A 72,089-nucleotide genomic window follows, 5' to 3' on the forward strand; every position below is an offset into this window, starting at 1 on the left:
CCAGGTACATCCATGCAGCCGGTCGGGGAGTAAAATTTGTCGAAACTTTTCTGCCTTACAGCTCAATGTTATTATAAACACAAGGTGGGGAATCTGATATGCACATGGAAGGGCGGAACGCGCTTTGGAGAGATGCTGGCATACCGAACAAAATTAATTTGCAGTGATTATAAGCGAACGTCTATCAAGAGGAAAGTACGTGTAACTCGAAACGCAAAGCAGGCGCAGTAAGGAAGGTCATTCATAGATGAATGGGAGGCGAGCATGCCTCGGAGAAGTTATTGAGATGAGGCCAACACGTAAACTCGGATTTGGTGATGTTCTTTGCACGAGAATCCCCAAACTATGACAGTCATCTTTCCTGATTCTGCTACTAGAAAGAACAAATAAGTCGTACAATTTCCACACCAAGCATGAATCGACAGTGTTCAGACAAATCATTGCCCGAGTCCAATGGAATGACGACATCGTCCGGGAAAGTAGCCGACTTGACCGACCTCACAGGAAAGACTCTCTCCACCAGGAAACCAGCAGGGACGGTGGAATCTGGGGTACTGATAAGGAAAACTTCTATCAGGGTAAGTTACAACGTCTTATCAATTTGAATGAATGATTTAATATTTCTGTTTGTTTACTTCAGGACTTTATTGACTTAAGCGTTGTCCGTTTGATTACTTTTCATGTTTATTGATAAAATACCGGACACACTCGGAAAGTCACACACACGTATACAGAGAAATATCTCACACTTTTTACTAGATTCATAGATCCTGTCTTCTATACATACATTATTTATTATGTATACACACATTATCAATCCCCCCGCAAACATAAAACGCAAATCCTCCTCCCAAACACACACAGTCTCCACATCAAATACCTAGTAGTTTATATGCAGAACAAATAATAGATAAGTAACTCCTATTATAAGTTAGGTTTAAATCAGCCACCCTCGGTAGGAGGTTGGTTGCGATCTGCTCTAATAATTTTATTACATTACATTTCTTAAAAATGCATTCATACGTCACGTCTTTAATGAGGCCTTAAAGTTATGCCAGTCTCGCCCAGGTTTGATCCAGTCCTGTTACAGTATCTGGTATATATACAAGTCCCATAAATATCAAGTATACCTTAATTAAGATCAGTGTTGATTGCTTTAGCATGTGTATATATATATATGCCCATGATGTTGAGATAATTGAGAAAATAACCGTGTTTTAACTCTTCTAAATTCTGGACGGGCAAGGACTTCCCGCATCACATGCTTGGATTAAAGTAACCATGTCGTATGTTTTGTTATTAGACATTATTTCAGTTGCATTTAAGGTTCAGGAAACCCGCCTAGAATTAACACCTCTCAGTGTCGTGACGTGTCTCATCAGTTACTGTTGTCGACTTTAAGATCGGGCATTGTCCGTTAATACTATTTTATTTACATTTTACCTCACTTTAACAATGACATTAAGAGGGACATGAAACGGAACAACGTTATGCACATACTGTAGTAATTTTATTTATCTTTAAGTAACATACATGTACCTATGTCCTTAACCGCCGATGTACCACACTATACACCGCTATAGACAAGCAGTATATTTCGCTATATATACATTGTACCATTTACTGTCGTCATTGTTCAAACGTGTAGGATAATTAGACAGGGTCTTGCTATCTCAGAAACACGCTTATTACATGCTTATTCTCATTCCAATTTGAATTATTGATTTTTGCACAGGGTCCTTAATATTTGTTTAATTAATGTCTGTTTTCACCTTTGCATGGATGAGAGGGAAATGACGTGTCAACAGCTACAGAGCCACTGAAGATATACTCAAAACGAACGGTTAGGAATCTGTACTTTAAGCAGTAATAAGAATAATATGGCATAGTACACCAAATGACGATTGAGTGCACCAAGTGTAGATATAATTCACTTAGGTTGTTTCAGTACCATTAGGATTTATTTTTTCTAAAAGATTATTTAGTACGATAAGACTTTGTTCAGCTCGCTATGAGTAGATTCAGTACACTAAGAACTTATTCAGTACACTAAGAACTGGTTCAGTACACTAAGAACTGATTCAGTACACTAAGAACTGATTCAGTACACTAAGAACTGATTCAGTACACTAAGAACTGATTCAGTACACTAAGAACTGATTCAGTACACTAAGAACTGATTCAGTACACTAAGAACTGATTCAGTACACTAAGAACTGATTCAGTACACTAAGAACTGATTCAGTACACTAAGAACTGATTCAGTACACTAAGAACTGATTCAGTACACTAAGAACTGATTCAGTACACTAAGAACTTATTCAGTACACTAAGAACTGGTTCAATACACTAAGAAATTATTCAGTACACTAAGAACTTATTCAGTAAATGAAGAACTGATTCAGTACACTAAGAACTGGTTCAGTAAATGAAGAACTGGGTCAGTAAACTAAGAACTGGTTCAGTATACTAAAACTGGTTCGGTAAACTAAGAACTAGTTCGGTATACTAAGAACTGGTTCAGTACATTAAGAACTGATTCGGTACAATAAGAACTGGTCCAGTATACTAAAACTGGTTCAGTAAACTAAGAACTGGTTCGGTATACAAAGAACTGGTTCAGTACACTTAGATCTGGTTCGGTATACTAAGAACTGGTTCAGTATTCTAAGAACTGGTTCAGTACACTTAGATCTGGTTCAGTACAATAAGAACTGAATAAATACACTAAGCACTGGTTCAGTATACTAAGAACTGGTTCAGTACAATAAGAACCGGTTCAGTACACTAAGAACTGGTTCAGTACAATAAGAACTGATTCAGTATACTAAGAACTGGCTCAGTAAACGAAGAACTGGTTCAGTACAATAAGAACTGGTTCAGTAAACGAAGAACTGGTTCAGTACACTAATAACTGGTTCAGTACAATAAGAACTGGTTCAGTAAACGAAGAACTGGTTCAGTACAATAAGAACTGGTTAAGTAAACGAAGAACTGGTTCAGTACACTAAGAACTGGTTCAGAACAATAAGAACTGATTCAGTATACTAAGAACTGGGTCAGTAAACGAAGAACTGGTTCAGTACAATAAGAACTGGTTCAGTACACTAAGAACTGGTTCAGTACACTAAGAACTGGTTCAGTAAACGAAGAACTGGTTCAGTACACTAAGAACTGGTTCAGTAAACGAAGAACTGGTTCAGTATACTAAGAACGGGTTCAGTACACTAAGAACTGGTTCAGTACAATAAGAACTGATTCAGTATACTAAGAACTGGGTCAGTAAACGAAGAACTGGTTCAGTACAATAAGAACTGGTTCAGTAAACGAAGACCTGGTTCAGTACAATAAGAACTGGTTCAGTAAACGAAGAACTGGTTCAGTATACTAAGAACTGGTTCAGTACAATAAGAACTGGTTCAGTACACTAAGAACTGGTTTAGTACAATAAGAACTGAATAAATACACTAAGAACTGGTTCAGTATACTAAGAACTGGTTCAGTACACTTAGATCTGGTTCAGTACAATAAGAACTGAATAAATACACTAAGAACTGGTTCAGTATACTAAGAACTGGTTCAGTACACTTAGATCTGGTTCAGTAAATAAAGAACTTATTCAATACACTAAGAACTGATTCAGTATACTAAGAACTTGTTCAGTAAATGAAGAACTGAGTCAGTAAACTTAGATCTGGCTCAGTATACTAAGAACTGGTTCAGTATACTAAGAACTGGTTCAGTACACTTAGATCTGGTTCAGTAAATAAAGAACTTATTCAATACACTAAGAACTGATTCAGTATACTAAGAACTTGTTCAGTAAATGAAGAACTGAGTCAGTAAACTTAGATCTGGCTCAGTATACTAAGAACTGGTTCAGTATACTAAGAACTGGTTCAGTACACTTAGATCTGGTTCAGTAAATAAAGAACTTATTCAATACACTAAGAACTGATTCAGTATACTAAGAACTTGTTCAGTAAATGAAGAACTGAGTCAGTAAACTTAGATCTGGTTCAGTATACTAAGCACTGGTTCAGTATACTAAGAACTGGTTCAGTACACTAAGAACTGGTTCAGTACACGAAGAACTGGTTCAGTAAACGAAGAACTGGTTCAGTAAACTTAGATCTGGTTCAGTACAATAAGAACTGAATAACTACACTAAGAACTGGTTCAGTATACTAAGAACTGGTTCAGTACAATAAGAACCGGTTCAGTACACTAAGAACTGGTTCAGTACAATAAGAACTGATTCAGTACACTAAGAACTGGTTCAGTACAATAAGAACTGATTCAGTACACTAAGAACTGGTTCAGTACAATAAGAACTGGTTCAGTACACTAAGAACTGGTTCAGTAAACGAAGAACTGGTTCAGTACACTAATAACTGGTTCAGTACAATAAGAACTGGTTCAGTAAACGAAGAACTGGTTCAGTACAATAAGAACTGGTTCAGTAAACGAAGAACTGGTTCAGTACACTAAGAACTGGTTCAGTACAATAAGAACTGATTCAGTATACTAAGAACTGGTTCAGTAAACGAAGAACTGGTTCAGTACAATAAGAACTGGTTCAGTAAACGAAGAACTGGTTCAGTACACTAAGAACTGGTTCAGTACACGAAGAACTGGTTCAGTACACTTAAGTACTGCATCAGTATGCTAAAAACGAATTCAGTACAATAAGAATTGATTCAATACGATTAGATTTGATTCCGTTCACTTAAAATTTGATTCATCTTACAAAGAATGGCTTCAGTATAAATTTCAATGTAAACGATTTATTGTTGTACAATTTGAATTTTTTTCTCCTTCTTTATATTTCGCTTTAGATAAGCATATGATTTAATTTGACGAAATGTTAAGGTATCCATGTTGTTTTCCTGTTTTGTTAAGAAAAGTGTAGTTTTGTGAAAGTTACGTTACACCAACTGTCGTTAATCAATAATACGACTATCTACGTACGTGTGTATCTTATATTAAAGGGTAATAACTCTTACGCTTTTAAAGGGAAAACTAACTTTATACAATACATTGGTTTAGTAAATTAATATTACGATGCAGTGGCATTGTAAACAAAAAAAATTGTAAAAAAATGCATTATTACAAAGAAATATTGTTTAAAAAAATAGAGAAAAATTTGGAAAGGGTGGGGTCGGGGTGGGGCGGTGAAGTTTACAATACATACAGCGTGGTGACTAGAGATTTTATGTAATATTTGAATTTTTTTTTATAGATGACTCGGTTGTTATAAATGTAATTTTTCTTTTGTTTTCAGCGTCGCATGTCCACGGAAACCGGGGATGGCGCGAATGAAGTGATATACGGAAATCAGACAAAAGAGTACAGTCGTCTCCGGAAGGAAATAGTGTCTAGTCCCGCGGTTACAAAAGCGCTTGAAGGTCTACGGGAACGCTGGAAAATGCTAATGTTTATGCATGAAGACTGTTTAGACATGATACAGGACCGGAAGGACAGACACAAACAAAGGCGGAAGTGCAGGGAACGCCGGGAAATCTTTGCTTCCTGTATTATATACACCGGAATTTTTATGCCAATAACAATTCTGACATTGACAATCTTGCTTATCATATTCTAATAGAAAATCTAGTGAGTGGAAAATCTAGTGAGAAAAATGCATTTTTTTAAGACTATTCTATGGAGTTGTAGAAATATTTTACACGAGTTATCGTTCAACATGTTTTCTCAGGATCAAACATATTTTGAATATTAAAATCATCATTTTCATCATCATCATCATCATGCTTATTCCTCAATATAAAAAAAAAATTCTCAACGAAATGAATAAAATAAAAGTCATATAAACCCTACATAACTGAGACAACATATATATTTATCTATATCAATTTTACCATTAATCTACTAAAAATGGTAGTTTCTACGCTCAGTTATTTAGGAGTGGGACAACTGGTTCGCCCGTTGTCAGTATAATGTGAACGGGTGGGGTGACCTGATGGGAGTCTTCGGCAGTATGTTTCAGTGAGGTAGCACTACAAAGTCGGCATCAGTTCCGCGCTACCACAAGAAGACAAACACGAACATATCGCAGCTTCCCAAACACACACGCATACACTACACGCATGCATCTTGCACACAGGGGAGGTCGTCTATTAAATGACCATAGCTGTTGATAGGACGTTAAACAATACTAAACCAAAACAAACCATTCGACGAAATGGACACCACAAATACATGTATGTAACGGCCATAAACCCTTTAATTAAATACTTGATTGTTATATTCAGTTCACAGTGTAATTACGTTTACGTTGACTTTATTTCCAGTGTTACAGTATAATTGTCGTTGTCGGCTCGTCCATATCGAACATTGAACACTTTTAAAGGTTTAACAGATAGGCATTTAGTTTGAATTTCCTTTTGCTTTGAGTTGTTGTCCCTGGTATCGGTTTTAGCACGGTCATGGTTTTTTTTTTATTTCAGAAATTGTTCATACAATGCAAAAGTACAAATGTATTGCACATATAATAATCATGTAACTGAAAATCTCACACACACACAAACACACACACACACACACACACACATCCACACACACACCTACACACACACACCTACACACACAAATTTTACTTCCAATTTTAGGTTTTCATTTGCATTGCATTTATGTACATGTCAAAAAGGGAGGGAAGAAAACGGAGAGAGAAAGAGACAAGGCTAGAGAGAAAGAGAGAGAAAGAAAGAGAGAGGGGGTGTGGTATTCAAATAATATCTATAAATATATGTGTATGACTGGCAAAGGAAAATAGAGGGAAGTAAAAAGCATGTGTTGTCGACTGCAAATGTCAATATATATATATATGTTTATAGTAGATAATTAATGAACAAGTCATTGTGAAGGAAAATATAGAATAAAATAATAAATCTGTCAGATCTACCGCTAAGCCTTTCTGCCTTCTATATTTATCACCGTTAGCTGATATATATAGTTATAGTTATAAAACTAGCTTGTTGTCTTATAGAAAGAACAAATAGATACACAAAACTCATATACTAGTGACCAATAATATAACATACATCGTTGTAAACACACACACACATATACATATGAATATTCTTTTGATTTAACGACTTGTGTAACAACTGTATGCCTTATGAGTTATGTGTGAGACAAGTGATATATCTTCTTTATATCAAGCTTTTTCAGCTTGATGTAAATGAAAGTAAACTTAAATATTCATATTTTCTTTACGATTGAACTTGAAAATGAAATATGCAATGATACCTATATCAAGGAAATTAAAATGGTCATCCACAGGTAATACATACGGCGATACTCATATTACTCCACAACCATTTCAGATAAATTGAATGTAAATATATGCCGTAACGTATCATGAAAGTGATAAAACTGGATATAATTGGTGTTGTGCCTTATTACATGTAGAGCGACGATACCTGAGAGAGGAGACACCGTGACGGTCAACTAAGGACAGCAGCAGACACGCTTGAATAATTAAACATACATTAGATCTCACTCGTGTAAATCGTGTCCTGTATATACCGTATCATTTCAGATTCGGTTAAAAGGTACACATTACCATCAATTCAGTAAAACATATTATTGACTTTAACTGTAATAAAATACCTGTCATAACGTTTCATTCTGTGGTGATTAACATCAGTACTCCAGTTGGATTTTAATGGACATGGCTCGGGCAATTTTTCATTTAGCGGAGTTGCAAGTTTTTCACATCGTCTTACAATATCAGTTACTGCATCATCGGTGTTTTTTTCTAGTACAGGTCTCTTGTAGGTCTTTCACAATAAATCGGCAAACAAGTATATCGCAATACACTGGTATATCGTACTGTACCACAAATACAGAGATGAAATATTGCTGTATCGCTTATATTTATGTATCTCATTCTGCTTGGTGTTTTAACTTTGCAAAATACTACGTATCGAATTCTAACAGATATGCCTATAAGCATAAAACAGGCTTTTTTATAATGGTGGGAATTAGTTCAAATTTTGTAATCGATGGTTGGTTTGACAAAAATCTTAAATCTATGTGACCCATATTATATATGATTAAGTTTGATAACATTCTGACAACAACTTATTTTAAAATCGAGCACATATTTCCTTTGGAAATATATCGGGATACTGTATTATATATGTGATGATGTATGTTAATTTTGTAAGAACAGCACAATCAAATGAATCTTCTGCCACGTGCTTCCATTTTTTTTTATTCACCGGAAGTTCTCTCAAAAAAAAAAGAAGGTACATTCCAATTCTGATACATAGGACCCGGAGACGGGCATATTCCGGAATTCGACTTCCCTACATTTCATCACCAGTATACAGCCATATACACAACATCCCGGCCCCAACTTTAAAATTTGAGATACGCAAATTTTATGACTGGCGATGAAATGCAGGAAAGAAGAACATTTTACAAATCAATAATGAACAAATTACATGAGGAAGCAAAAATAGGAAAAATACCATAAGATCAACCTGCATAATGCATTTGAGGCATAGTAACAATTACTTCAAATATCCATCAAATACTATAAGCAGGAACCAGCTATAACAACTGTATGGTTTCCTACAAACCACTAGAAAGTACAAATAATGCACTCACTATGTTTAAGATAATCAAAATATAGATGGGAAAATAGAGAAATTATGCAAGACCATCATTTCATACAAATCACTTACAAAATTACCCTGCGCAAAGGTATACATACTCGCACACATACACCGTCTTAAACAATTTGTCAGATTTCTCAACATATCTGATATAATACATTTAATTTTCTGGCATAAATCAAAATGGTATATAAGAAGTATAATTCACTTAAGCAAAGCTGATCCAATATTTGGTATATAGAGAATACTGTATATAAGTTTAACCATGGCAAAAATCCATCTACAATGGTACTAATCAGCAGCTTATTCTAAAATTTCCACTTGTACTTTCCGACATGCAACAAGATTTTAGCATTTGATTTGTTATTTCATAGATGTTTAATATTTGAATGTTCAACCAGCAAAAAACACCACATCATTCAAGATTATAAAATGGTTCACTATGGTATATATTTTTGTCTTAAAGTAATTTCATTAATAAAACAAAAGAACACTAATTACACTAAAATCGGATCAATGCAAGGCATGTATTCTCAGAGGAGACATGGTGAATTGAAAATGATCAATACTGCAGTAAGATGATACTATTCTATAGGATGACATATAAACTGCATGATATAAATGCAATAAGATGATAATGACATAATCATACAATTGTCCAAAAATGTGGAATTCTTAATATGTATCACACAAGTATCAAATTGGAATTCTTAGTAGGGATATGGTAGCTTTAGTAGACACCCATTATTTGCCACCATCAAATTTGTATGAAAACTCAGTAGAGATTACAATTTACATGCAAAAACCGAAATGTATACTTGTACATAGTTTGAAAATAAAACATAATTATTCTATCTGTAAACATAATTTTCATTCATGCAAATTAGGGTATGCGGCAGCATATCATTATTAAATGTCATTATAGTTGTCAAAATCTTACAATATCAATGTAATTGTAGCACATATCAAAATTCAACACATATCAAAGTGAGTGATGAAATAATGTTAATTCAATGGGTATGGCACATATCGGTACACATATCGTGAATTTTGTCATAAATTCAAATGTCAATGAACAAGCTTTGGTGGTTTGTTGGACACTGCCCGAATAGCTGCAGGGTTTAAGTCAGCCAATCGGACCCAACGAGCATTTTGAGAAGGCTCTCCAACAAAGTGAACAAGATATTCCACATTAGATCCAGTCCCTCGTTGTGCTAAAACTCGTTTAATTTTGTAGTAGCTATGGTCACTGGAGGAAGAGGACGATGAAGAAAGATCCACATTGCTGGAATCGCGAAATCTAACAGGTTTCTTGATAATGCGACGCGTGCGTGGCAACACACTATCAGGGTGACCAGAAAGGTCAACAGTTTCAGATTTTGGTCCATGATCCAATCCTGATGACTCCAGAGGAAGGTGAGAATCTTCCATGTGCGAGGAATCGTCCAAAGAGAACTCCTCAATAGTTGATAAATGTGAATCCCTTTCATTTCTGGCAGAAAGATCCAGCACAACATCCTCGGTTTGTACTGCAGAATCCACCTTGACAGTGGATGTTATACGGAAATAGTCTGTTGGGGTGGGGGCACGCACATAAGCACATTTCAGTCTGTCTACATGTACAGGTTTTGATCCAACCTTGTTAGTCTGAGGATCACGAATCATCACCATGTGGTCAGAAAGTTTGTCATGAACAACATAAACTCCTTGATAAAGGTTTTGTAGCTTTTGTCCTGTTCCTGTTGGTTGTTTATACAGATACACATAATCACCAACACCAAATTGAATAGGGCGAGCCTTTGTATTAGCTTGATCTGTCATCCTAGTTTGAGACTGGGTGACATTGTCGAGCATAATGGTACGAATCACCTCCATCTTCTTGCTGACCGTGTCCACATATGTATGAATGTCCACAGGTAGATTGTCCAAAGTAGCTGTGATATTGTTGAGAGGAAACGCAGGACGCTGGCCAAAGATGATCTCAAATGGTGAGTATCCAGATGTGGAGTTTACAGCACTGTTCATTGAAAATACAATGACAGGCAATATTGCTTCCCAGTTATCTTTTGCAGTGTTCATGAAGGGAGTCAATTTGGTAGCAAGAACACGGTGTGTGCGCTCGCAAGCTCCCAAACAATGGTGTACATAACTGGGAGTGAAGTCTTGGTGAATCTGAAGAAGGCGACAAGTTTCTTTGGTAGCTTTAGCAATGAATTCCGATCCCTGATCGGAGACAAAGGTATCGCAGACACCAAAGTTTGATACTAATTGAAAGATCGCACTTCCAACGGTTAGGGCATCAGAATTAGCAATGGCGACAGTGAACAAGTACTTGGAGAACATGTCAACGGCTGTGAAAATATATGATTTCCCTGATGACGAAATGGGGAGCGGTCCATATAGATCAAGTTCCCAAACTTGGAATGGTTTCTGAGGGGTGGGGTAGGCGGTAATGCTGTTCTTTGTAGCCGAATGTCCTAATTTCCTTTGTTGGCATGCAACACACGAACGCACATAGTCACTCACAATTACAGAAAGTCTTGGGAAATAGTAATGTTCTCTGACGCGGTCCAACATGTCTTGTATTCCACTGTGGCTGACTAAGGGAGAATCATGATACAACTGGAGAATGGTAGGTATCAAAGGTTCCGGTAGTGCCAGTTGGTAATGACACATGTTCTTTGTACGTTTGGATTTAGCTAGACGAGAGTGGAATAATAATGAGTCTATGAGCACATAATCTGAGCTTTCCAAGATGATACGACGGGCATCTTTCTGAGACGCGGGAAGGTCACCACTGAGTAAGTATGTGATAAGAGGCTGAAAGTGTGGGTCGGCCTGTTGTAAGCTAGAAATGTGTTCAACACTGAAGTCAGTCACTTTGAAAAACTCAGCCTGTTTAGCATCCAAAGCTAATGGTGGATGTTCCGTCCGATCATTTTCAGTATCCTGTACATATGGGTTGTTGCGTAGATGATCCCTAGACTTGTCGACATCGGTGTCTTGTATATAAGGGTTGTCTGATAAAGGAGTACTAGGAGGGTCCACATCAGTGTCCTGGTTATATGGGTTGTCTGGTAAATGAGCACTAGGAGGGTCCACATCAGTGTCCTGGTTATATGGGTTGTCTGGTAACTGAGCACTAGGAGGGTCCACATCAGTGTCCTGTTGTTTGTCTAGTACAGAATAGTCTCTAGAACCATGTCCTTGATCAGACATGTTGCCGGAACTCGATGCAAGATCTTGATCCTGTTCAAAAATGCTCATGGTATCTTGTCGGGTACAGGATTTAGAAATGTCATGTATGGGTACCCATGTCTCGACCACTTTGGACTGGAATGTATGTGGTAAGTATTTCTGTGAACGGATCTGCCTCCGACGATGTGTACGTTTTACGTTTGCAGGTACATCTTCCTCAGTATCCGCATCATAATCCTCATTTGGGTCCAGCTGAATGGTAGGAGGTAAGACTGTGACATTATTCACTTGAGCATCTGTCCTTTCTCCCTGTAGCAATGATGCAAGGGTTTGGCCTGAAGGTAACGTGATTGGTTTAGGGGTGGTATCATCAACAAAGGGAAAGTTCAAGTCATCTTCCACTGGGCTCGAATCCATAGTGCCTACTAACGGAAATGGGTGGCAACGTGAAAGGGCGTCCGGAACAACCATCTTAGCCGCAGGTTTGTATACGATGTCAAAAGTAAACTCCTGGAGAATAGCAATCCATCTCTCGTAGATGGCGCCTTTGAGTTGTTTTTGGAAAAGAGGTTGGAGTGCCTGATGATCACATTCCACTGTGAAGTGCCGGCCACGAAGGTAGGTGACGTTGTCAAGAACACTGTATACCAGACCAAGCAGTTCCAATTTGGTAGGGCCGTAACTTTCCTGGTGCCTGTTTAAGCCTTTTGATCCAAACCGTACAACACGGTGAGTACCATCCTGGTGCATCTGGTATAACATGTATCCGATACCTTTGCTGGAGGTGTCGACTGCCAGCCGAAATTCTAAGTCGTAGTTTGGAAAAGCTAATGCCGCTGAATTTAACAGAAGAGATTTCAAATTGTTAAAAGCATCTGTGTGTACCGAGGTCCATACAAATCTTGTACTTTTCTTGAGAAGCCGATTCAAAGGCTGAGCTACACTGCTAAAATTGGGGATGAATTTCCGAAACCAATTAAAGAGTCCCATAGCTCTGCGTAGTTGCTTCTGAGAGGTAGGTATGGGGTATTCACGAATAACATCAAGTTTATCCGCTGGGGGTCGAATTCCGTCCTTTGAAATTTCATGACCGAGAAAGGTACAACGAGGTCTGGCGAAAGAACACTTTTTTGGATTCAATTTCAAACCAGCCTGTGCTAGCCGTGAGAAAACATCATTTAAGTCTTTCAAATGATCCTTAAAGGTTGGGGAACAAATGAGAACATCATCCAAGTAACAAAGTACCGACTTGAAAGTAAGACCTCTCAAAACAGTGTCCATCAATAACTGAAAGCTGTTGGGGGCTGTACAAAGTCCCATGGGTAGGCGTAGAAATTTAAATGTCCCAAAACAGGTATTAAAGGCGGTGTATTTTGATGATTCCTCAGTAATGCCCATCTGGAAAAACCCAGAGCTCATATCAATGGATGTTATGTAATTAGGTGAACTGTTATCAAATGACTCTGTGAGCTCCTGTATGTTGGGTATGGTATAGCGGAAAGGCTGCGTGTGGGAGTTCAGATAACGGAAATCACAACAGAATCGGTATGAAGATAATGGGGATGTGTTGGTTCCTGTACCAGGAGGCTTTTTCTTCGATACCAAAACGATGGGGCTTGAGATAGGAATATCCTCATCAATACTGACAGGGGAGATAACTCCTTGTTTAAGAAGTTCATCCAACTGGGTACGCAATACCTCTCTCTTGTCTGGTGACAGGCGGTACGGCTGATGATGTTTTGACACAAAATTTGGGGACAAATGTATACAATGCTTAACAACATTAGTATAACCCAATGAAGGATTTTCTTCGGTTACAAAAACATCTTTATGACTATATATACACTCTTGTAACTCAACTGTCTGTTGAGGTGATAAAACATCAGTATTAAAATCAAAATATGAAACAAATTTCTGAAAATCTTTGTCTGGTTTGACAGTACCACAATTGTCACTTTGGTTTAAATCTTTACCAGATTCTTTTTCCAGAGAAGGGTTATGTACACATGAACTATCAATCTCAGCATGACTTTGACTAGCAATTTTACTATCATTGACCATCTGACTGGCTTGACAAACATTGACTGACTGACTATCAATCATCATACTATCCCTCACTCTCTGACTATCAATCCTACTAGCATTCACTGTCAGACTAGTATCTTGACTATCTACTCCATTGTCAGTAATTATCTTACTATCATTTTGACTAGCAGTTTTGCTATCATTATCGTTACTGTCATAATTGATATTACAACAATATGGTGTGTGACTGCCATCCACAGGTATCACTTGAAATGAACCATCAAGTAATTCAAAATTTGCTAAAACAGTGTTCCTTTTGATAACTACTTGGTTTGAACATGGGTTGAGAAGTTTAACAGGAACAAATCTAGAATTATGAACAGTAGCTACAGATCTAGCCATAAGTAACCCAACTTTCTCTGTCTGTTTACTGGCTGTACACACTCCCTGTGTGCCCATCACTGAACCTTTAGGTAACTTGCCCAATACCACACATTCTGACAATGGATTTACAATAAACTCTTGTTTACATTTGACCTTTAACCTTTTTGTACCGAACTGACCTGAGCTGAAATCTAGTACAATTTTGTGAGCAGCCATAAATGCAGACCCAAGAATGACAGGGTGTGAAGTTTGACGCATGATATGTACTTTAAATCTACATGGACCATGGGGTGTGTGCCCCTTTACACTGGCTGTACCCAAAACATGAACTTGTTTAGAATCAGCAAGCAACACATTACAAGCACTGGAATCAGCTACTGGAGATTTACAAGATTTGGGCAAAGAATGATAAAATGAATCAGACATAACATTTATGCTACAGCCTGTGTCAAGTAAAGCAGCTACCCTCTGGTGTACAAATGTAATTGGCATAAACATAAAGTTGGTGTCATTAGTGTCTGTATCACAATCTGTGTCATTACAAGTATCGGCAGTGCCATTACTATCGCTTTCAGACTCCTGGCCAGTAAAAGTACTATTTTCAGTCACTGACATCCTCACTGGTGGCGGGCTACGGTGTCTGTTTTTGTTTACCACCCTCCCGAGAGGCCGCGATAGACGCCCCCCGGGGGTATCCCGTTTCCCTGGGCATTATTAGAAAGTGGGGGTGGTGTATAGGGTCCATGCTGAATGTTCTGAACACAGGGTATACCTGGGGGCAAAGCTGGAGGGGGTTTTGATGTATCTGCTGCTTGAAATCTTTGACATTGTACTGCAGGGTGGCCACACTGTCCACAAAGCTGACATTGCACGTCACACATAGGGTCACCTTGACCTCTCCATAAACAATCTCTCTTTCGGTGACCTGGACCTTTACAGCGATAGCAGATCAGTGTCCTTGATCCATATGCGTTACTTGCTACTTGTGGTGAAGAAATGTTAATCTGGCGCTGAAGGTTGTCCACAACAATGGTTAAATTCTTTACCTGGTCCCTCAGATCTTGCATAGTGTCCTGTTTAGTATCAGTAGTTTGTTTTACAGCAGCCACATATGCCTGTGAGTCTGTGGGTGGATGGGTTGGGAGAACTTGCCCTCCTAGTCCTGGGAATGACTGGGTCCGATACCCAGCTGCTGCTCCACACTGTGCGGAATGTAGGGCTTCTGAAAGTGTTTGACACCTTCCAGCTCGGACAAAGAATGCTAACGCCGGAGGGAGGCCCTCTAGAAATTGATAGATCAAGTCCCTCTCGGGTTTGTCAAGTCTACGACCCTTCTCCACTATTTGCCCATGATAGTCCTCCACTGGTTGACCTGGTTGTAATTTCAGTTTATGAAAGGCAGCGGATTCTGCCATAATTGTTGGGTCAAGGTGGTCTTTAACCAAATATTGTTGGCGGAAAGCAGTCACTAAAGACCCCCAGTCTTGCTTGTTATCAGAGCCTAGAGAGTGAAACCAAGTCAGGGCAGGTCCATTTAAGTGGATATGGAACGCAGCCACTTTCCTAGCTGGGGAGGGGTCTAAATGTAAGCCACTAAAAGTTATATAGCTGTCAAATTCTGCTAGGAATTTTTCTGCATCTTCGTGACTATACCCGCTGAATTTCCGAAGCGAAACTTTTTCAGAAGACATTGCGGGGACGAGTATCACATGGGTCTGCTGTACTTGGGGTGTCCGCTGTACTTTGGGTGGGGAATAATGAACGCTCCCCTCGCACTCATTTTTACATGTCGTATCTTCAACCTGGGTGTGATGAATATGATCAATGTCAATCTGGGGTTCACAATACGAGTCTGATTGTCTATCACGCACAGGGATAAGTCTGGGGCTTGGTGGGACAGCACAATCGTTCAACAGTATACTGCTGGTATTCATAGTGATTGTTCGTAAAATTACAGTCACAAGCACGCTTCGTAGAAAATGTTCATTTCATCAAATTGACAGGAATTTACCACTGATTAGCTATAGCAAAATGTTCCCCGGGATCCCAGAGGATTCTCCACCATGTAATATATATGTGATGATGTATGTTAATTTTGTAAGAAGAACAGCACAATCAAATGAATCTTCTGCCACGTGCTTCCATTTTTTTTTTATTCACCGGAAGTTCTCTCAAAAAAAAAGAAGGTACATTCCAATTCTGATACATAGGACCCGGAGACGGGCATATTCCGGAATTCGACTTCCCTACATTTCATCACCAGTATACAGCCATATACACAACAATACGTATTGCAATATATTCATTCTGTAGTGCAATATATCGTATTCATTCTTGGCGTATTGTGACACCCCTATTCTTATGTGACAATTTTAATTCCTTTTGCTCGAGTTATTGGGTCTTTCTTATTCCCTGATATCAGCTGTCCGTTGTCATGGAGAAAAGACTTCAACTACGTCACGTTCCAGTGATCTATTTCTTGATCCATATTTTTACTGCGGTTCGCATAACTACCCGGAAGTAGAAACAGACACAAAAGAGCTCCATTGCAACGGGAGACAACTAACGTTTTCGAACAGATCTTAGAAATAGAATTCATAGGTGTTGAGTACAATTTCATCAATTACTTGAAAAGATTGACAAGGATACCATCATAAGAAGTAGTATTAGCAGTTAGCAGTTTTATTATTTATGGTTGGTGTCGAATTAAATAAACATACAATATACGGATGGGTACCACTATCCTTGATACTCCAAGAGCAACGCTCTTTTAACACCCCTGGAATATGTCATAGCAAAACTGAAGGCTCAGTGTGCACCACCCTGTGGATGGAACACATGGGTTCGTCATAAATGTCTGAAGTACACATATGATATACTAACATGGGTCACAGCACACATAAACATATTAATGCTATACTGATATGGGTCACAGCACACATACTGTGACCCATATCAGTATAGCATATGTGTGTTTCAGACATTTGTAACGATGGAACGAGAAGACTAGTTTGATCCTTTGAATCTGTCGGTCGCGTTACGGTAAAATTGACTGGCTTTGAAGTCGAACGTCGTTCCTCTGTAATTTTCAAATGACATGTATCAGCCTTCGCAATTTGTCAGTTTTATTTACCCGAGAATGCTATATTTTCTCTATCAAACATGTACATCACAAGATAGTTTATCAGTACTAATGAAACATGATGTGGTGTGTTCAAGACATGGATTGAAAGACATGGATATCGAGAATTGGGCAACACGTGTGGTGCGAACAACGTTAATCTCTTATGACCTGTTTCTCTTCCTATGTTTTTTGTAGTTTTTTTCCTATCTATATATTTATCTATTCCATTCCCAAACGAATCAACAAAATATGTAAAAGATTAAAGAGTTAATGCATAAACATATGTTAATGAAAAAGTACCAGTGTATGTATACAGATGCATTGAATTTTTTTCGTTTCGTATAATTATTTGCGTTGCCAGTTTGGATATATATACGATTTAACATATTTATCAATGAAGTCATTTGTTTTGTTATTTGTCCCGATTTTTACTTCAGCTGTGCAAAAGGAATACATGTCATTTGTGTGTAGTTATTTCATAAAAGACATTATCTCGGGAATAACAGACATTATCTCGGGAATAACAGTTTTAAATTTGACTTCCGGATTCCTGTCCCACTGCATTGTGGTTTTTGGTAGATACAGTTACCTCCCCTGAACTTCCGTTTGGCTATGGGCCAGGACACTTCCGTTGATCAGGTAGCTCAATTCGTCAAAGCGATAGTATAATAACAATCTGAAGACAATTTTTCGATTATCGGTCTTGTCCTGCCGATTTTTTCCCATTCAGAACACTGTTATTGATGATATTTTGCCAGTTTCTTCTTTATTACTTCCCATAGAGGTCCTGAAGGTGTGGTTTCCTCTCAGAAATGATTTATCAAAGATAAAAAAGTTTCCAGCCCTTAGATCCTTAAATAGATATCAGTGTAAAATTGTTTTTATACAAGTTGATAAAGTGCACGACTTTAACTGGAGTGAAGTCAGTCTGTACATTTAGTGTGTATGATGAATTATACACCACTACTAGACCAGACTTTACATAACAAACTTTTAAGTGCCACTTTTGTCATTTTGAATATGCATGCGAAAAAAAATATGTTTATGTTGCAATATATTTGAGATAACATTGTAATTCTCTCGAGTAAAAGAAATAGGTAAGTTAAGGAGAATGGAAATCAAAATATAAAACTGCATTATCTGTACGATAACTATGTGATTACATAAGAGTTAATACGGAGAGGCATTTTACTGGATTCTCAGGTCATAACAATGTGTATATATCACGCTTGGGTCTGTTTCGTGTCTGTCTTTATGTCTGTTGCGAGAATGTCTGTACGTATGTGACTTGTCTGTCTGTCGCCTGTTGCGTGTTTGTATGTGTGTCTGTCTGTCGTGTGTTTGTATGTGAGTCTGTCTGTCGTGTGTTTGTCTGTTCATCTGTTGCAAGGCAGTCTGTATGTCTGTTGCGTGTCTGTCTGTTCGTCTGTTGTGAGACTGTCTGCCCGTCTGTTGCGTGTCTGTCTTTACATGTACGTCTGTTATATTGGTGCCTAATATCTGTTTCGTTTCTTTCTGTACGTCTGTTGCGAGACTGTCTGTACGGCTTTTGTGAGACTGTCTGTTCGTCTGTTGCGAGTCTGTATTTACGTCTGTTGCGTGTCTCTCTGTACATATGTTGCGTGTCCGTATGTACATCTGGTGGGTGTCCGTATGTACATCTGTTGCGTGTCCGTATGTTCATCTGTTGCGTGTCTGTCTTTACGTCTGTTTCGAAACTGTCTGTACGTCTGTTGAGAAACTGTATGTATGTCTGTTGCGTGGCTGTCTGTACGTCTGTTGTATTGGTGTCTATATATCTGTCGTGTATCACTTTGAACTTCTGTTACGTGGCTGTCAGCACATCCGTTGCCTGTCTGTCTGTACGTATGTTGCAAGGTTGTCTGTTCGTCTGTTGCGATACTTTTTGTACGTCTGTCTCGTGTTTGTCCGTACATGTGTTGCGAGGATGTATGCACGCTTGTTGCGTGTCTGTCTGTACGTCTGCTGCGTGTCTTTGTATGTGTGTCTGTCTGTCGTGTATTTGTCTGTTCATCTGTTGCAAGGCTGTCTGTATGGCTGTTGCGTGTCTGTCTGTCGCCTGTTTCGTGTTTGTATGTGTGTCTGTCTGTTGTGTGTTTGTATGTGTGTCTGTCTGTTGTGTGTTTGTATGTGTGTCCGTCTGTCGTGTGTTTGTATGTGAGTCTGTCTGTCGTGTGTTTGTCTGTTCATCTGTTGCAAGGCTGTCTGTATGGCTGTTGCGTGTCTGTCTGTACGTCTGATGTGTGTCTCTCTAATATCTAATATCTGTGAAGTGTCTGTCTGTACGTCTGCTGCGTGTCTGTCTATATATCTGTGAAGTATCTGTCTGTACGTCTGTTGCGAGACGGTGTGTACGTCTGTGGTGAGACTGTCTGTTCGTCTGTTGCGATACTTTTTGTACGTCTGTCTCGTGTTTGTCCGTACATGTGTTGCGAGGATGTATGCACGCTTGTTGCGTGTCTGTCTGTATGTCTGTTGCGTGTCTGTCTTTACGTCTGTTTCGAAACTGTCTGTACGTCTGTTGGGAGGCTGTCTGTACGTTTGTTGCGTGTCTGTCTGTATGTCTGTTGCGTGTCTGTATGTACATGTACGTCTGTTATATTGGTGCCTAATATCTGTTTCGTTTCTTTCTGTACGTCTGTTGCGAGGCTGTCTGTATATCTCTTGCGAGATTATTTATTCTCCTGTTGCGTGTCTCTCTGTACATATGTTGCGTGTCCGAATGTACATCTGTTGGGTGTCCATATGTACATCTGTTGCGTGTCCGTATTCATCTGTTGCAAGGCTGTCTGTATGTCTGTTGCGTGTCTATGTATTCTGTCGTGTATTTGTCTGTTCATCTGTTGCAAGGCAGTCTGTATGTCTGTTGCGTGTCTGTCTTTACGTCTGTTGTGAGACTGTCTGCCCGTCTGTTGCGTGTCTGTCTGTACGTCTACTGCGTGTCTGTCTATATATCTGTGAAGTATCTGTCTGTACGTCTGTTGCGAGGCTGTCTGTATATCTCTTGCGAGATTATTTATACACCTGTTGCGTGTCTCTCTGTACATATGTTGCGTGTCCGTATGTACATCTGTTGGGTGTCCGTATGTACATCTGTTGCGTGTCTGTCTTTACGTCTGTTTCGAAGCTGTATGTACGTCTGTTGGGAGACTCTATGTACGTTTGTATGTACGTCTGTTGCGTGTCTGTCTGTATGCCTGTTGCGTGTCTATGTATTTCTGTTGCAAGGTTGTCTGTACGTCTGTTGAGTGTATGTACGACTGTTGAGTGTATGTACGTCTGTTGAGTGTATGTACGACTGTTGAGTGTATGTACATCTGTTGAGTGTATGTACATCTGTTGCGTGTCCGTATGTTCATCTGTTGCGTGTCTGTCTTTACGTCTGTTTCGAAACTGTCTGTACGTCTGTTGGGAGACTCTATGTACGTTTGTATGTACGTCTGTTGCGTGTCTGTCTGTACATGTGTCGCTTGTCCGTATGTACATTTGTTGCGCGTGTGTCTGTACTCCTGTTGCGTCTATGTATTTCTGTCGCGTGTCTGTTTGTACGTCTGTTGCAAGGGTATCTGTACGTAAGTTGTATGTCTGTCTGTCTGTTTGTCTGTTGCGACACTATCTTGGGCATGTTGCATGTCTGCCTACATGTCTGTTTCGAGGCTGTCTGTACGTCTGCTGCGTGTCTGTCGGTACATTTGTTGCGAGACCAATTGTGTCACACCAGCTATCCCGCTGATCAGATTAATCATGAGTGATAACGCTGTGCAAAAGGTTTTGAAAAATTAACTTAAACATAGTCTATATTTCAGTTTATATAACTTCTACTTTTAAGTTCTGTTTAGTACATAAGAGTGAAACTTGGAGTTGTAGGTTTTTGATGTGTCATTTTTAACTCATTTAACTGTTTATTTTCGATAAATTTACCTTTGTTTTTACCTATTTTTCGAATTTCATTTACTCTCTTGGACAACTTTATGTAGTAAGTAACGATTGGTGACATCTACTGAAGACTTGGGAACAATATTTCACGAAACTCGCAGGAATTCTGAGGGTTTTTTTGGAAACGGTTTGTCATATTTTGGCACAAAAACACAAAATCGAGTACAAATAAATGCGGGATATCAGCTATGTAACCTGGAGTGGTATACATTGCAACAAAATATAGTTACCAATTTACAGTGGAAGGAATGTAAACGACAAGGAATTGCAGTTTATAAGAGTTATCTCCCGTTGACCACAATGTACAAGTACAAACGTATTTGATAATGTACCAACAGCTAAATGAGTATAATATTATTGGAATCTTCGTAGAGACAACCATTATATTTCCACTTTTCGACGGACGAGTAATTTCAATCCTCGAAATTCCAGATGACGCTCACTTACGTTAACGAAATGTAAGTGAACGTAACTCTTGGAATACGGAATACGGAGGATTGATAATTTTGTGAGAGTTTTAAACATATCTATGAACTAAACATTGATATGCAAGTTCTTCATTGTTTAACGGCAGACCAACAATGTTTAAAAGGAGGAGTCTAGAGTAAAATCGAGAATAAGTCCGACACACATTATTTTTCGTGTAAATTGAACATAACGGCAGATCCGTAACATATCAAAGGGGAGATGTCAGTTTTTGAGAATTCGTGAGATAGACGTCACCTTAAAGTCCCGGAAAGGAGGAAAAGAAGCTTGCCTCTGTCCCGTCATCAATCAACAGTAATCCGTAACATAGCTAGTTTGACCCTCCAAGTCTCCTTTACATCTACCGTTGAACGCAGTATATGTACATACCGGAGACACAGGCTGGAGTGTACTTATAATGTTCTCGAAACTAATGCCCATTCCTTTTGCTTATGGCAAAAACTACTGTTTGTTAAGAATAAAAAGCAAATAAAAATACTTAAATGGATAGCTAAGACAAACTGCACGTATAGTTTTCAATGTTTAAATCTGGGTGCAGTTCGACAAACCCTCAGCCCGAGCCAAAGTTTGAGTAGGAAATACCCATAGCAGAATAAACCACAAAAATTAAACTCGCCGTGCTCAGTGAACTTTCGACCTTGTGGCAAACAATGGTATGACGTCATGATGATGAACTAAAGAAGCCATTTTGAACGTCATAACCTTGTTGGAGATGGTCAGTCTATCCCCTAATTTTAATTTTTTATTTTAATTCTTGGATCACCACAATGAATATCAGATTATTCTTGATATATGTGGTAATGCTGTGCGCCATGCATCAAGGACCTGTTGCATATCGGGACCTTACGTGGTAAGTTTGGACAGTTTTGTGACATTTCACACGGGCGGCACGGAGTTCCTTTCAATATAAATGACGATTCAAGTTTTCGTAACGTAGTGTCATTGAAAATCTGAAAACACTTAATCATATCTTTGCCTTTTTTTCAGCGTGGAGCCCGAACCAGGATATGCCCAAAAATTGTTCCATTATTTCACCTTATCAGGAATTAAGAAAGTATGCCCAACGCCGGCGGATCTCACATGGGTAAGTATAGCATATTCTCCATTCATGATGATTCTGGCCTATCTAACGCCTGTAACGCGTGAGTCTGGAATATTTAATGTAATTGCAAAACCCCAATAAATAATTATAATTTCATTTATTTTAGAGAATCGGATATGAAGTTTACTGTATCCTATTTTGTATGCTTCTACCATGCTGTTGGGCTATGTGCCGTCTTTGGAAACAGCGCCAAAGAGAAATGGTCAGCTATTGTGTCAATGCTCCAACAATGGAGAGCTCGTAAGTAATATTTATCATATAATTAAATAATTAACAATTCTTTGTGGTTTTCGCTATCGAAACAACCATTCACTGTCAAATCACTTCATTATAATTGGAACCATCCTCCATTTTTTAACCGATACAGTAGATGCTGATCATGTTAACTATATGAATTGTGTATCTAATATTGACGATTGACATATTTTCTTCATTTTCTCTCATCGAGTAGTTTGGAATCCGTTTTCTGTCGCTATTCTTTGGACTAGCGTTTACAAAATAGATATTCGTATTTCAGACTATCGTAGGTGGGTTATTTTTGGGAATTTGGAATGATGCATTTATATTATCGTTGTTTTACATAAACATCCACATGTACAGGTCCTTCCCTCTGTCGTAACTTATACATCTGCTTGTACAGGCCCGTCCCTCTGCCGTAACTTATACATCTGCTTGTACAGGTCCTTCCCTCTGTCGTACATTTGTAACTTATACATCTGCTTGTACAGGCCCGTCCCTCTGTCGTACCTTATACATCTGCTTGTACAGGCCCGTCCCTCTGCCGTCTCTGCGGAACTGTCCCGTGTCAGGTGAAAGGGAGATGCTTATGAATGCCCTCCGGATCTCGCAAGAAGGACAAAGCCAATTTCGCAGAGCGGTCGAAGGCTATGATGCTGTTCAACTTTGGTCTCGAGTTGTCTGTCCAGTTGACCAAAGAGCTACCACAGGATGACCAGTACTGGGAGAGGAAATAATGTCAGCGTTTTGAGGAGAGGCATATGGTTTTGTTCCCACTGTGCATCCAGCGTCAGATCAACTTCTGGTACCCCGTCCCTGGCTAGGTAGGTATGTAGTCGGTTAGACCAAAAAAAGACCTAATAAGCTATTTTCAAAGAAAATAAGGAATAATTTTGCCTTATTTTGAATCTGAAAAGCACAAAAAGTGGATGAGTCAAATTTACAAAAAAAAAATAGCATCATTTACATCCTCAAAATCTATACATATCAAAAACTGAAACATGTAATTGTGTTTTTCTACTAACTACTAAATAGATCCACAGGTGCACACCATGTGTGGCCCCTACCTACCCAACCCCTCCCACTTCGCAACAAAACCTCCTAATTGTCTTACTAAAACAACAAAGTGATTTATCGTTCTTATTAAATATTTATATTATAAATTTACAGTCACCAATTGACAAAGTAATCATTTCCTTACAGACGTATTGCTCCAGTGTCAATGGAGACTGCTGCTGACAGTGGATTATGGCTTTGACGGATGTCATCTTTTGTGTGATAACGGGCATATCGATATCAATTTTAAGATTCGGTGCACCTTAATTATTTATTTATTTGTCTTTGTAACGCTTAGTCCCGATAAGAACTTCTTGACAACGGCTAATGACTGATTCTAACAATGTGGGTCATTCTATCGACCAACGGTCTCAAGAATATACAGGACATCCACCATGGCAAGCTGGTAAGACAAATAATTAAATAAAACAAGGACACCAAATCTGAATTGAATGGTGGTGGGTTAAGTTTATCTTGTATAGACTAAAATCTGATAAAACAATACAAAACTTAACAAGTTGAAATAAAATTGACCTTGACCGTACGAACCTTGTTCCGCCATCTTCTTTTATCAGCTTCTGAATAGGAGCTGCTGCGTCATTTGTATTTATAGTGATCTAATTATAGCAACATATCAATGCGCGCATGTAACCTGTCGGACCGCATCACTCATACTCCAACATACCTCCTTCCGCAAATAAAAATAGTTATGTAAAAGCATGTAAGTCTGACTGCATAAATTACATTAAAACAAGTTTTAATTTGTATATATATATATATCATTAATAACTTTACTGGTCTTGTTCAGTAATGGTCAAATTTAAATACAAATATACATTGTACACTGTAGTTTATTATATTTGTCAACTGGCGGATGTTTAATGAAGAAGTAAGTCGGTAGGAATTTTGTTGATCTTGATCGCTCGTTGTTCCACGTATGCTGGCTGTACCGGCCAGATTTAACTCGCGGTCTGGTGTTGTCCAGTTCTGCGGTCCGTCTTATCTCAGTCAGATCTTGACCGCTAGTGGTCTGGTGTTGTTCCCCTGTCTAGTCGGTGGTCAGTTTTAACTCTCAATTAGAATTGGTGTTGTTTTCCTGTCCAAATCTGCACTTAGTCGATATTACCATCCCGTGTAAAATAATTTATATACAAAGCTTTGTCTATTTTGTGTCTGTTTGTTATATTTGTTTTCGGAAGCTATTTTGATAAGCAATGACGTGATCAATAAATTATTCTACGTATTGTTTCGTTATCAAGTTGTTTGGTAACGTTTACATCGATCTTAAGGATCCCCGTACCACTGCCTTAAACTTTTTTTTAAATTGGAAACTTTTTACCTGTATCCTCTTAGCTTAAATAAATCTTTTCTGAAAAGAAACCTTTACATTGTAGAACATGTATGAAAAATAGATGGAATAAACAAACAGAAATAAGCATTTTTCTGAAAGTAAACAAATCCTACAAGGCCAATCCGGGATTCTTACCCTTGGCCTGCGCTGTAAAACTCCTATAAGCGTTACCGCTTTTGGAATAAACTGAATTGAAGTGAACCTGAAAGGAAACCTTTACCTTGGAGAACGTTTATGATAAAATAAAGATGTTTTTCCACCAGCTGACCTACCTGATCAGCCGTATTTTCCTGGGTCATTACCACCACAGCTATATCCAAAACGAGTGGGGGGAGGGGGGGGGGGGGGNACTCTCTGGTGTTTTGTCTGCAATAGGACATGGATCTTTAATATATGCTAAGTTGTTAATAACTTATTACAGAAGAAATAATTTGATGACGCGTACAGACATTTTAAATCGCCGGTAAACGATCTTATTTGCGCCATTTTCAGGGCGAGGAAGTTAAAATGTAGACTTGTTTCTGTAAGATGAGGATACCCGTGCCCACACTTTGGAAAGGTTGTAAAGGTCAATGTCAACTATCTAACGTTACAAAAAGATATGCTGCGCTCGTATATTGAAAATATTCTCGTTGCCAGTGTGGAAGTTTTATCGATGATGTCATGTGTTTTGTTATTTTTTTCCTGATCTTTACTTCAGCTCTTTGCAAAGGGAATGAAGGTCATTAATTTTGTTACTCCATAACTGATATTATCTCGAAACTAACAAGTTTTAAAATTGACTTAGATATATATTACTTTGCAATTGGGTTTTATACGAGTTGAGAAGCCAGTTTGTACATTCAATGTGAATGATAAATTATACACCAGACTTTATATAACAAAATCTGAAGTGCCACTTTTGTCATTTTGAATATGCATGCAAATAAAACTATGTTTATGTTGCAATATATTTGAGATAACATTGTAATTCTCTCAAGTAAGAAGAATGAAAATCCATTTTTAAACATGCATAATCTGTACGTTTACTTGGTGATTACATATATAAGCATATCGCTGGGCGCTGGTCATATCAATGTCTACATATATATATATATATATATATATATATATATCACNGAAAAATGCAAAATATAATTATTCAGACTTTCCGTATCCATTTTCCATTGTAGTTTTAGGTTAGGTTTTAATACCTACCTAAGAAAAACATATTCGGGAACATGAAACAAACTTATGTATTTTTGCCTAATACACACTCGTTATAGAAAATCACATTAAAGATCACCTGTATTCAGAGAGGAAAACTCTTGTCATAAATTTTCATTCAGAGATGGGTCACGAGGTCGATGGCTGATTGCAGATGTAGCGTGACCCGAATTAGATATTCAGGACAGCTGTATACGTCATAAGGTTCCGCTAACGCATAGGAAAACTTACTTTAATACGCAAATATGTTTATAATTCTATGCTATTGTATGTATTTCTCTGAAACACCATAAAACAACACAACACAAATTGGAACATTTTTTCTTATAATTTCTTATGACTTTTACATTTCTATGCTAATGACACATTGTCACATCTTAGAAAGGTAGCAAAGATAAACTAATCAACTTTATTTATTTCCAAACAATTAAGAAACAAGTTATTTCAACTTATATCAATCACTCTTGTTAGCCTGGATGTTAGCGCGCGGGGGTCTTTATTGTGAGAGGAAACCGGAGTACCTGGAGAAAACCCACGTATTCGGGCATGTTACCCCATGTACCATTTCACGTCCGACCTGGAGACAAACCCCGGCTGGCTTGATTAAAGGTAAGTTCACTATCCACTGCACCACCCGACCACCATGTGGTTTACCTGAATACAAACACACATTAAGAACAATTTAAGATGCATTCCTCATTAATCAATATATTTTTCATTTAGTTCGGTTCAGAAGCATATTGAAATATATGTCAACCGTTAAACCTGTAATCTGTAATACGCCTAGCAAACCAGACCAAGTAAAACAAGAGCTGTCAGAGAACAGCATAGCTCGCCTATGTATGTTATTATAATACTGCAACTATCAATAGAAACACATGTATAGTAAAACGTTGATATAGTGCCTGTCATTTTATTTGCCACCTCACTTACCACCAGGATATTTCAAGGACCGTTAAATGTGTAGAAACATCTATGTGAAGTGATTGTTAAGAAATTATCAAAGACCAATTAAGCTGGTTTTGGACGCTAAAATATGAAAATTTGGTTCAACACAATGCTTACACTCAATACAAATACTTCAACCTTATAATAGACAACAGCTTATTGATAGTGGTGGTCCAAAACTACCCAACAAAACTTGCCCAAAAACTTGAACGTTAAATTTAACATAGTCCAATTAAGGTATTTGGGACATACAATATGAAACTATTGCCCAGAACATTGCTAACTTTCCATATAAATGCTTCAACCTTATAATAGACAACAGCCTATTGATGGTGGCGGTCCAACACTACCCAACAAAACTTGCGCAAAAACTTGAACCTTAAAATTAACTAAGTTCAATTAAGCTGTTTTGGGGCCATAAAATATGAAAACATGGTCCAGCACATTGCTTACACTCGATATAAATGACTTAAACTCATAATAGACAACTGTGTATTGAGTGTGATGATCCAACACTGTCTGGAAAAAAACTTGCACCAAAACTTCAACCTTGGAAGGTGGGACGCCGACAAGGACGCCGGGGTGACTACTTTAGCCGTTACCATAATTCTACAAAATAAAACGTCCATGGCTAGGGAAATTTTTCAACGTTTTAGAACACCATGATATTTAGAACGTATCGTTGGTAAATGAACGTTGTCATATTTGTCAAAGGCTCCTGTTGTGACTTGACCACACCTTTCTCCCGTTTCTACGTATACAAGATTAATAGAATGTATCACTCCTGTGTGATGTAGACAGAGATATCTCAACCCTTGGGATGAGATATTTTTTTAGGTTTAGCATGATCGCTTTGCCGAGTGCTAAACCTAAATAATATCTTATCCTTATCTGTCTACATCACACAGGAGTGATTGATTATTTTTTCTCTCACATTTTCATACCGAAAAAATACCTTCACTGCGAAGTTGTATTTTTGACCCCAATACACCGAACTATCATCAATTAAATTCATCAACAATTCTTCCCTTTCCACCATTTTTTCCTACGGCAACACATTCGCCTATTTTGAACTGTCGGAATACTGTGCTTGCCATGTTTTGTTTACCTGACTATGTATTATACATGTGTGTAAAAGAAGTGATGATATAATCGGTTTTGCTAAAAGTGCACAGGGTTACAGGTCATGTTGAAAGAAGTGCGTTGTCTGTGACGTAATAGCGCGTGCCAGCTGTCTTGATCGAGGTAGATCAAGACAGGTTTATCTTTTCCCTACCAAAAACGGGAATGTATCTGTGAAGTGTGGGAGAAACACGCTTCTTTTACCCTGGACTAGTGTATCCACACTTCTACCGGATGTGAGATCATGAGTCTCTTTCATGCTCAGGGGTGTGGGATAGGGATATCCCGAGGGTGGAATTTCCCTTTTCTAAACCCTTGGGAATGAAATAATATTTTTATCTCATTCCAACTACCAGAATAAGCTCAGAAACTATAAAAATACATTTTGAATGGCTGCCATTCTGAAAATATAATTGTTTTCCCTGAGCTTTTCTGACGAAAACACATATGTCAGCGAGATTTATCATATTCCATATTTACAAACATAAATTGCTCAAAAAGAAATTCTCCTCTTTCTAATGTGTACGGTAAATATATCGTTAACAGTTTTAATTTCATTACGCTGCCTTTTCCGCATTGCGACATCCTAGTTTTCCAAATTCTTGACGTCACGTTATTGCTGAGCCACTGTGACGCCATGTCACGTGAAAATGGGGTGTAAGATTAAAAGAATCATTCACCCACTTTGGTTTTTTTGACGTCATAATTTGAAACGTGCCAAAACGTCGTTTCACAAACTGTGGTGATCTTGCCGTCGGCAACTGACACCACCTCAAGAACTTCAGATTATCTATACTTTTCTGCTCCTTCCAAACATGGGCTTAGCTTGTGTTTACGTTATCTAGAAATTTTGCAATATTTAGTGATGTTGCATATGCATTGTACATGTCCTGTTTAACCTCAATTTAATCTAATTTCAGAAGTGTGAGAAATAGAGCCCATCATTATGTATGTATGTAGGAAATGGATAGTTTGCCCGTGTGCCGTTAGTGTAGGATATCCTTACTACACATCCGTACATATGATTCACTCTATACTGTACGAAATGCCATAATATGAAGCTTGGTTTTCTTAAATTTCAAATTCTGGAAAAAAGTGAAAAGCAAGTAAATCATGAAATAATTCCTGTTACATCATCAATAGATTTGGATTTGACAATGTTCTTTAGGGGAACATTATAAACATTTTGACGTTTTATAGATATCTGTTTATATACTACAGCGTCGACACACACTTGTCAAAAACATCAAAACAAATGGAATGAAATGACGAACGCCCATAAAAACGTGGACAAACAAGGCAAGTCTGACCTGTTTCACCATCACTTTTAACCACATCAAAAGATGATGCCTTTTATACGTTTCTCCCGTATCGCTGGACCATTAAACCTGTTTGTTACACGTATAACACAATGGAGCACTCAGTAACCTTACACAGATAACAAAACCTTAATTAGTATATCATTGTCTTTCGTGTTTTTTTGGGAAGGTGTTGTGGTGTGATGTGTTCCGCTTGCTTGATTATTGATAATTTGACCATCAAGGTAAGATAAAGTAAAGTAAGGCAAAATTGAATGCTTTAGTGGCTTAATAGTCAAAAAGTGGAACTAAATCCATCGCTTAATATAAAATCACTGTTACCCTGAACTTTGTAAATACCCGAGAAAAGTCATGACGAGTCTGACGTTCTACCCAATCAGCCTAAGAGAAACTCTCCCTAGCTATTTGTTGACGAGGGTGACTTTTTTACTGATTTACCTCGGGGCTGAAATTAAAGTTGTCACGTTTGGCGTAGACATTTATCGTCATCGTCGAATTGTCGGTAATATTAACATGGGAAAGTGACGTTAGGTAACTGACGTTTACATTCTCATTTATATATTACTTTTTTTTTTTAATTTTCAACTTACATTTTGCAAATGAGTGAACTTAGACTTAAAATGACACTACTCGCAGTTTCTAGGGCCATTACAAGGGAAGTCAGCATTAAACTTTTTTGTTACTGCAAACCTGAAATATTAACAACACATAGGACATTTTACGTAAATAAATGAAATAAATCTGAGACACGCGTTGACGTATACATGGCAAGGGTCATAAACACGCTATAAATTTGGGCGAGACGCTTAAAGTAACCTGTCAAGCTTATTTATTTAATAATACACATTCTATTATTACGTGTTTCTTTTTTTTTGTGACAATAACAATAGCATTTCTCAAAATGTGTTTTGAAAAACAGTTTTATGCCGCTCAATGGGTATCAAAAATAACGTGCCAGACTGCAGTGTTGTTTATCATTCATTTTTATATGTATTTAGTTTCCTTAAAGTAAACATTAACTAACAGGATTTTATATATTTATCTTACCTTATGTAACAGTATTATTACATACCAACCACGTGACGCAAAATGCAAGCTTGCAAAAACGTGGTTATTCGTACTGTATGAGATGTCTTTGTCTTTGTGTGTTGACGTTGACGCTGTAATCCAGTTTATCCGTGTCTGTTAACGTTTGGTTACATTTGGTTTTGTGTGTTGACGCTGTGACCCAGTTTATCCGTGTCTGTTAACGTTTGGTTACATTTGGTCTTTGTGTGTTGACGCTTTTTTGTGTTTTTCTTGTGTGTTGTTGTTGTATACTTTGTCCTTACTTGTTGATACTGTAGTATATATTGTCCTTACGTGTTCATACTGTGGTTTATTTTGTCCTCGTGTGTTGACGTTTCGATATATTTTGTCCTCTTGTGTTGACGCTGTGACCCAGATTATCCGTGTGTGTTAACGTCATGTTACATTTAATCTTTGTGTGTTGAAGCTTTTGTATATTTTTGCTTGCGTGTAGATAGTGTGGTAATGCGTATCGTTGTGTGTTAATGGATGAGGACAAAATGTACCACAGCGTCAACATCCCAAAAATCCACAGCATTAACATATTTTGTCCTCATTTGTTAAAATTTTGATGTATCCCCCCCTCCTGTAGTTACATGTATGTTGAGGTGCAGTTTGTCTTTGTGTGTTAACGCCGTGGTACATTTTGTCCGTATATGTTAAGATTCCGGAGTATTTTGTCCCCCGTGTGGTTTTGTTGCAAATAAGCAACGATAGTATAATATGCATTTTTACATGATATAAAATTTACAAAACGAATACAATTACAATTATCTACTTTTTCTTTTTCTAGTTGATGAGATCAAAGCCGTTAATAAACATGGGCGATTTTCACTAAGAAATCCCTTAATAAACTATTGTATACCTGGATTTTTTTCGCCCGGTCAAACCTTCGCCCTTAACCCATGAAATCAATGTTCGCCCAGTGTTAATTTCGCCCTTCACATTTCATTACTATGGATATTGTGTTGTTTAATTATCTTCGCTCTCATTAAAGAGGGCGAAAAGGCGAATAATAAACTGCAGCGAAAATTTCCCAATATACGGTATTAAAAAGAGAAAACAAGCCCTTAAAAAGAAGAAAGTAACGAACAACAGCAAAACTATGATGAATTAAAAAAAAACTATTACTTGTCTATTAATTCACACACCTGTAAAACCCGTATAAAACAATTAACTTAATACTTGCATGACAATCTCCTCAATGAATAATGTACATGTATATGTTCAGAAAACACCTGTAACACAGAGAATATATTTTGTAAGAAAAAAAAACTTAATTTAATACAGTACAATAAATCAAAGAACACTGAAAATCTTGATGCAGCTCGTGACTTAAGTTCGTAAATTAACCTTAAGTAAGCGAAAGGTTTTTTTGGGGTTTGTTTTGTGAACGTGAACATGTTAATTGTGTGATAAGTACGTGTGGGGGTAACTGACGATACATGAACTTGAAGGAAAAATAAATTAAAACCACGTACCACAGTGACGTAACGATTAACCTTTGACCCAATGACTAATTGTCTACGTCGGTCAGTTGTGTTAATGATATTTATGCATTCACTGAACCGAATCTACGCCTGTGTCAGTTCTGAAATTTGTATTCAAATACAGTGTTTAACGTAAGTGTGTGGGAGAGACTTTGCTTTGATTTTGTTGTTAGCTGAAGCAGGGATTTACGTTCTCAAAAGAAAAATGACGACTTTGGAGTTAAAATGGATGCTAATGGTTGTGTTAGGGAGCATATGGTGTCTACATGATGTGCACGGGAACGACTTGGTGAGTTGGTATTACCATTCACGGTCCTACAGTCGACTGTGTTACTGCTCCATATACCTGGATTCCTGTTACCCCAATGGGTGTGTGTCTGATGGTGGCTGCAGTATACCATTACCAAAAAACTACATTGCCCAACATCTGCATGGCAAGACCATTGCTATTGACGGAAAGCTTGACGACCCTGCCTGGGAAGAGGTGCCTTGGTCTGCGTCATTTGATGGTAAGTTTTTAACAACAAATAATTCAACTTCACCTTTGTCATCATTCGTTAAGAAAAATAACCCATTTATATATAACCTTGTCAATACCGTTTAATGAATCTGTCAAGCTATATGAGTTGACAAACTGTGCAATATAATTATAAATTAGATTTACAGTTTTTAATTTAGATATATTTTTTTAAAATTATTTCTGATTTGCTGCAAGTTCAATATTCGAAAGATGTTAAGTGTTGTAGTTATATATGCTTTCAATATTAAAGTACGTAGTTTTTATAAAGTAATGTTCAATTTTTGATATAAATGACAAAAAAGTAAGAAAAAGCTTCACATTTAGAGAGAGCTCGTCATAAGAAGCTGTCATAAAGCTAATATCGAGTCGAACGATTTTCACTTGTCGCGTCATAGATGAAGGTAATTCGAATACTGCGAAATCAGATATTTTTGTGGGGCCCAAATTTCGTGGTTTCCCAACAAAAAAACACCATTCCATGGGTACATGAATTTGTGGATTACGAGTATCCACTCATGTAGCTACTTCGAGGGCCTATGTATTATTTGATGAAAATTACCCACACAGACTCAACAAAATTAAAACCCCCACAAAAATAGTAATTTCATAGTAACTATAATGTAACAACGGTTATGACAAAACCTGTCACTCCTTTACTACACAGATTTTTCCTATAACTACACATACAATACTACAATTACCCGTAGTAATAGAAGTTGTCCCGTTAAGTTTATAATATCAAAATACTAGAAACAAAATATGTTAGACAATACTGATATTTAGCGAAATCCCATCATTGCATGAAGAACTAGAAAAATATACCATACAAGCCTCATTACTAATGCATATATTGTACGCACGGAATAGGCGATTTCATCATTTAACATTTGAACATTATTTTTAAGGTTTTTATATCCGGGTTGGTTTTTCATATGTCCCGTTATTTGGGTAATAATGATGACTTTCATTTTGTTTTGTTGTTGTGTCAGGTCCTATTGTTGTCGTGTCCGGTCCTATTGTTGTCGTGTCCGGTCCTTTTGTTGTCGTGTCCGGTCCTATTGTTTTCGTGTCAGGTCCTATTGTTGTCGTGTCCGGTCCTATTGTTGTCGTGTACGGTCCTATTGTTGTCGTGTTCGGTCCTATTGTTGTCGGGTCAGGTCCTATTGTTGTCGTGTCAGGTCCTATTGTTGTCGTGTCCGGTCCTATTGTTATCGTGTCAGGTCCTATTGTTGTCGTATCAGGTCCTATTGTTGTCTTGTCAGGTCCTATTGTTGTCGTGTCAGGTCCTATTGTTGTCGTGTCAGCTTCTATTGTTGTCGTGTCCGGTCCAATTGTTGTCGTGTCCGGTCCTATTGTTTTCGTGTCAGGTCCTATTGTTGTCGTCTCCGGTCCTTTTGTTGTCGTGTCCGGTCCCAATGTTGTCGTGTCAGGTCCTATTGTTGGCGTGTCAGGTCCTATTGTTGTCGTATCATGTCCTATTGTTGTCTTGTCAGGTCCTTTTGTTGTCGTGTCAGGTCCTATTTTTGTCCTCCCTTTTTGTTAAGGTGTCTCCATTGTTATCGTGTCAGGTCCTATTGGTGTCGTGTCAGGTCCTATTGTTGTCTTGTCAGGTCCTAATGTTGTCGTGTCCGGGCCTATTGTTGGCGTGTCAGGTCCCATTGTTGTCGTGTCCGGTCCTATTGTTGTCTTGTCCGGTCCTATTGTTGTCGTGTCAGTTCCTATTGTTGTCGTGTCAGGTCCTTTTGTTGTTGTGTCAGGTTCTATTGTTGTCGTGTCAGGGCCTATTTTTGTCCTCCCTTTTTGTTAAGGTGTCTCCATTGTTATCGTGTCAGGTCCTATTGGTGTCGTGTCAGGTCCTATTGTTGTCGTCTCCGGTCCTTTTGTTGTCGTGTCCGCTCCTATTGTTGTCTTGTCAGGTCCTATTGTTGTCGTGTCAGGTCCTATTGTTTTCGTGTCAGGTTCTATTGTTGTCGTGTCAGGTTCTATTGTTGTCGTGTCAGGTCCTATTTTTGTCCTCCCTTTTTGTTAAGGTGTCTCTTTGAGTCTTTGTTCCATTTATTTATTGTGATAAAAAAGTAAGTACATTTTATTTCACTTCAAAAATAACCTACTGTGAGTACCTTTTCATAATGTTGACCCATCGCAAACGACACATGTCTGAAAGTGAACTGACGAATTAATAAGTTTAAAGCTATTAATGGAGATATAATCCGTTGACAGTTTTCAGTTATGGTGACTCTAGAATTCAGATATTGCGGTAATTTTATGCTCAGAAATAAAACAAAAACCCGAAACCAAAATAGTTACGGAATTCGTGAATGCCGTGACACGTATAGCAGATTTATTTTTCGCGAAAGCATTAAACTTCAGTGACTTCGGAATATATGAATAATAAACTATATATTTATCCGACATAATATATATGTGTCTATAAAACATATTCTTTTTGATATTTGTATACTTCAGTCTGACACAAGACACCAAGACACTATTTGGTTATAAATGTTGAATGCCTCACAACGTTCTCAGGCGTGTTACGAGAATGTGATGGATCACCAGCAGCATAATTAAATCAGTACATGAATTTTACAATCTCTGTTGACGTCCTGTTTTGTTTGATATGACTTTTGATTATTTATATCTATCCTGCTGTATTTTATTGCAGTAATAATGTAAGTAACGTGCTGATGGTTCTTATTAAAATATTATGTAAATTTTTAACATATGCAAATTATTAGAGAAAATATGCCAACAAATATTTCATGAAGAAGGTTATGCATCATCTTTCTAGGTGATATGTATACTTGTACCGCTATGTAAACAGGGATGAGAAAGTTTAGCTCAGCTTTACTCTGATCTTGGCTGGTTTCCATTTCTATAAGTTGGATATAACTGCAGTTGGATTGGGCCAGGTGACTAAATGTGATCAAGTAGCTCAATTGGTTACAGCGACTGCTACGAGGGTAGGTCTAGGGTTCGAATCCCAGCATGACCTCGATGTATGCTTCTCTCTCCTGTTACAAAATATCGACTACCTGTGTTGATTTGGTTTGTTTATTTCAACATTTGAAATCCCGCAATGCCTTGGTTTCTTTTTAGACATAATATACTAAAACAACAGCATAGAAACGGGTTTGGTTGTGGTAAAGGGAATTGAGCTTATAGAGATTAAACAAACTGAGCCTAGATGCAAAACAAACTGCATCGGAAGAAGAGGAATTTCCACCACCACATGTGGCACTTGTAACATCTCCAGTTAGATTTACGAAAAGTTTATTGTATCGAACATTGAAAGCTCGAAATTACAAATTAGGTCATGACGACGACTGTTATTTCTTCTGTGTAGTTAACGGTATTCCGGGAGATAACCCTGGTGAGTCTTCAATCGTTTTATTAAAGTATTTATATATATTTTAGATATACGTGGTAGTACTTTTCCAAAGCCAAAGCTTGAAACAAAGTTCAAGCTGAGGTGGGATGACAACAACCTTTACGTTGCTTTGTATATGAAGACAAAGAATATGTGGGCAACCATGACAGCTGATGAATCACATCGTAAGTACATTAAAACAGGAACCATAAACGGCGCTTCCATAGTAACGAAACTGTATTCTTTTCGTGCTTTTTTGCATTTTAACATATTGTTTTTAAAACTTTCATTCGTTCATGCTTATTTATTTGGTTATTCTTTTAATGTGACAAAATAAAAATGATTGTTGTTTGCTATGATCACTATTGTATTTGGTTATTTAAATAAACCTACATAACGCAGATTACTCTATGGGTACAATTTATGTTAAAACAAATCAACATTGAGAAAATAAGGATCACATTATTTATATTTGTATATTACCTCTCCGAGTAATATCTGTCACTCGCTAATTCTTTATTTACAGTGTTCAGAGAAAACGCAATCGACGTAAGTATCTTCACGTGAAATAGCATAAATGTTGTCACATTGCAACATTTTGATTTAAATCAGAAAGCCAGATATGTAATCTTTGAGTACGAGATAGAAAACAGTCTTTGATCACGAGTACGTTTCATTGCAAGAAACAATCCTTGTAGAGCACATGAAATGTCTTAAGTTTTTTATTTATTTATCTGTACGGGAACTCATGATGCGTTTCCTTTTGTTTTGCTGTCTTTTCACGCTTTGTTTCGTTTTTATCGGTGTTTTGTTAATATTTTATAACTTCTGTGTTCTGGCCTAGGGAAGGTATTTCTAAATTTTCCATCATAAAACAAATACTGTTGTTAATTATCAAAGTTTAATAAACGGATGCAAACACCTAAGTTGGTTGGTTTATTCATATGCTAATGGTAGAAATCACCGTGGTTTGATCTAACAGATATTGGTCATAAGAAAAATATTTATATTCAAGTATTTTTATTGTTGTGCTTAAATCGTGTTAACAGCATTCTTAAGGTTTTTGTTTGTTATTCATTATGAAGGAAATTAGTTTTTAATGACTAATATTTTATGATAATGTAGGTGTCCTATTCTAAAGATGTACAATTAAAGTAATTAATATTCATTGCTCCTAATATCACGACCTCCGTGATAGATGTCGACTGCTGACGGACTAACTTATAACAAAGGATTTCCAAAGATGAAAGTTGATGAAGACTATGGACAAGGTTTTTTGGGTGTTTTTTTTTTTAACTTATTTTTATTAGCTTCCTGCATCTTATACATTATATACATTTGCCGTAATTAAGTGCAAACATTGTATTTCAATACAAGTTCAGTTATTTTGCTTCTTCATTTCCTACATGATTAGTACACAAGTATTTTTGCTCTTGTTAGGTAAATTCTTACTTACTTTTGTTCAATTTCCATATATATTACATTTTTAAACTTGAGATAAACCTTCTATATATTGCCATAACTTATGCATACATTGTATTTCAGTACTTGTTTAAATGATATGTTTCTGCAATTATTGCATGATTTGTATATAAATGAATATTGGTTTTTGAATAAAAAATGATATATAACATAATTTTAAAGTTGTGAGATACAGAAAGTTTTATATCATTGTCTTTTGGACAAAAATCACATTTGTTTCACACTTGCTTTCATTCTATTTTTTTAAAAGTTAAAATCAGGAACTCGCAGAGAATAATACAATTTCTCTGTGTGATATAAAGATCGATATGTTATTCTGCCTTGAGGTTTTGTTGTCACTACCTTAGTTCTCGATGTGAGGACGTGACATTACTTGTGGTTTTGTTGTCACTACCTTAGTTCTCCATGTGAGGACGTGACATTACTCGAGGTTTTGTTGTCACTACCTTAGTTCTCCATGTGAGGACGTGACATTACTTTGATTTTACTTGGATTAGCATGGCAGGTGTCATCGAAGAAGAAGACGCTTATTCTTCCGGAACACATGGTCTTATTCTTTATTTTTTACACAATGTTTTCCATGTAAATATTTCCTTTGTTCATATTTTGTTCAGTTTTATCGATTTCGAGTTACAATAATGATTTTGTTGACACTTCAGTACTCTCTTATTGTTTTTTTGTTTTAGTTGTTCTTCGTTCCTGACGAAACACTACACAAGTAAGTATTTAAAAATATGCAAAACTTAATCCCAAAGCAAACAATCATGGACGACTATAAAATTGTTTCTTTTTCGGGTAATTGCTATGCAAGGCAACTTTGGGGTACCAGGGATACAACTTAAGTACAGTAAACGGAAGAGTTATTAAGATTTGCGGTTAGGTTACTTAAACTGTATCCACTTCAAGAGTTTCAATGACTATTTATAGCTGAACAATGGTTGAGGACCCCTGTCCCACTGTACTATAGTTTCCCCTATATGTAGTAACCTCCATAACTTCTCCTTAACTTCCGTTAATATAGAACTTTAGAACAAATGGCCAGGGACACCTACGCCAAACAGGTAGCTCAAGCGTTCAGCAGTCTGGAGTTCTGGGTTCGAATCGGGGTCTAGCACCTTGACGATTTTTACAGCCAGTTTCCAATAATGAGTTACAGTTTTGGCAGCGGTACGGGGATCATTAAATGAACCATGAAAGTAACAAATAATAGTATTCATACAATGCTAAATAGTATTTACCCTTCGTACGTTGGAGCTCTGAAGTAGATATGTTTTTTAAGATGATATTATTTTGTTACACTCTATCAACGGAAGAACATTATTGTGCTTGGTTGTTATATTTAAAAGAATGATTTTCTAGAGACAAACTCGGCAGTTCTGGTCTCACAACAACGATACCTTACAAGGAATAACGGAAAATGTTAAGAAACGGAGAGTATGTAAATGTTTAAAGTTCGATTGCATTTGTTAAATGTTTAAATGTTATATACTTTCAGTTATAAACAAATTGAGGGAAACGTACGGAACGCAACTTTCGACCTGAGCCTCTCAAAGGTAAGGCTGTTTATTAATCTTGTATACAGAACGATATCCGCTTCAAAAGACAGTATGGAGGTTAGAACGGTTAAAATTTGACAGAATGATAAAAATGGGGTCGTGATAAGGCCTCTCAAGTATAAAGCCCTTGAGCTTGTGAAGCAGTTTATTACCTAATTATAAAAGGACGCATATAAATTAAGAAAGATGTCAAACTAGAAATTTGATTTACTTAAATAAGGCAGTATACTGACCTAAATACTTAACCCGCAACCTTTACATTAAGTTTAGCATTCCCTATGTGTTGGGAAAACAAATACTGTGAAATCAGATATTTTCGTGGCGCCCAAATTTCGTGGTTTCCCGACAAAACACAATTTCGTGGAAACATGGATTTGTGGATTACGAGTACATAAAACTTGTAATTACTTCGTGGACCTACACATTCGTGGTTGAAGATTACACATGGAATCAACGAAATTAAAAATCCTACGAAAATGATTGCACAGTATATATATGTAGCAAGTTCGGTGATGATTCGTCTTTATCTTTCAGATAAATTGAAGTTAAAACAATTTAATTGCAGAAAACAACAGCGAAACAAATGCACCAGATATTGATTGAATATGAAAGAATGGTTGGTACAAGTGTAATTTATCAATAACTGAGTTGTTTTACATATCCACGACGGTCATAACAATTCCTCTGTTACCTTACATGTTTAAGACTCCTGGAAGTACATGTGATAATTAGTATTTTACCTTAAAATGCTAGATAGAACAATTGCTACTGATGTGTACCATTGAAACAACAAGAGAATGACGAATGTCAGCAGAATTCTAATACAAACTAAAAATCACCGGTTCACGGTTTGTTATGAGTTGAGTCATCAGTGCAGTGTATTATTTTGACATATTCATCGTTATACCGAATCAATATAACGGAGTGTCTGATTGGATGATATTGATCACACGACGGCGAAATAACACAAATCGTTCCCCTTACGTGCTCGTGTGTCCCTGTCATAAATCCCTTATTCGAAGCATCCTGAGTTCCGAGTGACTGAAGAGGACGACAACAGCGGTTCGCCATCCTGATCTTCCCTGTTATGTTATTGGTCTATTTCGGTGTACTAAATATTGGGTTATGTCGGCTATGATTGAGTATTTTATAACTATGTCTTAAGAATCCCTGTCCCACTGCGCTGCCGGTTTTTTCTTTATACAGTAACATCTCCTTAACTTCCATTTGTGTATAACTTTGGGTTGTACACATCCGTTTTCAAGATAGCTCAATCGGTTTCAGCGATGGTTTAACAAGTTGAGGTCCAGGGTTCGAATACTGGTCTGACCCGCATACCATTAAACACTTGGAACACGTTCGTTGAATTTTTGTTTGTTTCATCTCCATTATGATTTAATAAAAGACCCACAATGTGTATTTTTCTTTTCAAAAATGATTTATAAAAGCTCATACTATATGTCCCTTCCAGTGGTGATTGTTGTTGTCTGTTCGTAACGACATCGAGCTTGGAATTTGTTTCTGCACGTTGCAGTTATAGGGTTTTATTTTCCAACTTAATTTTTTTTAAATTATTTCGTCTGTTTAACCCGGCCAGGCTTACATGGATGGAGGTATTGCCAATGAAGCTTGGGAGGCTAGGGAAGAAAAGGGAGTCACACACGACGGGACCATAAACGACCCCGAAGACCCAGGTGGTGTATACATAACGATAAAAGAATTCAAGGGTCACATACGGTAGAACCATTAGGGGTGTCAAAGACCCAGAGAAGGGTTCACAAACAATACATTGGCAGATTGAAATAGAAATCATCGGTTTAAGTATCGACGCAAATGTTAATGAACCGCAACTTATCAATGTATTGTTAGATATCAAATGGAGTTAATTTGTTTTGATATATTATGTGGTATTGTTTTGTAAATATTCTTACCTTTAAACTATTTTTAGATTGTTATATCACGTTTGAACCTTGTATACGTAATGAAAAAAAAACTCTTGCCACGACCTCAATCAATCTACTGCCTTGCTTTCTTTCTTTATTTTTTTGTCTTTTTTTCGATTTATCAATATATAATACTTATCAAATTGAATTCATGAATGAATATCTAACGAAAATTTCTTTTGTTTTTATCAGACCGATACATTGTATGTATATATACATTTTATAAATTATATATGCATTGTAGGCAGTTTCTGGACAACAGAATGGGCGTTACCTTTCCGATCTCTGTCTGAAGGGTCTACAAGAAATCAATCTAAACCATTTGATGATGAAGTTCACTTTATGCAATTTGCCAGGTAACATTTTACCCACAAATACCTGTTAAGGGTAAACCCTCTGTAGCAGTGACACGTATCTCCTACCAGAAGAGTTCCGCTCTGAAATTGTATGTAAAGATAAAACTCAGATAATAGTGAATTAGTAAGTTATGGTAATCAGAAGCTTTGTAAGGGAAATAACTTATATATGAAGACAATGAAAAGTGTATAACTTCAATTTTTATTAGAAATATATATATATATATAAATAATTATTTATAAAGCTTAGATATGGACATATGATATTAATCATTTTACAAATGAACATATAATCTGAACGTGACGGGCACAAACGTCCAAAAATGAAAAATACATAATTATGTGATATAAAGAACATTCTACTATTTCACTTATGCATGCATCAGATCTAGTTATTTAGCAATCCTGTAACCGAACAGGTTGGATTTAGTGTTTGACCTTCTTTAGAGAGCTTATCGCGAGTATCGCCATGACAGGACTATCAGTAAACCAGTGAATTGGGTGTTTAAACCTGTTCTTACTATAGACCGCTCTAACAAGTGTGGCTGAATTTATGCTTAAATCACATACAATGACGGAAACTGTAGTGAAACATTCGTCTAACCCCTAGTGTTAGTATAAAGAATATTTCACACAACATTCTTATCTCAGTGTTTGGTAGCTTCACAAGTGATATTTATTTCGTTGGTTCGAAAGAACCTATAAATAATAGATATACATATATATAAATTTACACATAAAACAACAAATATATCTTTCACACCATCACATATACGTTTTACCGATAATAAAGTTCAGTTTATTCATAGCGCTGCGTAATTAATTCATAAATTATATATTAATTGAATAAGAATAAAATACTAAACGCGACGCATTCACCAGGATGCTGTGCACAAAGGACTTCTTCCAATGTAAGTTGGAAGTATGCAGTGCAGTTTCATATATGTCTGACTCCTTAGAATGTCTCCGGTTGTGTGTCTCATAAGAGTTGATATAAAACATAAGTTGAATGGTCAAGAAAGTGCTGCGATTGGTCAGTTGATCAAATAACAACTCTGACTAATCGAATTAGTAACAGCGATAAATAGTTTTAAATGTCCATGTGACGGTAAAAGTATAAATAAAGCAAAACACGAAGTACAATCGGCTAGCGCTCTCGCCCATATTGGGGCTCTTCAGGCGATTTAAATTTATTTGTCACAAATAAAGTTAAATCGCCAGAAAAGCCCAAAAATGGGCGAAAGCGCTAGCCGATTATACTAGTCTTCGTGTTTTGCTTTATTTATATATATATAACAAACACATAATAAACATCGGGTTACATATATGTAATTGCTTGGGTGTACTTATATGGTTCTAGAATAACCAAATTAAATTACATTTGTCCACAATAACGAACAGTATATTTGAAGAAGTGCATTTCATCATCAAATTTCTCTCCTTTCAGAATGAACCAGCATTTGAGAGTAGCAAGAGGCACATACGAACTGGTAAGGTATATTTTTGATTCATGAAATCCCACAACACCAAAGTATATCGGCTATGATGATGCATATGAATAATATCAACATTAAATTAATCATGAACGAATTGAAATAAATGAATGAATAAATAATATTTTTTTTCTATAATTGCCGAAGTTACCTACAGATTACCCGTAAAGAAGTTTTATAAAGATCTATGGTTTTTACAATGTCACGTACATATTTCTTTATGCTAGCCGCCGTTGCAGGCAGAATATCCTTCAAGAGGATTGTTTCATATGCCGCCTGTAACATTTATGTTATATTATTCTTTTGGGGTAAAAATGTGTGTAATAACGCAGTAAATATTATCAAATAGGAGAATACTGTTAACTTATTAGTTTTTTGTGGAGTTTTAAATTTAGTTGATTTCGTAGGTAATCTTCATCCACGAATACGAAGTAATAACAAGTTTGACAAAAATAAATTCTCCGTTTTGAGCGAGTACTTGTAAAAGACCAATTCATGTACCCACGAAATGGTGGTGTTTTTTTTCAGGAAACCACGAAATTTGGTCCCCACGAACACATTTGATTTAATAGTATCTATATTCCGTCGTAGATGTGTGTTGCGAATATTCTCATTTATATTGATGAAGTGCTGTCCTTGAATAACAATATGGACCAGAATTAAATGCATATAATTTAACCTGCGGTATTCAAAATTACAGACACCATAGACTGCTCTTTGTTGCGTACGTATATCGACATCTAACGTGGGATTACTATACAACCAAAAATACGAAAAACGTGGCGAGTTTAGGTTTCCTTTCCTTTGTTGTGACATACCAGTCACCTTTGACACATTTCTGTATAAATATATAATGTGTCTTGACCAACAATAAATTGGATATGTACTGAGAAGAGAACGCAGTGCTAATAATGACGTTGACGTTAAACGAATTGAAAATGAAGACGATTTCTATTTAACATTAGATATCTTGTTGTGATGGGGAATACTTTTATGCAAATGTCTCGTTCATTTTTTTGACTATTTATCTTTTGCAAATGATTCGCGTAAATAAACATGAAATATGCCCTTTTATGACGTCATAGACTGGACTTCCCGACTAAATTATGACATGTCAATAATAGATATAGAGCCAAGATAGTTGAATTTCAAACATCCAGAATGACTTTCAGAAGCGTGCTTCCCACAATAGTCGCCAATAATCGTGTTCATTTGAAATGAATTAACTTTAAAACGTTTCCATTTTTTATATAATATTGTTTTAACTATTCATCAAGGCTTAATTTTAGCTCGTAAGAGGCTCAACAATTTGATTAATAAAAGGCATATGTAAAACATTGCCAAGACAATATTACTTTCACGTCGCAACTACAATATATGTCAAACAACTCCCCAAAATAACATTCCCTGGCTTTGTGCCAACTACATGTGTGGTCATAATTCTTATTATAGCGAGGGCTTAGGTAGGAATCACACGTACATTGTCTATAAAATATGCTGCTATTGTCATAAGACAAAGATTCAGCCATGAAGCTGCTAAAGTCCTTTTGTTTTACAGCATATGCCACAATTGCCGATACCATGACAATGTTCCCGTAGCTGGGAATCTGATCACTGAGTTTTTGCATTGTAGATTGATTTCCTTCTCATAGAAAACATAGAAAAATCTAGCACCTGACAAATCTATCATTTCTCCAGAAATAATTTTTTATTTATTTATTTTTTCTTAATTTTATTACTTTTTTGTCATTCTCCAGGATACTCCTGCTCAAACGGATTGGTGGACATGGGAGCCAATAGGAGCTGTCAACCTTCACCTGCCCAGTCGGTAAGTATGTCTGTCTGTGAACCTTCATTTTCCACGCCGGTAAGCATGTCTGTCTGTCAACCTTTGCTTGCTAGACATGTCTGTCAATTTTCACTTGCTACGTCGGTAAGTATGTCTGTCAACATTCACTTGCTACGTCTGTAAGCATGTCTGTCTGTCAACATTCACTTGCTACGTCTGTAATCATGTCTGTTTGTCAACTATCACTTGCTTGGTCAGTAGGTATGTCTGTCTGTCAACATTCACTTGCTACATCGGTAATCATGTCTGTCTGTCAACTTTTACTTGCTACGTCTGTAAGAATGTCTGTTTGTCAACTATCACTTGCTTGGTCAGTAGGTATGTCTGTCTGTCAACATTCACTTGCTACATCGGTAATCATGTCTGTCTGTCAACTTTTACTTGCTACGTCTGTAAGAATGTCTGTTTGTCAACTATCACTTGCTTGGTCAGTAGGTATGTCTGTCTGTCAACATTCACTTGCTACATCGGTAATCATGTCTGTCTGTCAACTTTTACTTGCTACGTCAGTAGGTATGTCTGTTTGTCAACTATCACTTGCTTGGTCAGTAGGTATGTCTGTCTGTCAACATTCACTTGCTACATCGGTAATCATGTCTGTCTGTCAACTTTTACTTGCTACGTCAGTAGGTATGTCTGTTTGTCAACTATCACTTGCTTGGTCAGTAGGTATGTCTGTCTGTCAACATTCACTTGCTACATCGGTAATCATGTCTGTCTGTCAACCTTGACTTGCTACATCGGTAATCATGTCTGTCTGTCAACCTTGACTTGCTACATCGGTAATCATGTCTGTCTGTCAACTTTTACTTGCTACGTCGGTAAGCATGTCTGTTCGCCAACTATCACTTGCTCATTTTACACTTTGTATATCTACCTATCTGCAGGAATTACCTTGGTCTCTAAACCGATTTAACACTAATGAATAATGTTAGACTGAAGACCGATTCATTTTTCTTTTAACAAAGTACCATTCGATCAATAAAAAGCCAGCTTCAAATTCAGAAACTTCGTTCTTAATGAGATATTATTTATTGCATAACGTTTACGCTTTTGTTTCTGTTACCGGTCTGAAATCGTACACAGCTATTTAACTCTGTGTAATTTTTGTAGATGGGGACTTGTCAAGTTTTCCAAAGACATGAAAAACAAAGTGTTTTCTTTCCCAAGATGGCACATCTACAAAACTTTGTTTTCCATCTTTGATGCATTGCAGGTAACGAATATTTCCTGACTCTATTGAATTTTTTGTTTTATTTTTACAGAAATAAAACTTTATATTTATGTCGGTATTAATTATTTCTTATGGCAAGTTCTTAAATAAAGGTAATATTTGATAATGTAAAATACTACAAATGGTAATGTTCTACATATGTACAAGAATATATTTCATATAAACGATGAGGTTCGTACAGAATTTTATTATCATGAAAACGCGAAAAATGAGTCTTCGTGATCATACATGTAATGATCGAATCGAGAGTCATAAATCAAAACATCTAAAGTAAAAACAGCGCATCTGATGTTGATGAAACATGTGATAGCAAATTCATTAATAAATAGAAAAAAGGAAAAAACATTAAAAAAAAAATAAGAAGTACGATGATGAATAGCTCGGTGCCAAGCACCATATATACGATAAAGAGCAAAAAATTGAAAATAAAAAAAAATACTCAATAAATTTAACAACCACATACATACTAATTCTACTCACATACTAACAAAAACAAACAAAAAAAGTATGCTAATGAATTGCAATGCCTTATTATAATAATTCTTATAATTAGACAACCATAGTGAAGAGCCAAATAAAAACAAAAAACAAAAAAATACTACACAAGGTAACGTTCTACATATGTACAACAATTTATTTCATATAAACGATGAGGTTCGTACAGAATTTTATTATCATGAAAACGCGAAAAATGAGTCTTCGTGATCATAGATGTAATGATCGAATCGAGAGTCACAAATCAAAACATCGAAAGTAAAAACAGCGCATCGGATGTTGATGAAACACGTGATAGGAAATTGATTAATGCATCTGCTCTTCTAATGTTTAAATTACGTTCAAATCTCATTCATTTCATTTCAAATCTCGTTCTTATCTAATGTAAACTTGAACTGATCTAGTGTTAAATTGAACAAATTATGATCCATTTAAAAGGAAATGTGCATCTGAAAAAATGTGTCAAAAAACTAAATACGTATTGTTTCCACAACTTTTATTCAAGTTTCTTTTTTAAAAAAGACCAATTTGGCGGCCAATTTGAAAATATGAATTTCTTACTCTCCACGCAACGACAAAATTTTAATTGTAGCAAGTGGTTTTTTGATGTACCAGTTTTCAATGTTAACTATTATGAAAATAATATGTAGCAAATTTGGAAATTCTATTTAGAAATGTTAGTCATCAGAGCTTAATAAACCAATCGTCTAATCAGCAAATATTTATAAAAAAAATGGTATATTTTATTGATTTGAAAAAAAGGGGCTTTTCTGAGATAAAGATATTATCTGAAAACTATTTACTTCGAACATATTAAAGAAAATCCCATTTTCATCAACATTCATAGATTCCTGGTTACACATTTGGAGGTTTTGTATGAATGTTCTCTGCGTACGATCAAAAGGTTCCGTGTTATGGTGCATGTTAATTGTACAATTCCATATGATACAAAAATTGAGCACACATTCTCTATGGATCTAAAACCGTGTATCAACCTCGAATTCGTCCATAACAAACAGTTGGATTACCTATCCTTTTTCTTCTTTATTCGTGTTAGGCGTGGGTGCAAATTTACTATTTTTTTTCAATTTTCAGCAATACAAAGCGATGAATGGTATATACAGCTCCAAACTGGATGAAATCCCCGTGCCTCGCCACGTGTACAGAAGGCGGTGTATTGAACTCCCTATAATAGAAGTACTCGGTAATGGATTCGTCGTGACCGTGAAATCTCGCATTACAGGCGAGACCGGAAGTATAGCCCAAGACCGTGGCGTCGCTTTCCACTGATGTACCAGTATTAATTATGTAATAGGCCATGCATTACCACTAAAGCACCGTATATAGATACACAGATTTATTCTCACATTATACATAAACTATTTTCAGGATTTACAATCCTTTGACTGTCAGTTTGTAATATAAATATACATAAGTATGCTATCGCCTAAGTACCAACATATTGATTCATTAATATAATTTAATGAAAAAATATACAGAATCTTACTAAAAATTCGCAGTGATATTCAACTTGATAATTATTTTTATAATAAAGTCAAGAAACTGCTTCCTTGAGATGAAATTGAAGTAAACAGTTTATGCAAACGTTATCATTTTCCTTCCATGTTAAGGAAAACTTACTTATAGGCGCTCATCTGACGAATGTATTAATTATTTGATTAGGTTAAGAACGATAACTCTTATTCATATCTTTTATTGAAATTTCAATCAATGCGCAGTGTATTTATGTCGTATATATATTTGATAAACATAATGACATAAATTGAACTAAGTAAGACATGGACTCTCACCTGTTAACATCACATATGTCTTCCGACAACATGCAGCTTATGCTAGACTTGCTTTTTTTATTTTATTTTTTAGTAAACAGTCTTTGAACCGAGGAGAGTGGGCTTGCTGACAGTACATGTAAAAACCAATTGATAGCAAACTATGTACTTTACTTGACATGACCCATGTAATATTGTATATATTTCAGTATGTTTCTTTGCCTTCAAACTTCGCTGATAGTATAAATGTGCAAATAAATATGAATATGAATTTGCATAATTAGAGAGAAGAATATCACTAATGCCTATTTTACAAATACAAAATGAAAGTATCTTTGCGGCAATTTCTTTATGTGGTATACATTATACAAAAAACGATCGACGACTTTAATTGGTTAAAAGTTGTATCCTTTAATATCATTTATGTGAGACATCCTCTAATTATCCACGTACTTGATCAAGGCTATTACTAAGGTGCATAAAGTAATGAAATTAACCTATGAAGTATATCTAGATCTGATCGTACCTGTTTTAATTTCTCACTTTCATTTTTGCAAAATTTAGTGAAGATTTCAGTTCTGCGGTATTCGGAAGCCTGTGTATCTCGAAATTTTGCTATTCATTCATCTAGATGTTGAGCATAATTCATTTCACGTAGAAAGTTCGACTCATTTATTTTAATTATATTTCAAACTGAACGTCAAGGCCAAACTACAAATGTTTTCAGAGTTCCTCGTCAGAGTATCAGGCAACTTTAAATATTTCCTGGCTTTTCTTGGCTAGGTATTTCATAGTTTATATTGATACTGTGCAAATATACAGTTCCTTAAAATTAGCGCTGTTAAGGTCGAATGAATGTATTGATAAACGGAAATAGGAAGTACATCCCTAGTTTAAAATCCAATGTGCATAAATTACCATTTTAAATCCTTGAAATTGTGACAACCTTTATTTTTTTTGTGGCAGCAAACTTTATTGAATTTAAATCTAGAAGGATTTCGCTACAAAAGTCAAATTAATAAACACGAGTTATCTCCCTTTAACCATACACAAGAGGATAATTTTCCTAACCAGTTGTGAATGGCAGTTTCGATGGAACTGTTTGTTCAATGCAACCTAACGTCCCACAGATTAGAATTGTCATACCCGTGTTCCGTTCAACTTATTTGTTACAGTGTGCCCGTCATATACATTTATCCAAACAAATAACATGTTTAAGCCAAGAAAACCGTTGCTTCCGGTGTTATAGTATTTTGATGATTAAAAATGAAAGCAAATATAATAAATGAAATTAAAAAAATGTGGAAAATACTGGACAAATAATTTAGGTCACATAGAAAGTTTTGGTTGAAATATCGTAATCTAATTAATCTAATTAATTAAATAAAATAATAATGAAAGAAAATGTGGAAAACATTGGGCAATTAGTTTAGTTTACATAGAACATTTTGGGCTATTGTAAATATCACCCACTTATCTTTAATAAAGATTTCATTGAGTCTTAATTTTCGTCGGGTTTTTGTTGTTGTTGTTTGTTTTTTGTTGTTGATTTTTTACATCACAAAATGGAGTCTATTGAATATTACATAGCTATTGCTGCTTTCATTCACTTACAAAAGCGACTGGCAAACTGCCTATCCTTCAGTTAGCTGGATAATTTTATCATTAAAAACTTCTGTGGCATATTGTAAGAGATAATTGTGATAGTGATTTATTTTATCAAAAGATCTCTACTAACAAAATGTCTATAGTCCGAAAAAATAAGAAAATATATATGATGCGTATGATAATGTTGACCATGCCCCTCTACGTTTTTCACAAATCCTATATTATATAAATTTATCAAAACAAACTAAGAAGTAAATAAATAGAACGTTAACTGATATTCGACCCTAATTTGTTTACCTTGGTCTTAATGTGGTTGTCAAGAAAAGGACGCTACGACACACCGTCAAACTTTGTTATAAGTAGACGTATGCATTTATTTTGAAAGATAGCTATGTACTAGTGTTTGGCCATTTCATATGAATCTTTCCTTATCTTTGTTATAACAAAAGCCATGCGAAAGGATATATCCACTGTCACATTTTCGTGGCACTATTTTTATGTATTTTCTTCGGCTATTTTTTGTCATATATTTTTTAAAGGTAAAAAAGGCTGAGAAATAAATCTGAAGGTTTATAATATGAACAAATATTAATGAAAATACAATTAACAAACAACAATACCAGAAAATAAACAAATACAAGTCATTCACCATGTCTACTGTGTGTGATGTATGTATATCGATACGTAATTCGTTTATTTATAACATCAGTGCATTGCATTAATTCGACATATCTTATCTTAATTTTTTCTTGATTAGACAGTATATGTGGTCGTGAGGTTTCTATTTCTTGCTGTATCTTTAAATTTAGTACTTGTCGTAATTCAATCCTTAATATTTGATTGCTGTTGTGTGTGTCATTTCCCTGCTTTAATTTACAATACTTTTCCATAAAAAAATCTGGGAACCTTTTCTATTTTTTAACCTTGACGTGGTTAGTAAAGATGTCATGCTGCCAATGTATTGGCATAAACAGTTTGAACTGTGATAATTTCCAAAATCTTTTCAAATTGTAAGTATAAACCTCATCGCCAAAATTCTTGTTTCGCAGTGATTTGCTTAAAGTGAAAGTTTCCCGACTTTAGTTTGATAAGCTTGTTGCATGGATATTGTTTATACTACTTTCATTTCTATGTATGCCGTATCTATAGATGTACTCCACACAGTCTTGTTATACCTGGAAATAGTATAGTAAACATAGTTATTAAATGTGAAGGACAAAATTACAGTAATACTGGGTGAAAATATGTCTCATTGGCGAAGGGCGAAAGTTTGCCTGGGCGAAAATTTCCCAGTATACAGGATTATCGCATTTAAGATAGGAAATTAATTCCATGTATAATGATTTACAAATGTGTCAGTGGATATATCACATGGTATGGTTTAGTGATGATAGAAAATACAAAGGACTCATAAAAAATGATCAGCCATTCAAGGACATTGTATCGTAAATGGGTAAACTGATAAACAGGTTGCATTTTACAAAAACGATTTCCCTGTATCAGCTTTCAGGTGCAAAGGAAAGATCTGTGAGCCGTCGTAGATTGTCTATCTATCGAAGACGTCACAATAATTAAAGAAGCATTGTTATTCAGAAATAAGTACGTGATAAGTGTAATTTCAATAGCATCGATATTTTAATCTGGCTTTAAAATCTTGATAATTTCCATTTCTTCCATCGCTCTCTCTAAATTTAATTACTTTCTGTGGTAAAAAGAACATAAAGGGAAGATTTCGGAAAAGCCGTAGTTGCATTTCGCAGTTGACTTTTTGGTATTTGTCTGTACCGTTCATCGGAGATCTGTTCTACTAATTGTAGAGGCATTCCGTCTACCCAATAAAACCTTTTTTTTTTTACAATTCTGTTTTGATTTAATTTTCCTAAGACTCCCAGATGTCACTGTTATAATAAATTTTTGTTACTTGTTAATACTTATCGTTTGAGGTAAAAATTAGTTAACTTTCTACTTGTTTAGTTAGCAGCTGAAATTGTTTTTGATCTAGATGATTAATTAAACAAACAAACACAGTCCACATAAAGATTAAACAAGACCTGCTTTTCCCCCATTCATTACCTAAAGACATTTTAATTAAAATTTCAGTATCATCACTATCAGTAATACCACAGGGACTTTAATGAAAAACTTTTCTGGCGAGGGAAAATAACAGAATTAGTGACTAGCTTCGTAGCTTTAATACGAAAAGAAACGAATCTCAGATTCTGTTTATCATATTACCAAGATTTTCTTCTAACAATTATTCGTGAATTTGACATTTCTGTCGGGATGGCTTGAAATCTACAATATCGACATTTGGAATCTAAGGCTTGGCATCATGGAGTGTTCGAAGTCGCGACGTTGTTCCCGCCATAAATTCGTTGGAACATTAAGCAACCATATATTGTTTAATAATTCGTTCCCTATCTATGCAAATTGACAAATATGTGGATACATTTTCACCAGTCTATGAGCTTTGTCACATTTTCATCCAAAAAACAATATTTGGAAATAAAAATATTTTTTGTTATAAAATTTATTTTAAAGTCATGAAACACAAAAAGGCACGATCTTTAATGATTAAATCCACCTATGACATTTAACCTATTACCAAAATGTTATCGGAGTGGAAAGTACAGATCGGTTTTGAATACATATATATATATAATGATTATGATCATGTTTCTATCAGTTTGGAGTTACAGACCGTGTTATTTGCCTTAAAAACTTACTAAGTAACTTAAAATGAGCAATAAAATATTGGAATGAAATGAATACAATGTTACTATAAGAAAAGTTGTTCTGCCTCAACAGTAGTTAAGAAAAAGAATAGATTTCCACGTTTTTGGCCCCTGGCATCACCGATGGGTCCTAAACAGAGGAAACAGCCGTATGATGCAGTGTAATTCATTCATTTCTGACATACTGTATAAATTACCAAATGTTACAGGTGTAATCATGTGTGTGAGTCTTACGTCCATCTTATAAACAGAGAGCCAATTAAATGTTTGTATCAAAGTGGTGAAGTTATTGATATCAAGATAACACAATACATCTCCAGCACACACGCAGGCATACACACATAGGGAGATAATAGCCAGGTGGCATAGGACTAGTAGTTAGCGCCTGATAAGGCAGCTCCTGCGAATTCCTCAAAACTTGTATATCCTAATTGTATTAATTGTATATCTATGTACTGTAAAACGCTTTAGAGTGGCTTATGTTAGCTAGATAGGGCGCTATATCAAATGTTGTATATTATTATTAAGATAATTTGTATCAGAGTGAAGTTATCGAAAGAAATTTAATATGATGTTTGTATCAGAGAGAGGAAAGGACAACAGACAGTTAATATATATAAAGTCACCTTCACAGGAATATTTTAGACAGACAGCAAATATACTTTTGTATCAGAGAAAAGGTTTCAGATACACAGTTAAGGTTTAGTCAGAGGAGAGCTCAGGACAACCAGGCCAGTCAGTCAAAACTTTCTATCAAAGCAGATGGAATTTATGAACAGCCAGTAGGTAAAAAGGTTTCCGTTGTATCGGAGGGAAGAGAATATAAGGTGTGTAGAAGGGAATTAGCGTTATAGACAATCAGTTATTATGGGATTGTTAGAGAAAAGCTGTAGACAGCAAGTAATTATAATGGTTTTCTTAAGAGAGAAGATATCATTGAAAGTCATCAAATATAAGAACTGTATCGACGGGAAACGATTAACAGACTGTTAATATGAACAAATACAAGAATATCATTAGAGAGACGTTATAGATACTGTAGCATGAAGAATTGGTCTGTATTTGAAGAAAAGCACAGACGACCAATGAAAGCAGCTTTGAGAGGAGATTACAGACAGACAGTAAATATAAGTTTGTTGAAAGAAATTATCGACATCCAGGTAATATGATATGTACTACCAGAGGAAGTCATTATCAGCCAGTAAATATGAAGCTTACATGTACTTTTAGAAAGAATGTTTAGACATCTAATAAATAAATCGCTAATGTAGAACAGTATGGCATTAGAAAACAACTCAAGCTGACAGCCTCTTCATGACAACTTGTTTTATTAAATACTATAGATAGCGATCACACGAAGCATGGACACACGCATGACATACATTGAAAGAAATGTATCTAGAATGTCTGAAGCAACATCACGTGACTGAATTACTTTCTATGTAACAACTGGAGTATGGGAATTTGCTGTCCAGGGAAACGTGTCGATAACCGCGGAAGACTCATAGGTTTTGTAGTGAGATATATAATTACAAAAGGAGTTGTGTATATAGTTGACAGTATATTAAAGATTTATACAGTATCCCATTACCAGAAGAGGAAAGCCTACAGAGGCATAGTGGCGAGGATACCACTTTGACTAGACGAAACGCCTCATGGTTGGCGAGTATCTCGTCATGGTTGTCTTACATTGTGTTTTATTGTTATCGGAGATATCTACTAACAGTGGAAAAATAATGGGCCCTTTCCAGTGTATTATCAATTAGATGAGAACTAATTACATTAAGTAACAGGTGACCTCATTCCATATTTGAATGTTTAATTTGTGACAGACAAATGGGACGTCAACACGACCGATGTGACACGCGTATGATCACGCTTCGTGGTGTTTATGTTAGGTGCCGGACCTCCGGCCAGTGTCCAGTGTCCAATCTTGTCACGTGATTCATTGGTCAGTTGTGGTCAATACGTGTCACCACGGTCATTATGGATATATAATCACCCGACCGCGTTCTCTGAGTGGCTCCGTGGGAATAGGTTTCATAAAAGATTCAGGAAAAGATGTTAAATACCCTTCGATTGTTGATATCTTGGGTGTTAGCGATCGTTTATCGTCATCTGATCGCCTCCCCAAACCCGATAATAGCCGTCTGTTTGTCATAGGCACTTTGCTATGACATTTCTCAATAGTTCTACGGCTCATCTATCAACAGCCCTTGTCATATTAACAGTCCTTCTTGATAAGGTTAAGTGAAATAGCTCCTTCCTAATACTAAATTATTCATATTCATTCTCGATGTGCCTTACCTATTAATTGTAGTAAGACCATGCTAGGAGTGCAGAGTCAATCTATTGTAAATGTCACTGGATGCACGAGTCGGAACCAGCCTAGCATTACCAAGGACAACCGAGCACAGCCATAACCCTATTATACCATTAAGGCCGTGTTTGTAACTATTCTCTGAATCAGATCTGTCGGGGAATCAATTTGGCAAACATATCTTTTGAGATGCCATTTATCATATCGGCACAGGACAGAAAGAGTTGGTAGACGTCATAGACACACATCTTGGTAATTATATAAAATAGACGCCGTTTTAATAGTATGACATTTCGATATTATCCGGCAGGATGCTACATAAATATTTCAAAGTCTTCCCGACCGTTGGGGTCGGTTTGTATCGCCCTTTCATGAGGTCTAATGCGTTTGCGGCATGAAGACAGGTTCCCCTGAACACGGAGACAAGGGTTAGGTCGGCAAGGACACACGACAAATGCTCGCTTTGCTTCACTGATCATGGAATCCCAAACGAGGCATGATTCACGGAACACTTGCAGGAATGAAGCAATTAAAAGATACGACCAACCATCCCACAGCAATGTTGACTTCTTAATGGCTTCCGACTCTATGCAAAATAATTCATTTTCCGCTGATGAAGATTTTTGTAAAAAAAAAAATGAGAGAAAAAAAGAAAAAAAAACATACCACGATTTCAATATGTTTCTACCCTCGTCACCTCACTCTAGCCTGTGACACGGTATCTATTTAAAACAATGGAAAGGAGAAAATTACAGCCAAGGTAATATTGATAGACTTTCCATAAATCAACTTTAAATTATTGATATGTTCATAAAAAAATACGAGTTGCCTCTTGGTTGGCGGATATTGGTCCATATGATATTATCCAGCGGTTATTGGGTGTCTGTTGATGGTTACGGAGACCGCGTGATAGTTTACCATTACAAATGCATAACGCATGCTTTGTGTTACCAGCTAGAATGGTGAACGGCAATACTTTTATGAATCCTTAATCACCTTAGTGGTATCCTAATGTTATCCAAAATGTATTGTTTTACATCAGAATTGATTTTTAAGTAAATGCATTTTCCTTGTTATTTAAGCCATTCTTTTATTGAATCTTAATTATTTATAATATTGCAACTATATTCTGGATTTTCTGGATGTCCCGTGTTATGAGAATGGTGTAGTTTGGTATTTCACGATTTTGCAAATTATAGATTTATTTACGTGTTATTTTCATTTGACTTGGGTAAATATTATTTATCGTTTACCAAAAAGTCGCCATAATCTATAGTTTTGTATGTCAAACACCTCTACTTTCCAAGGTATGTTTTGAAGAAGGTCGCATAAACTATTATACGCGATGTAGTTATTTAGGTCAGCCTTTGACCTATATTTCTAATGTTATTGCTATATTCGTATAGAAAATGGTCAATAATGCTTTACATTTCTTTCAGGTTGATAAGTATAAATATCGGAAAAGTTATATGTTTATCACAACCAGTAAGTGTTTCTGTGTGACATGTTGGTGACTAGTACGGTCACCTGTCACCTTCCTTAGTCAATGTTGGTTTCTGAAATAATTCTTACTCTCTTATTCCAAACTATTGATTGATATAGTCAGGAGAGTTTTGATTCTATCCAAGTGTATGTAAATTCTGTAGAATTTTTGAGTTTATTAAAACATTTGTTGATCTTAGGCTTTTTTTGTTGACCCTCACATACTGAACTCTCCTCTCTTTTCAGCGTCAAGGTCATATATCTCATCCTATGAATCAAGGTCCTATAGTTATTCTTTGGCAGATTATCGATGTTCTATGTGCCGTATTTAGCGACGAAGGAAGTGTTCTGACGAATCGAGGGTTTTGAAATCTAAATATCTCTTTTGCAAAATAGGGCAAACAAAAACAATTTTTACACAAGATATTTTTGTTGTGACATTGACCAATGTAACAGAATTTAATGTTATAATTAATTTAGTAAACGAATAACAAAACAGTGATTTAGATTTTGGTCATAACATTTCAACTCTTCAGCGTTTCTCTTACTGTAAAGTATAATATTTATATAATCTACATGACAACCTCAACACAACGAAATCAAAATCTAAATGAAAGAACAACCACATGGACTGAAGAGACAGCCTCACCGAATTAAAGACACCAGTTACCATCATTTAATTATAGAAATTTATATATATACCAGCGTCAACAGACAAGGTAAAACCCAGAGTTTAATACTCAGGCAAAAAAGACCACTTAAGGAACCTGTGAGATACCAAAAAAGGAATGATATGATAAACTCCTACTAAAACCGTGACGCACATATTCATGTAAACCAGGTCTGCCGTTTTATGTGAAGGTTATATAAAGACAACAATATCTGAGAAAAACTGTTTAAATATTATTTTATCGAAATGGTTGAGTGCATATTTCTATTTGCAGCTAACGTACCAAATGAACGAAAGAGAAAGACCAGGTAGAATATGACAACATTAAGTCTTCCCACTTAATGCCGCAAACGAACAAAATCCTCACCTTGTCTTGTGTCATGCCTTTTAAACCATAAAAATAAACCATGATAATACCATTATGGTATTAATGCTCGCCTCGGGGTCTTCCCTGTTTACGCAAACCAGATCGACATATCATTAAATATTAAGATCATGTTTCATTCTGATAAAAATCCGATTGATATGGTAATTATGTCTTAGTTTGGCGCTTAATACACGTAAAACATCTATTCCATCACACAGATGCTTTGAAGCGACGGCGCATCCAATACTTGCCAGAAGGGATGGGCCTATCAATGTATCACAGCTCTCATCTTAAAGGTGAGAGGCGTTGTATTAGGGTTTTTTGGACCCCTAAGGAGCTATAGACAATGTCAAGCACTCAATTCAAAAATCCACCTATTTTATCATATGAACTGTATTCTGCAATACATATTTCACTGCTTTACCTTTGTGAATCATATCACCACGTTATAAGAAATACTGAATATCATTAATATAGTTCTACAGTGAATATTTCTCCATGTTAAAGACTTTTTAGCATGTTTTTTCCTGTGTTCAATGATATTCGTTACTTAGTGATGCAGAAGCAAGAGTGGATCTTTGGCGATGGCAACCAAGACGGGAGAGGTCTTTCTACAGGGGCAAAAGGAAGGAGGACATTTACCAGTTAGAAATATCACTGTAGTATAATACAGTAAAACGTCGTTTTATTGCCATGGTGTGTCTGGATCAAAAAGAATGGTATCATATTAAGTATGGCAATATAACGAAACCCTCAAAACCTCAAAAGTTATTGTAAATGAAAAGGAAAGAGATCCCTTAATTTTCTTTTAGTTTTAAATGAGGTTGCAATTACAACAATATATAAAGGTTTTACTTTCAACATAAAGAGGGGAATGATATAAAGGTCTAATTGTATAAGGAGGGCCGTCAGTTTGTTATAGGTGTAGGAATCGTTCTACATTGTTCTCTACAAAGGGGATGTTTACATACAAGTAACTATGTCCTGGATTAATTCTGCATTATTTTTTGGAAAGGAAAGATACGATACATTAAACACCCTTGTTTTTTTCTTCTTTAGATTACGGAAATAAAATAGAACAATATGAAATCAGATGCCGTTTAAAAAGAAGTTGGGGGGTTACCAAATGAAAAGGAAATATATCATTACTTTCTCTAACAAAAACAAGGTCATGTATTTGATATGATTTCTCATCTGCAAGTCACAAGCAAAAAATAATAACCCCAGAAATCTTTGTTATTCAGAAGAAATGTTTAAGACATTGATACCTGCAGCCTTGAAAGTGGGTCTAGGTCATTCTCTTTAGCAACAGTACCTAGTATTCCATCAGTCAAGTATTCTGTAGGTCAAATATCATAACCAAAGATCCCTTGGTTGTTCAGAAAAAGTTGTTTAAATGTTGCAACATATTTTGAGACACACGACCTGGAATGTGGGTCAAGTTCATTAATTTGAAAAAAAATACCTGATAGCCCTTCAACGTTACATGGCAGGTAACGTCTATGGAACCGAATACGCTTACCCTTTCTTTACACCTGGTCCTAATTCTTTCGTGATCAATTAGCTCTTTGTTATTCATTTCTTTGTTACTATTTTGCCATAATTTCATCGTTGCTGAGTTTGAATAACGGTTTTATTCACCTTTTGGTATTTTGGTGGGTTTTTTTTTAACAGCATCGACTTTTTTAATCTTCAATTGAGTCTTTGATAGTGTGTCGTATATTAACATACTTTTAACAAAAATAATCATTTTGTTCGATAGGATTTTTGGAATATGTACTACGTTATTCTGCAAATAAATCAAAATAAATCAAAATAAAACAAGCAAAATATATTGAACATAGTTTGGTTAGTGCCTAGTACTGGATAAACACCATTAGCATTTGGTTTTAATTTCGAGATTATTAGATAATAAATTAAGTCAAATAATAGAATTAATTTTTAATATCTCCATAGCATATGCTTGGTGTCTTGACGTTTTGATAAGTGAATCCTTACACAGGAAATTAAACATTGGAAATTAAAAGGCCGTATTGATTTTCAATTTATCATGATTCATAAAGCCTGTATTTCGTTGGTGATTTATTTTGATATCATTTGCTTTTAAACGATATTGTCTTTTTAATGCTTGATTTCAATCAATCTTTGTTCTTCGCGTATTAAGACCACAGATTTGGTTAAAAATGTATGTTTGAAATTTTTCCTTTGTCTATTTATACAACCGACTAAGAAAGGAGAATATGCTGTGAAATTAAATCTGATTTAGATTTACACACAGACAATGTCTGGCAATATCATTCACAATAGACTACTTTTTGTCAAAATTAAAAAAAAGGATATCTTAATTATGATAGTGAGTAGTAATTGACTGAAGAACCATCTAAAGACATTTTCATTGACCTCTGACAAACTTGTTAATAAAATCAGAACAAAGGCGGTAAATTGGTCTGATTTGTCAGGGTCGTGAGACGGCCTTGTCGACTGTAACTCGTGGCCATGTGGCCGATACTGATAACATCCTACATCGATTGGAAACCGTTCACGAAAACAACAAGAGGCAGGGGATGCATACCAGCGTCCCATACTTAGAGGGGAACGAAGGGAATCACAATGACCTTGTAGTGCTCTTGTTAGGAGACACGTTGGTTGCAAAAGCTATTTCCCGTTTATGACATCTTATTTTAATGTTGTTCATAATGTGTAATGCATTTACTGTGTTTTTAATTCTAAATTGTTATGATTTCTTTCAAAATCCTTATTATTATGTTAATTCAATCTGTGTATACAAAGAACACATTATTATTTAAAAAATAACAACCGTGTATTTAATGCGTTAAACAGAATCATATTCCTTTCTGTAGATGTATTTAATCTAATGTTGTTTTGCCTTCCATTTTACTTCTGGGTTTTTTTCAAAATATAAATTGAATTTGATTGTTAGCAACCATTACAAAAAAGAATTATTGTGATCAAATAGGAAGTGTATCTGGTAGGATAAAATTTAAAGAAAACTATTGAACGGGCAATAAAATAAACAATAACACAATAAAATAAGAATGTTAAAAATCATATGAGATGCCGAAAAGACATATATCTTAGATATGACAGGAATTGTAAAGTACCCATTTGTTTTTTCTTGTGAAATGTTTCTGTTGTCCTCAGTCCGTCATTTCTTGGAACAATACAGACCAAATATCACCAAACACAAATTCAGATTCATTAGGATGGTGTCCTTCCGGTGCCTGTAGTTTTATTGTGTTGTCTAACCTTTGTTTGACGCTGTTTCTTATATGTTCTTACTCGATATGCAACAAAGTATGTTTGTGTTAGTATAGTAAGAATATCAGACGTTTTATGATGTATCTACGAACTATGACAACCTGACTTACTCCCCCTTGTTAGGAAGATGGAGGAACAGCTTCTCGGCTATCTACATGCACTAAAGTGAAGTCAACATACTACCTAATGGTATAATAAGCAGTCTAATTGTATTAAGGGAGAAAGTCAGTTTTTTAAGTCGACTTGCTCCTGAACAACATCGTTGATAACCATGTTTACCTTCTTTATTGCATTTTTGTCGATATTTTTTCAGAGACTATTGTCTGAAGTAACAACGAAGACCTTTGATATCGCTCACAGAGATCAAACGAACCGTGACACAAGCGGACTGAAACTGTCAACCACCGAGACCAAAGTCTTTGCTTGTCCGGTCAAACAGAAAACATCAAGCAGTAGATTTATCGTTGACACAGAAGATCGCTTAAAAGCTTAGTTGACAATCAAGATACAGGATATTAGCCTTGCCTGGCTCCGTACTTGAGCCTTACTGGCTAGAGCCTGTTATACATCTCAAGGTTCATTGAGTGGCATTCTTTCAAAGACCAATTTAGTTAATGGTTGAATAACTCAGACAATGGACTGTTTGCCCTGCCTTCATCATTTTAGGTCGAGACTTTATAGCAATCTTTATACCTTAAGGCTTTCCCCTCCCTCTCAAGAAGGCAATTGTCATTCTTTTTGAATATGCCAATTCGGGACAAATTGGACGAGATGTTTTTCTTATCAGTTGACGTTATTCTGGCCACAAGTTTGCCTAGAGCCGGATTTGGAATGGAACATGGTTCCACACTTCCTGTTAACAATGTTAGCAGTGCATCTGTTTTTCAGTACGTTACCCAATGTCATTGGCCGATTTCGAATCACCGTTCGCGACACAAGTACCGTGGTTTTCCGATCGTTTGGCTCGCCTCTAACACTATCTATGGACTATAATCACACAGCCCCGCCGTCGCACTCACTCTAAATTGATTCCACTCTTTCCCTCTGTTCCTTAAACTCTGATTGTTTCTCTTTGATTGCTATGCAATTTTCCTCGTTTCCATCAATTTACTCTTGAAATATGAGATAAGAAATCACTTAAAGTACGATCGCGCGGTTTCACATCGAAGGGCCCGAGCCATTGAATTATTTCCCGCTTTTATTATGATATTCTTTTCTTCAAACGTAATTACAATACCATGACCGCAATTAGGAAATATGAAAGATGAATAGAAAACGTTGAAGATCGTTTGTGCTTGCCTGTAAAGATAAGACTTGCTCTCAAGAGGGACAATTATCGCCCTGTGCTATTCTGTATCCTTAGAAATGATATTATCATCAAAGAATCTTTCATATTTTCTGGAGGCGTTTGAAGACAGCCGACAATTATTGGTAGCGCTATATGATAACGAAGACTAAGCATTATGCACATTCTGTGTACGCGGTGCGAGTTATGATTTATGACAGAATATGGCGGTATGTGATAAGAAGACATTTGATACAGATTGCCGCTCGTATCGGCAAGTGGTTCGTCAAGCACAATCCGAATTGACAAGACCTTCACTATACCCAATTAAACCCACCATGCCAGTTTCTGCAAATGTATTTTATTACCGTAAACTTGTAATACATTTTATATTCTTATTTTATCTAAAATTGAGCCTCTCTGAATGGTTTGGTGATCATAAAAATAATATCCTCTTTATTTCTGTTTTATCTTTGTTAATGTTTCCTTTCAGGAGATGACTTCCATTTTTCACTACCTTCGCTACCCAAAACGTTCTGGTACTTTCAATACCATTATTTGATTTTCCACGTAAATCATCAGAATTTGACGCGGTAGTTTCGGAAATGCTTTTAAACGTTAGTGAATTCTATTATTAATTGCTAATAAGAATGCCATTCCGATCCCTGACATGCAAACAAGTGTATTTGTGTATACAGACATTAGACGTCCCCGTCATGCTTGGAACACCGTTTACTTCAATCGAATCGGTGTTATCATCAGTCGTTACATTAATATAGCGAGGTCATAGCATCTCATCACGGACTGCGCATGCCCAGCCCTCGATACAGACGTGTGATATTTATATACAGTACATGCCACCTAAACTCAACTTTAATTATTAATGCTGTATTAATTGTTATTTTATATTTTTTTGTTAAGGTGTACCGTCTATAGCAGAATGGCGTGTAATTCGCTCCACTGCCTCCACCAATAACCTCAATATATGTCTTATATACACACATTCTAATTAATGAGTATCACATTAGGTTTGTCCCAAAACGGCATTTAATATCAAAATGCTTCCTTTCACCAAAAGGAAATGGTACGTCTGTGAATAATGCATTATTAAGTGACTGTCTTAATTAGTTTTTGAGTATCCGGTACTACCATTAACTTAAAGAGATAAATGAGAACCGCGTGACATTCACACGCCAACGTAGAAAGTCATGAAGCACTGATTAAGAACAGTAGGAACGAAACAATGATAGTTTTGTTATTGTTTTCATCCGAACATAACATCGGTAAACACTGGTACATTATGTCAATTAATTTACAAAAGAAAAAGATTACCAAAAGTGTGAAGTTTGGTCATCAATTCGCGAGGAGATACGATCGCGATTTTAAACCCCTCGCGAGATGTTAGCTCACAACATTCAAACAATAATATGCATCGTTCGTTTAGTTAACATGTCCTTGAAAAAAAAGGCGTTTGAAGAACAATCGCGTGACTAGGGTGACCGCAAAAATTTGATTTACAGTACAATACACTTTTTTCGCGAAAAGTCATTTCCGTGGGTGTGTTGTGAATGAACCATGATTTTGTGATTCAAAATTAACCATTAGATATGTCAGAACTTAGTTTATGTATTTATTACCGAGATTGTGATATACTTATCGTCTAGACACACAATTGACCTATAGATTGTTGTTTTAATCCTACAAAAGGGAAAACAGTTTTCCCTGTGGTGACCCCCATTAGAATTTTGAATTGTAACGTCACGCTACCACAATTGGTACGCTACCTAAATTGGTACACGGAATTGTTCGAATAGTCATTTGAAATTATTTTTTTGTATTTTCCTCGGATGGTATCATGTATGATACTAGAGATCCACCAAAGATTTTTGTTATCGGCGATATTTTAAGAGAGCACGATGATTTCAGAGTAAACATGTCATAAAACCAGAAAAAAACGATGTACGTCATCGAAATTTCGGTGGATTTTGAATTATAAGCATGTATATTTACATTTGCATGGCACTGTCACTATATAGCCTCTTTGAAAGCTGTGTCGTTGATGGGACTTTAATAACCATGAATCACGAGACATAATTCTTAGCGTATTAATACATCACTGACCGGAACTACAATATCCAATATAAATAAACATGACGGCTGCTGAAATATCGCTGGGTATTGTGAGAATTGACAATGTCATTGTAAATTTATGTACAAAATAAAAAATAAAATAAAAAACACTTTTATTACAACGAAAACAAGACCAAGGTCTGCAATATCGTACAAAATGCACATCGGTTAAAATCATCAATGCCGGCAATGGAAACAATTTTAACGCAATTTATCAGAAATATCGTCTGTTACACTGCACTGATCAACAGGGGTTCGTTACAAATGTCTGAAATACACATATTCTATAGACCTACTGACACATATGTTATAGACCTATTGATATGAGTCACAGCACACATAAACATTTCAGACATCTGCAACGAATCTGTGCTCCGTCGCAAGATCACTCACTTCAAACGCTATCAGTTTCACTCGTCTCGCATCCACGGTTCCTCAGTTTCTGACGACATGTCAAATAACGAGGCTGTTATAGAATCAACCGACTGTTGTCAGGTTCTCATACGATCAACAAATAAATTCACGCCTGGATTCTTCACAAAATGAGCAAAGAGAAAAGTTCGAATTTACTTCCAAAAATAACTCCCTCGTGGAGGGCAAGGTCGGACTTACGGTGTTCACTGTATTTGTCCATGCGCGAAATTTGTTCCGGGGAAAAATCGAACAGTTTCAAATCTAACTTTCAGCTCAGAGTACTATTGATAAACTTAAATCACCCTATAGACATATCATACGCAATTGTATTGATACAGAATTCTGGAATAAAATTGAAGTGTTTGTTAAAATTTCAAAGTACTACTTTGTTTGCCAATCAGCACGCGACAATACGCTGTTTAAAACTATTGAACGAAATTGTGTGGACTGTCGATAAGGCGGGCATTTAAAATTTTAAATATACATTATAAGTTAAAAAAGAACATAAGAGGCAGAGAAAACGTAAATATAAGTATTGAACTGTTTTTGTATGGTATTTATGATCTATTTGAATGACACAGCTTTGCAGGCAAACAAATCATAATGCGCTAGCGCGCATTATGTTGTTTGCTTGCAAAGCTGTGTCATTCAAATAGATCATAAATACCATACAAAAACAGTTCAATAAATGTTGATTTCTTCTCCGTATATGCAATTGTAGTTCAGTATGAAGTTTATAAAGGCAACATGTTTCGTAGCGATAACCACATTAACTAGAAGAAAGAAAGAAAGTTTCATACCCTGTGATATTTAGTACCAATTTCGGATCTAATCATGGCGGAAAACAGATGAAAATCTCACTTATAGATATAGCCTTCTAACTTTTAAAACAAATTACTTACGACTCAAAACTTTTGCGGGAAATAAACCATCATAGGAAGTCTTTGTCGAGAATTAAGAAATGGTTCAGATACAAGATCTTGCCAACTTTTAAATATCACTGAACAACTGTTTTGTACCAACTCTAGTAGCGTGACGGTGTATGTGTCTATAGTGCATTAACATTAAAGAAGTCATCACGTATTGGAATGTTTCTTAATGCATCAGTGAACAGAATAAAAGGTTCTGTAAAATCAAATTTCACCGTTGAAATGTTGGCCTCAAGATAAGTTGAAATGAAACGGTTGTCTTCATTAAATTCTGTGTATAAAAGAATATCGAACTTCCAATTAAAAAAACCCAAACGTGTACATTTATCAAAACTCCTTTTTTGTTTAGTGCATGTATTACCCGGAGCGTGTTCGATGTATTTTCAGATTAATCACAAACTTTCAAAAGATTAGAAGATTTTTTTTTATTACAGAAGTTTATTACAATGGATAATATCCATCTGAAGAAACATTAAAAAATTGCGCAGTTAAAAAGGGTCTTTTATTTTTTATCGATTTGTTTACAATGATGAAGCTGAGTAAACAATGCAATGCTTGACTGAGGTTGTATAATAATATAGCCAACGGTGTTTCTGTTTCGTGTCGTGAAAAGAATCACTTTCAAATCAATTTCTGTCTTGAAACCAAACGAAATCTAATAACAAGTTTGTTTCCAATTGCACTTATTTTTGTTGCGCAAGTCATGGAAGAAATTAACAAGCCTGGTCCTCATGGAGACTAAACCTGCTCGTTCACGTTGATATATAATTGTATAGTAACAAATGTCACTGAATATTTGTAATGATACAAATTAAAAAAATGTTAATGTCTTAACTGTTTTTACTGTTAAACATTATATGGGCTTCATTACCTCGAATTTGATAAATAGTTACTTTAAATATCAACTACACCGTGATGTAATCTTGAGTTTCGCTGTGTTGTAACCCTTATCTTACCTCTCTGTTTTACAAACCTTCGACTCTACTGTGTTGTAACTTATATGTGGACTTCATTATCTCGCCTTCTCAATGTTGTAGCTGGTATCTTGTCTTATCCTTATTCTTTCTCTTGTTCCGAACGTCTTTGTGTTGTAACATTTATATCGACAGCTCCGTGTTGTAACATATTAAATATCTACCGACATGTTACCTACATGTATCTCGACTTTCCGTGTAATAAATAATTACCTCTAAACTATATATATGTCGACCTCTTCGTGGTGTAACCCTGATATATCGACCTCTACGTGTAGTAGCCCTGATATATCGACCTCTCCGTGTTGTAACATGTATCTCTATCCCTTCATATAATTATATTTCTTAGAAACAAAACTAAACCATTCATTCAATGAAAAATGAAAAGCGGTGTATTGTTCTATTACCTGAAAATCTATACAATGTAATGTATTTTGTAAGTAGCGGGCCATATATAACGTTGACTCAGCATACATTTCACGGGCGTCTGTATTCCTCGAGTCGAACTTATATGGTAATAAAAAAAACTGTCAGCTGATTCGAATTGGGATAAGCTTGAGTTTCACACAAATTAAGCACCTGTCCCCGACATCCATTGTCTCGTCCCAGACCTAATGGACGATTCCTGTCCCACTAAGATTTTTAATTGGTCAAATCACTAGCGTGCTTTCTGAAGTTTAAAAGTGGTAGTGGATTGTAACCCTTTTTTGTTCGATTTTTTTCTTCGTTTTCTATTGCTTTTTCAGTCTTATCTGGTGATGTGTAGTGTCAAATGACTTGATGTCCTTCCCGTAAATAGAACCCCTATTCTTATTGACAACCAAGTTGTCCCGCGAAATTGTTTTCCATTGTCTCCCCGGCCTTGCAATTACCAGGTTCGTCATGGAAAACGCACTATCGGATCAATTTCAATAAAGAGAAGAAATTTGATTTTTAGAGTTTTTCTATGAAATCCATTTTGTATCTTGTTGCGGTGTAAAACATTAAGGTATTATGCAGGGTTTGTGCTTGCTCACTTGAATGAGAAAAAGGTATATATGTGTCGTAATACAGACAGATAATTACGGCCGTCCGGGATGGACGATATTGACTAGAACGACAAGGAGTCCCATCATTAGACGGAGCCTTATCAGCGATAAACATCACAGATACAATATGGAATATTTTCTCTGTTTCACTGACAACATAACCGACATGGTGGTTTACGAGCTGAGTAAATAGAACGTAGAGTAGCGAAGCTTACCGTGTCTATCCCTGTATCCTCATCATATATCAACACACTTGTGTCATAGAACAGTGGGCCGCACCGTCATAAGCATAGAGAACTTACCAAAACCTGAAGTAAATATATTTATCTTAAATAATTCCACATATATTGAATTTCGAAACAAAACATCTTGATATAAAAAAAAAAAAAAATCTAATCAAGATAATGAAGTAGCGACTAATTCTGCCTTCGTTACAAAAATAATTGTTTACGTATTGTTCGGTTAAGCTAAGAGGGCTTTTTGTTAACAGAATCCGGGCAATATAAAGTCGTCAATTTACTTGTGTTATGAAAAACCATCTAGAAGGCGAGAAATGCTTTATTTGCCTCTCACCTGAAACGGGGAGAAAGGTTCAACGGTTTATTGCGGCTAACGGTCAAATGTATTCCAGATCCAGGAAAGATATGAAAGCAGTTAATTTTATATGTTACGGTACATTAGTCAAATTCATCTCGTCATCTTCTCTTGTTTGCAGAGATTTTTTTTATAGTCTGCACTTTAAGTGATTGAACGTGAAATTATGAAATTATCCCCTGCCAATCTTGGTACGTATCCTGACTACCTTTACCCGGAAAGCTCTCGAGGATACACAGCGAGATTTTTTCACTTTTACACCCGATACTTTTTTCTGTTTCTTTCAATAATGCACCAGTGAAGGATTAATAAATACGTGCTCTAATGGGAATGTTGATGGCTTTTTCTGGTATTCAGTTCCATATGACATGGCCATTCTCTCAGAAATACACGCAAACCACATCCAATCAAGGCGAGCTGCATCAGTGGCTAGGGACCGCCGTGTTTATCTGCCGTCCTCTACCATCTCTTGGTCTTGTCTTGTCCCTGTCCGACAATAAACTCACGAAATTAAATACTAAATCCTTGTAGGGCTCAGTATAACTGTCGCTTCACCTTTGTTTCTTTTATCAATTTTCTTAATTGAAGATGCGACACACCGCTTATTGTATAGTCGGCATTTTGAGTCTTGGAATAAAAAGCTTCTTTATCTGATTTCGTTTTTTTTTATGATTAAACAGACTTAATTAATGAGGTGTTTATTCGACACCACTCTGTTTGATTAAATAAATATTTCGCGAGCAGAGACGTACGGCTGTACGTATTACACCATTAAACCTCTATAAACACATCTCTTGCATTGTATACTTATATACTCACGCGCGGTCCTTGTAACACCGCTAGGTGGCGTTCGTCACGCTTAATATAGTACACGACAACACAATAGCAGAAAACGTCACAGCCAAACGCAGTTGATGTATCATGATGTAAAATGCCAATGATGAAATGGTTTCCTCGTCATAAGGAAAATCATACATTTCCAAAAAATTATAATTCATAGACAAGGATTTCAGCAGTGTAGCAGAATACCGGTATGCGTACCAGCGCAAAGCACATATGTTGTGTGGGTGGTACATATATGCAAGGCCCCTGTGTATATAATCAGTTGTATTGGTGTTATATAAAACTCATTTACATACTGTATTATCTGTTGGTGCGGTTTCTATCTAAAATCCGTCATTGGCATATTGAAAATTGTATATAATTCAGAATCATTCACAAATAAAAGACAGACTTTTAGTAAATATTGAAAGATATATATATATAATGAAATTATGGTTTCTGTTATTCATATCAAAAAAATACGGACTTGAAGTTTTCATTCATAACCTAATTGTATCAATAGAAGAGTTTTGGAATCAATTTGGACTCTGAACGCAAGAAAATGATGAGTCGTTCGATCTAGGTCCGATAAAGCAGTTCTCGGGCCGAAATCGATGTTAACGGTGTTAGCTACCTTAGCCAAACGTGCGAGGAAGACACAAGAAATGCTGCTCACTTCCATTAATGATAGGTTGTAAATCGTTCATATATTGTCATGTTTTGCCAGATTTTCATATTTCACACCAATTACGCTTCCGTGACTACTGTTCAATTTGTCAGAGGATTTAAAAAACGCATGCATTATGTATGTCTTCTTGTTTGTTAGTTGTAATCGTCTGTTTAATCGTAATGGTTTGTCTACAGACGATTTCTCTCGCTCTCTCAGCTGTTATTAGAGCCTTTTTGATGATGCGGATGCGGATCAATTTAGCAGAGAACGGAGTCGTATAAACGGAACGAAGTCGCGCACTCGGAACGAGATTAGACGAACGTGACGTTATAAAACAGCATTAAAGCGGCATACATTGGTCATATTTGGTTGTCTCTGACGCTCTCAGAACATCGGCTGAATTGTTTTTGTTTTGTAATATCGCTAAATGGATTGATTCGTCAGTTATGTACTATTTTCTATTGTTCGCATGAATCTCAAGCAGCAATAGGATCGAGCCCCTTAACACGGCGATAATTAATCGTCAATCCCAATCGATGTGACGTAATGATACGGTTATACCCCATACAAAGATATTCGCAAAGGTAAATAATCTCCAGGCTTTCTCGTGTTACCGACGGCCTTCTCGAGTGTACCTCGGGAAATTGTACCATGACAATTATGATAATTCACATTGAGCGAGCCTTGCTTTATGTCAATAGATATAAAAGGGACGGGATTTTTTTTAATGATCGATAACGAAGCAAACGCCTTGATTTCTATGAACAAAACTATCTTTGAAGCGAACACTTAACATGTCAATCAAATGGATTTTAACACAATTTATACAAATCGACGGGAAAGAAAGACCACATACTTGTCGATTATTCAAAAAAAAAAATCTGTAATCATGAAAACGTTTAAACAAATCGAGGTACTTTTGTAGTTTGATGTTTTCTAAAAGATCACCAATTTCCTCTCGGTAACCAACCAACACCGTGGAACAGGATGTACCCAATATTACACATGTATTAGCCATTATGACATCCGCCGTTGGGAATGAGGTACATCCGACAGTCAGAATGTATCACCACTAAAGCAAAACGTCTCAGACTTCGACAATGTTGTATATGGAAAGTGGAAAAAAAGTAATTTTCTAATGAATTAAGATGCATATTTATAGAATCGACAACCGGCAATGTTTTTAAGTTTTACCTGTAAATATGTGTTTGAAATTCAAAAGGTTTTTTTATATACTCTGCTGTATGAAACATTGAGTGCTGCGCAGCCCTGACCTGCTATAGAGAGATGTGATAGTTCAATGATTTCATGACAGGATATTATAATGGCATGACACAATAGGAATGCTTCAAATTGTAAGTAATCCCAACGATGTAAAACAGACCTTGATTAGAGACATCAAACTCTTTTCTTCGCAAGACAGCTGTCTGTCGGAAGCTTACAAACATTCTACAGACTCGGGTAAGATCAATTTTCCAACGCGCATGTCATTGTTGGAAAGCAATCAGAGAGACAGCGTGTGAGCGGTAAAATGGCATTACGGAAACCAAACTTGTCATCGGTAATTAATTATACGAGGTGAACAAGATGTCCGACATCTGTCTATATCACGAATCTTAGCACCGCGACACTTAATCCGTTCGGAACTCGTGCCAGATCGGAGTATAGCGTTGTAGGTCATTTGAGCACTGACCACGAGGGCTTACACCAGGTGTAAGGACCTCCCGATGATTTTATCACGAGTACGTTCCAATCTGGACGCAGACTGATGCGTAATTATCGCCAAAGCCGCGGTTGTGTGACGTGGTAACCAAGGTAACCTCAGCTTGGTAACCACTGATGACGTTACATAAATATACGAACAGGGAGTAAGACACTCGAAGAGGGGTTGATATATTATCCCCAGGTGTGAACAATAGCCGTATTAATGAGAAGGCCTAGATACTAAGGAACGTGTATTATTGATACCAATTTTC

At 36.2% G+C, this 72,089-nt stretch overlaps 2 protein-coding genes across 2 annotated transcripts in view; both read left to right on the forward strand.

The window, feature by feature from the left end:
* The window catches only part of LOC110450488, a 6,216-nt gene extending 165 nt beyond the window's left edge, over positions 1-6,051 (forward strand). Inside the window, exons 1-2 of the mRNA XM_021498041.1 lie at positions 1-578; positions 5,285-6,051. The exon at positions 1-578 is cut by the window's left edge and continues 165 nt beyond it. Coding sequence (XP_021353716.1) covers positions 414-578; positions 5,285-5,605 — 486 coding nt within the window. The 5' untranslated portion in view covers positions 1-413 and the 3' untranslated portion in view covers positions 5,606-6,051. The remainder of the gene's footprint in view (positions 579-5,284) is intronic.
* Positions 6,052-32,632: 26,581 nt separating this feature from the next.
* On the forward strand, positions 32,633-50,311 carry LOC110450447. The gene is made up of 11 exons (XM_021497983.1): positions 32,633-33,227; positions 36,656-36,793; positions 37,135-37,157; positions 38,777-38,808; positions 39,586-39,643; positions 41,244-41,340; positions 41,834-41,945; positions 43,393-43,435; positions 45,196-45,266; positions 46,401-46,503; positions 48,112-50,311. The coding sequence occupies exons 1-11, from the start codon at positions 32,924-32,926 to the stop codon at positions 48,304-48,306; spliced, it is 1,176 nt and encodes a 391-aa protein (XP_021353658.1). The 5' UTR covers positions 32,633-32,923; the 3' UTR covers positions 48,307-50,311.
* Positions 50,312-72,089: the final 21,778 nt, after the last annotated feature.

The sequence above is a fragment of the Mizuhopecten yessoensis genome, unplaced genomic scaffold (assembly GCF_002113885.1).
Source record: "Mizuhopecten yessoensis strain PY_sf001 unplaced genomic scaffold, ASM211388v2 scaffold5229, whole genome shotgun sequence".
Taxonomy (NCBI): Eukaryota; Metazoa; Mollusca; class Bivalvia; order Pectinida; family Pectinidae; genus Mizuhopecten; species Mizuhopecten yessoensis.

What these genes read in the sequence shown, in the direction of transcription:
- LOC110450447 (XM_021497983.1), top strand. Translation starts at nt 32,924, where the DNA reads ATGACGACTTTGGAGTTAAAATGGATGCTAATGGTTGTGTTAGGGAGC. An exon ending in TCGACCTGAGCCTCTCAAAG is followed by an intron (nt 39,644 to 41,243) that starts GTAAGGCTGTTT and finishes TAACCCGGCCAG; the next exon opens with GCTTACATGGATGGAGGTAT. An exon ending in AAACGACCCCGAAGACCCAG is followed by an intron (nt 41,341 to 41,833) that starts GTGGTGTATACA and finishes TATGCATTGTAG; the next exon opens with GCAGTTTCTGGACAACAGAA.